Source organism: Leptodactylus fuscus, chromosome 3 (genome assembly GCF_031893055.1).
Source record: "Leptodactylus fuscus isolate aLepFus1 chromosome 3, aLepFus1.hap2, whole genome shotgun sequence".
Lineage (NCBI taxonomy): Eukaryota > Metazoa > Chordata > Amphibia > Anura > Leptodactylidae > Leptodactylus > Leptodactylus fuscus.
This window is the reverse complement of record NC_134267.1, coordinates 199,603,439-199,675,527: the sequence shown is the minus strand read 5'-3', so window position 1 is coordinate 199,675,527 and position 72,089 is coordinate 199,603,439. Positions and strand designations below refer to the sequence as shown.

At 44.1% G+C, this 72,089-nt stretch overlaps 3 protein-coding genes across 4 annotated transcripts in view; all 3 read right to left on the bottom strand.

Moving 5' to 3' along the window:
* The window catches only part of EPHB1 (EPH receptor B1), a 289,639-nt gene extending 288,935 nt beyond the window's left edge, over positions 1–704 (bottom strand). For both annotated transcript variants that reach the window (XR_012715343.1, XM_075269057.1), the window contains exon 1: positions 195–704. Coding sequence is in view for 1 of the 2 variants with exons in the window: in XM_075269057.1 (XP_075125158.1) it covers positions 195–252 (58 nt within the window). In the remaining variant the exon portion in view is untranslated. The remainder of the gene's footprint in view (positions 1–194) is intronic.
* Positions 705–21,088: 20,384 nt separating this feature from the next.
* Positions 21,089–53,536, bottom strand: LOC142198562 (uncharacterized). Its single transcript, XM_075269595.1, has 12 exons — positions 53,413–53,536; positions 52,084–52,137; positions 49,722–49,778; positions 49,192–49,257; positions 47,475–47,537; positions 33,646–33,687; positions 32,466–32,548; positions 30,258–30,363; positions 27,012–27,129; positions 26,708–26,896; positions 24,423–24,613; positions 21,089–23,069 (listed from the first exon to the last, which is right to left on the bottom strand). Exons 1-12 carry the CDS (start codon positions 53,507–53,509, stop codon positions 21,100–21,102), a joined length of 3,036 nt encoding a protein of 1,011 aa, XP_075125696.1. The 5' UTR covers positions 53,510–53,536; the 3' UTR covers positions 21,089–21,099.
* Positions 53,537–71,717: 18,181 nt separating this feature from the next.
* LOC142196803 (kyphoscoliosis peptidase-like) overlaps positions 71,718–72,089 on the bottom strand; it is an 11,027-nt gene continuing 10,655 nt past the window's right edge. The window contains exon 7 of the mRNA XM_075266783.1: positions 71,718–72,089. This exon is cut by the window's right edge and continues 575 nt beyond it. Within this exon, the coding sequence (XP_075122884.1) occupies positions 71,772–72,089 (318 nt within the window). The 3' untranslated portion in view covers positions 71,718–71,771.

Below are 72,089 nucleotides of genomic sequence, written 5' to 3'. Positions count from 1 at the left end.
TGACAACACTTAGCATCCTGCCGAGCATCCTCCCTGGGCTGAAGAGCTTGCACTCTACACCTGCAGCCTTACCTTCCCCTAACACCTTCCAAACTGGTAACACACATACAAAACATAAGGCCAATGTAGCGCAAACACAGACCCCCCCAAAATCTGACACCACTTAACCCTTTCCACAAATCAGCCATTCTTACCTTCCACAGCTTGAACTTGCCAAACCAGAGATAACAGCAGCATCCAGTTTAGTTCCATGGTGGGATGTAAAGAGGTTACTTTATGCCCAAAATAATAAACATAAATGTTACTAACTAAAGAAACATAGTAACAGTGACAAACTGCAGCCCAAAATCTTCAGGGTGCCCCCTCACAGCAATATTAAATCCTGATTTGGCATAGAATTGTCCACTTGTCTTGCAGAGGAGCATCATTTTAAGTCCCAGGTTGGAGATGCATTTTGCTGCACTGTATGGAGAGATGTGTGTGCATGCATGACAGCCAGTGTATCATCAGGGTGCACCAGGCAGTGGATGTGTGCATGGATGTGAGTGCATGTGTGTGTGCATGTTGGTGTGGGGTGTGGGGGATTGTAATGAGGCTATCCCAGGTTCACATTGCAAGCAGTAGTAAAGTGTTCACTGAAGGAGCACAGGCACTGAGACTGAAAGGGGGGGGGAGTCATCACCCCCCCACTCACACAACTCCCATCTTCCAAATCCCCCCTCCTTTTTCATCCTGTCTGAATTCTACACACCCCTCACACCTCCCAGCCAATCAAAGAGCACAAGGAACATGCACCCCCCCCTTCTCCAATCAATAGGAGCCCCTCCTTTCTCTGCTATTGTTGAAAGAAAATTACTTACATTGACCTGTAGAGAGAAATGCAGGGACTGGGCTTGTCTGTGCGATACTGCCATCTAGTGGTACAAAGAGGTTTCTGCAACATAACTTGAAGCAAAGAGTTGGATTCCCAGAAAGAACAGGGCAAATCTATATGTCTGGATGTTGGGTGAGAGAGAAGCAGCCTTATTGTATTTAGCTCAGAAAACACTCACCTATATCTTCTATAGGGAATGGTAGGAATTATCATTGTCCGCAGGTAATAAAAATCCTCCCCCCTTTACTTATAATTTGTGATACATTTTTCTTTACTTTAGATAAAAACTTGAAATTATAACATTGTTCATTTGAGTTTTCAGAAATGTTCTGTATTTTTAGGTAGATGTTATAATGAAGTGGTAAAGTAGGTTCTCCTTGGCGTGGATCCAGTAGGTGGCGCTGCCAAGACCCCCCAATACTCACCATGTCCTTAGGCCCAGTTCATATCTGCACATGGGTTTCCGTTTGGGGAGACTACTTGGAGACCCCGCAAATGGAGACCTAATCCGTATAAGAAGCGGTTACCATAGGAAATCCTCAGACCCCATAGACTATAATGGGGTCCGTGTGGTTTCTGCACAAAAAAATGAAGAGAGAAAAGAACTGCTTGCAGGACTTTCTGCTCCGCATATTTCATGTGAATGCAGATGTGAACCGGGCCTTAGTATTAGACACAGTGTCCACGCCATGCCAGACGGGGTACAGTTAGGATTGCATTTAGGAGACGTGTACTTAGTTACTGTGGGTTGAACCATGCTGCAACAACAAAAGCCAAGGCAGGAGATACGCTAGCCGTGATGGACTCTGCCCACTTGTCCATACAACTAACACACCTGGAGGGTGCAGCGCCACCTACTGGGTCCATGTTACACCAGAAGAACCTCAGGTTCTCGAAACCAGAAAAAGGTTCTCTAAACTCAATCCTTGTATCTCAGCCTGTTTTCTGCTCAGCCCCTAGTTTACAGATTTTGGCTTGGTTTCCTGATTAACCCTTTATTAATTTGGCGCTATCTGTCAGCACCTGGCTTCTACCTTGGCCTTGATCACAGTAATTCCTCTACTTTCATTTTGGCTATTCCTGTTCCCAGCTATTATATTACTCACTGTGTGTTTTTAGGTTTCTAGTTTGGTCCATAGCCATGGAGATGCAATATGGGTCCGACAAGCCAAATCTATCTTGCCATGTGATGGGCTCTGGTGAATACCTTGGAGTAAACGTAGACTCTGCTGAGTGGTGTTGGGTTATAGGTAGCTTATTTTTTTTACGGCCTGTAAGTTTGAATCAGTTACCTGCGGTATATTAGCGAATTTCCTAAATAGCAATTATATAACTTATTATGAAATTGCTTAAGTAGCAATTCCTTACAGTTATGATGTTACGAGGAATCCGGTCATGAGCCAGACCAGCGTTCCTTGGGTCAGTGCAGGATAGAAGCCTTCTGCTGCTTGTGGACCTTACTTGCAGGTTGCTAGTTACGACCTTACCACAGACAATTGGGGTGTTATGTCTCTCCCTCAGGTGCAGAACCCCTTGATGTATGAGAAGTACTCGGCCTGGTACAGGTTGTGGGCAAGAAACTGTGGATACTGAACAAAGGGAGGTAGAGCCCAAGGTGAGGGCTCCAACTCTATACCTTGTGCTGCATTATTAATAGCCCCATGCTGTATAATATCATGTTATTAGTATTATAATTGACTAACGGGGCAGGTTCATGGCTACAGATTCACAAGGAGAAAGTTGCATTATAACTTAGAACTAAATACTATAAAAAAGGAATTTACATAACACCAAATATCACCAGTTTTATAATTTATTAATTCATAAAACCCAACATAGTGCCCAACAGAGATATAGATAAAGAAACAGACACAAAAGCAATATAAGGAAATACCTCACAAACATAATTATTTCATTATTAGTTATTAGCAGATTTTTATATTTGGTGTTATGGAAGTAAATGTTTTATCCTAGATATTTACTTAAATAGGTAACTAATAACAAATGGCAGTGATTTTAGGTCTAAAAGCCACAAGGCAACCTATGACCTTGTATTGTCCAGGTCTCAGTCTGCTTGTGTCACTGTCTCAGTGCAGGGGTCACTCAGTGGACCTTTCCCTGGGGCTTTCCATGTTGCTCTTCCTTCGTGATACTCCAGTGACCAGTACTCACTCCCTCAGTCTCCAAAAACAGGCCCTGTTTCCCCCAGCATCAGACTTGCTGACCTCTCTGGCTGCATGACCTTCATCCATCTCTCTTTTGTGCAATGAACACTTCCGAAATTTAATATATTAATACAGTAACCTTGCTTATCGCTGATAAGTCAGTGGGCATCTTGGTACCCTGTACATATGTTACATAGTCCACATACTTGGTGGGCAACCACACAAAATTGAGTGCTGTGTGTGTATCACCTGAGAAAGGTCTTCTGCTTCCAGCCAAGCCTTTTTTCTCCAAATCATATGGAAGATGTTGTCCTTCTCTCTAATGGCTCTGGCACTGGCTCGGTTGGAACTAGAGGCGTAATTTAATGTTATGGGGCTCCAATGAAAAATCTGTATTGGGGCTCCAGCCTACCTTGTGCCTTTTAGAATAGTGGTATATTTTGTGTCAGAAGTAAATATTGGGGCCCTCTCAGACATAGCGTTCAAAGGACTGAATGAGGGACAACATCTGCCTCCTGCCTCTCCCACTTCCACTTCAGTTCCGCCATTCCCATCCACATTGCTTTGTACTCTCACACAGCCTTTAGTGTGCCCTACATGGTATCAGGTCCCTTATGGTCCCCACGAAGTATGATATCCCCCTCACTGTGGCCCCCACTGTAGAAGTTCCCCCTTATTATGGATTCTCTGTATAATATCCCCTACAGTGTAATTTCCCCTTAATATTGCTCCATTGTATAATATCCTACTTGATATGGCACCCACAATATATTTCTCTCTATAATATGGCCCCAAACTGTACAATGCCCTCCATAGTTCGCTCTGTATAATACCCCCTTAATATCTCTCTTAATAGAAACATAGAAGTCTGCCCTTATATTATTATCATGTGTTTATCCCAGGCATGCTTACATTCACTTACTGTAGATTTCTCAACTACGTCTGCTGGAAGTTTGTTCAAAGCCTCAACTACTCTTTTAGTGAAATGATATTTTATGACATTACTTCTGATCTTCCCTCCAACTAATCTCAGATTGCGCCTCCTTATTTTTGTGTTTTTTTTTTTATTAAAGATACTTCCCTCCTGAACTTAATTTAGTCATGTCCCTCCTTTCCATTATTTTTCAAGGCTATTCAGATTAACCCTCTTTTGGTTTGTTTTAAGCTTCAGATCCATAATCCTATTACATTAATGTCCACATTAATATAGTCTCTACATTATGATGTCCTTATGTATGTTTCCAGACATACATACGACCCTGGCAAAACTATTCACCCTCATCCTCAATACCGAAGTAAAAGGACCAATGATTCAGATATTAAATCTGATGTTCAGGAAATGCGCTCTCCTCAAAGGTTGAAAAAATACAGTTTTATTGAATTTAAAACTCGCATAACGCGTTTCGGGCGTCTGACCACGCCCTTCCTCAGGTGCAACAGTTTCTGTACCGCTGGGCTGATTGCTCATCCTCATAACCGGACACTTCCCCCAAGACTGGAACAAAGACCTCATAACCCCCATCTATAAGAATGGAGACCAATACGACCCCAACAACTACAGAGGTATCTGCGTCAGCAACACGCTAGGGAAACTGTTCAACAGCATCATCAATAACAGAATCCTCACACAACACAGGGTCCTCAGCAAGAGCCAAGCAGGGTGCATGCCAAACCACCGCACCACAGACCATATCTACACCCTGCACAACATCATCAAGACCCACGTCCACAACTCCAGAAGAAGCAAGATATTCCCCTGCTTCGTAGACTTTAAGAAGTAAAGTGATTCAGTATGGCACCCGGGTCTGCTCCTGAAACTCCTAGAGAGTGGAATAGGAGGAAGAACGTATGACGTCATCAAGAGCTTCTACACCGGAAACCAATGCAGTGTGAAGGTGAACGGGAAAAGGACCGCATACTTCCAACAGGCCTGAGGGGTCAGACAGGGCTGTAGCCTGAGCCCAATGCTCTTCAACATCTACATCAATAACTGGCTACAGCCCTGGAGGCCTCACCAACCCCAGGCCTCACCCTGAATGACCGAGAGGTGAAGTTTCTGCTATACGCCGATGACCTCCTACTTCTATTCCCCACCGAGAAAGACCTCCAAGAAAGCCTGTCAGTGCTGGAAAAATTCAGCACCACATGGGCTCTACCCATCAACCACAAGAAGACCAAAGTCATGGTATTTCAGAACAAGGGCCACAGCAAAGCCTCCACCCCACAATTCACACTGAATGGCTCCACACTGGAGAAAACCAACAGCTAAACCTACCTGGGGCTGGAGCTTAGCCAAACAGGAAGCTTCAAAGCAGCAATAGAAACTATGAAAGTAAAAGCCTGCAGAACCTTCTACGCCATCAGAAGACAACTGTACCACCTCAAACCACCGGTGAGGGTCTGGCTGAAGATATTTGATGCAGTCTTCGCTCCGATCCTTCTCTATGGCAGTGAGGTTTGGGGCCCAGCCACCTACCCTGACCAGTCAAAGTGGGATTCCAGCCCAACAGAGACCTTCCACCTCGAGTACCTCCTCCATGTCCATTGCAGCACCTCCAACATGGGATGCAGAGCTAGGCAGGCTCCCCCTACGGCTCACCATGCAGAAGAGGGCGCTATCATTCTGGACACACGTACAGGGCAGCAGCCCCGGCTCTTACCACCACCAAGCCTGGATAACCACAGAGCCCTGAGCAAACCCGACACCCCCCAACCAAACATCAGCCAGAAAGATTTCACCTCAGTCAAAAATCTATCGCATCATCAAGAAATTCAAGGAGAGAGGTTCCATTGTTGGCAAAAAGACTCCACGGCGCCCAAGAAAGACCAGCAAGCGCCAGGACCGTCTCTTAAAAGTGTTTCATCTGCGTGATCGGGCTACCAGCAGTGCAGAGCTTGCTCAGGAATGGCAGCAGGCAGGTGTGAGTGCATCTGCACGCACTGTGAGGTGGAGACTCTTGGAGCAAGGCCTGGTCTCAAGGAGGGCAGCGAAGAAGCCACTTCTCTCCAGAAAAAACATCAGGGACAGACTGATATTCTGCAAAAGGTACAAGGAGTGGACTGCTGAGGACTGGGGTAAAGTCATTTTCTCTGATGAATCCCCTTTTCGATTGTTTGGGACATCTGGAAAACAGCTTATTCGGAGAAGACGAGGTGAGCGCTACCACCAGTCTTGTCTCATGCCAACTGTAAAGCATCCTGAAACCATTCATGTGTGGGGTTTCTTCTCAGCCAAAGGAATCATCTCTCTCACAGTCTTGCCTAAAAACACAGCCATGAATAAAGAATGGTACCAGAATGTCCTCCAAGATCAACTTCTCCCAACCGTCCAAGAGCAGTTTGGTGATCAACAATGCCTTTTCCAGCATGATGGAGCACCTTGCCATAAAGCAAAGGTGATAACTAAATGGCTCAGGGAACAAAACATAGAGATTTTGGGTCTATGGCCTGGAAACTCCCCAGATCTTAATCCCATTGAGAACTTGTGGTCAATCATCAAGAGACGGGTGGACAAACAAAAACCTACAAATTCTAACAAAATGCAAGCATTGATTGTGCATGAATGGACTGCTATCAGTCAGGATTTGGTCCAGAAGTTGATTGAGAGCATGCCAGGGAGAATTGCAGAGGTCCTGAAGAAGAAGGGTCAACACTGCAAATATTGACTTGCTGCATTAACTCATTCTAACTGTCAATATAAGCTTTTGTTACTCATAATATGATTGCAATTCTATTTCTGTATGTGATAAAAAAACATCTGACAAACACACATAAAAACCAGAGGCCAGCAGATCATGTGAAAATAGAAGATTTGTGTCATTTTCAAAACTTTTGGCCATGACTGTAGACGTACTTCCTGCTACACTGCACCAAATACTCAGCTGTGAGGGCCATCTACTTCCAAAGACTCTCTGCCCACATCCCAGACTTCACATCTGCAGACGAGAAGAGGAAACTCTACATCCTACTGGGAGAAGAGGAGTCCACTGTGGAGATCGCTGCCCAATACGTGTCCAGCTGTCACCAACTAAGAGGAAGATCAGAACAATAAATAAAACTTATAGTTACCATGTAGCGTATACTGGGTCCAAATACACCAGCAGGTGTTACTGACCGCTCTACCGTTGAAATATGTTCACATTGAGCAGAAAAAAATGTCCCGGCTGCACGGAATCCTCCCGGACTGCTACTCGGGATGAGGAAGATAATTGCAAAAAGAAAAAAGTTCCAGCATGCCGTATATATAATAAAATTTAACTTTTACTGAAACATGATTAAAAACCTATAACAATAGGTATGGATCCATGTAAAAAAAACACAATATGCAAGGCTTACGCGTTTCGGGTGTTCACAATAAACGATCCCTTAGTCATAGCATAGAACTTTTTTCTTTTTGCAATTATGTAGCGTATACCCCCAGTTCTCTTCTATCTCTGGTGCTATCTGCTTCAGTGATGTCACTACATTGTCCTTACTCACTTCCTATCCACCTATAGCACAGACAGGGGCCACATGGTGAAGCAGAGAGGGAACTGCTCCCATCTTCACCTCCTCCAGGAGCAAATGAGCTGAAGCTGGAACATACCTTCTGCTTTCTAGGACTGCACCTGTTATCCAGTACTGCCCTGATGAATCTGGGACAGTTGGGAGGTTTGCTCAGGGTCCAGGACCTATCAATGGCTGCTACTGTTCCACCCTCTATAGCTGCATGTGTGGGTAGGACCCACCAGTCTTCCATTTACAAGTATTACTGCAGCTGCAGGGGGGCTTGCTCTGAATATCACCCTGCATGTTCTGGAAAACTGTTTGCATTGGCCCTTAAGTACCCTCAGGCCTTTTTTTTTTAGCACCATTATTCTGGGGTTTCGTTGCTGCACCTCCTCATGGGGGATGACCTCTTAGTGCCGTGGCAATTTCCCAGCTATCTTTGTGTCCAATTACATATTTGATGAAAGAATTTGTTCAAATAATAATATCTGGGAGCTCCTGGTATCTTCTGCATTTGTTTAATGGGTTCAGCTTCCTGCTATGTAACTTCCTCACTAAACCCTCTCACCTCACTCCCCCCTCCCTGTCTCTCCCCCTTCTTTTCTGATTTTGTCAGCACGTGCAATAGTCCCAGCGCTGCTCTGTGCTCTGCAGCGACGATCCACCTTTATGCGCAGGCATGGGAGCTGCACAGTAGAGGTGGATTATCGGCAGCAGAGCACAGATCAACTCTGGGACTATAGCGAGCACTGGCAGTCAAAAAAAGAGGGAGGAGCTGTCACGCAGGAAGTAGCCTAGAAGAAAGATAGGTAAGTATGATGGAAGTGTATGGAGAGAAAGTAGTAGTGACGTTCTGTTTCCGAAAATGGGGAAACAGATCGTCACCGGATAACCAGCAAATATGGGTAACTATACATTTTTGTATATTTACAACCCCTTTAATCAATGTTAAAAAATGTATCAATTTTAGAATTTTAGATTGTCTGGGACTGTCTGCTGGGAACCCTATATATCAGTTGTTTCCTGGAGCACAGCAGCTTACAATATTCTTTACATGTTCTGCTCACCAGCAGTACTTTTAGTATCTGTGGTTATGGGTTCTGCTATGGGTGTTCCATAGACTTGAATAGGACACCACTGCAGTACCTATAACTTCTGCTGGTAAGGGCTAGTTCACAAGGGGCACAGGACTGCATATTTTGGTCCTGATTTTGATGCAACTGTCCGACAGTCGCGGATTCCCGTTCCAGAGTAGGCCCAAATGAATGGGTCTAGTCCAGAGGGTGCTGTCGCGAGGCGGACGCCGGGGCTGAAACAGCCGCGGAATCCACCTGAAGAAAGTGCAGCTCGGTTCTTTTTTCCGAGAGTGGGAACATACCGCTCACGGAAAAAAGGAAGCTAGCGGTCTACATAGACCACTATTGTGAGGGGCGGATTCTGAGGTGGATTCGGCATCCAAATCTGCCCACTCTTGCCCCGTGTGAACAAACTCTAAGAGTACATGGATAAGCAGCACAGTGTCCAACATGTAAACAATACCTGGAGCTACAGCTGATCTGCGACGGTACTGACAGCTGGACCCCTACCAATCTAAAATTGTTGACATATAATAAGGATAGGCCATCACTTTTTATAAGTTGTATAACCTCTTTAAGATGTGCCGGCTCTTGGATTTCTATTTTCGTTATGTATGTGTCCCAGGCGTTCAGTATTACTCACCTTTCTGTGTTTGAGGACTTTTCCTCAGATTTCTATATCTGTGCCACATGTTATTGCTGAATTACAGTTCTGGGGCTTTGATGCTTGGCAGAGAAAACAACGTGCACAGGAGGGATTCGGAAGTGGACGGGTTTATTTTTGGCTACAGGCTCTATATCAGAAAGATGATGTTGTGCTGGGAGCGAAGATGGTCAGAAATAGGGAGAGTAAATGTCTCCAGAAAGAGAATATGACACGCGCAGGAAGGAACAAGCAACAAGGAAGATGGTGTCTGCAAACCTGTAAAATATCATTTGTTCCATCACCTCAAGGTTCACTTATGGGGGGAAAAAAGTTGCTTGTGATCTTGCGATTAGAGATTACCAAATGGTGAAGTGACCCCTTCTCTACATGTTACACAGCCCATACTCCTTATACAGTAACATTCAGTGAGAGGCAGGAACAGCTCTAAATACAGAAGCCAGGGAGAGGATACAGAAATGCAGGATTTCACAGAAATGATCCAAAATTTGTTAATACAGTATATTACAAAACTTACTAATGATGCAAAAACTGCCAGAAAATCAAAAGTTGTCAAAAAGTTTAGATATGCTTTAAGGACGTGCGGTAGTTTGTGCATTAGTGCTCAGAAACTTTTGTCACATTGGGCTTATTCTTTGCGTGACGAGTTGTACTTTCATTTGACATCATTTTGGGGTACATATAATGTTTTGATTAGCTTTTATTTACGTTTTTAAAAATTTTTTGCATTTTGTTTTTATGGCATTCATTCTGCATTAAAAATGATATGTCAGCTTTGTCCAGTGGGTCATTACGATTATACCAATACCATATTTATATTGGTTTTATCAGTTTTTCCTGGGCTCACCGAAGTCTGATGCCTATAATGTTTTTTTTTTACTGTTTGGTTGACAGAGATAATTCAGGGCTCTTTATTTGCAAGGCAAATTGTACTTGTTATTGATACCGATTTTTTATATTGATGACTTTTTCATCACTTTTTATTGTTATTTTTTCAGGAAAACAACATGACCATAATACATTTTTAGTCTGTTTTAGGCTAGGAGCACACACCGTGACCAAGGATCGCTGTGTCACCCTGCAACTACTTCACTCATGTTAGTGACAGGAGTCATGGCCAAAGTTGCAGTGTGGCCCTAACCTTATACACATGTGAGACTTCAAACAGGTGCTGTTCATAGTCAGAAAAGTCTCTACACATTTAAATGGGTTCTCCGAGCAAAAAAATAATTTTTCAAAAAAGGTCTGTTAGTGCTATTAATAGGTTAATAAATGCAACCAAAAGTGTTTTCAATGATTTTTGGGTTTCTCTGTGAGCTCCTGGAATCTTTTGAATTTGTTCACATGGGTAGCTTCCTGTTCTGTTTTCCTACAACTACCATGATTCTTTGCGCTTGACTCAGAGCTGACTCACACTACTTCCCTCTCTCACACCTTCCCCCTCACTCTCCTTCCTCTTTCTTTCTCATTCACACCCCTGTTTCCCCAGCCTTTCATGTCTCCCTCCTAACTAACTCAACCCCCCACCCACAGCCCATCATACTTACCTGTCTTCCAAGCAGGATCTTCTCTGCATAGGACTTCACTTGTTCTGGGATGGCCTCCCAGCCTGCGCAATGAAGCTGGAGTGCAAGAATGTCCAGTAGCCTGCCCTCCAGCTCTATTGCACAGAACAAGTGACTTTCCATGCCCATAAGATCCAGACAGGAAGACAGGTAAGTAAGGCCGGTCTGCAAAGGCCCTGACTTTGAAAGGGAGGCCTCATGACAGGGCCAACAGGAGTATGGGACACAGGGACGGAGAGGGTTAAATGACAGTAGCATTTAGTGGGAGGAAAAGAGGAGGAGGGGAAAGTGGAGGGGGGGGATATAAAAGGAAAGAGCGGGATAATTCCCACCAGACTGAGTGAGAGGAGCTAAGAGGAACAAGCCCCACCCACCCACCCTCCCTTAAATTTTAGTACATTAATTGTCGTCACAGTAGCTGGGGCAGGGGGGGGGGGGTCCTCAAAACTGTTGGGGTTATGGAAAATGGTTGGGATGGGGGGCGCCCGTGGGAGGGGCTGGACTGCCCAGGCCATTTTGGAAATCAGGGCAGGTTATGGATTTGGCATTGTGGAGCTGAGGCTGAGCACCAGGGAGCTATAACAACTCAGTGCCCCCGAGCTAGTAAAATGGCTGGGGGTAATTTGGGATGTTGCTAAGGAATACGGTATGGGTCAATTTATGACCAAAATTGTGGGTTTCGAGGACCGCCTTCGTTGCTTGGTAGGATTCACCTGTTAGATGGTTGGGGGATAGACACATTGTTGTGTTTATGGAATCTGCTGATTGGGTATGATAATGTTAAAAATGGTTTGGCACTTTGGGAAAATGTATTATTTTAATAAAACATGGCTGCTGTGGCCGTTTTAATCCATCCACTGTGTCTTGTCATTATTTAAATGACTTGGCGTGCCTTTGTCAAATATGATGAGGTGGGAGGTTATTATTGGTGATGTTCCATTTCGGAAATGGAATGTAATCTTAAAATGTGCCTGGGATGGTCACTTGACCACACCGGCTATCTAGGTAATTATATATTTTTTGCACAGTAAGTAATTTAGGGGGTAGGTGGGGATGGGTAGCTTAGATACTAAAGATCAATGTATCCCAGACAAACCCTTTAAGCCATTGTTTTGTGGCTAAGGACACCCTGCAGCAACAAAATGACCTGCTAGGTGAAACTCCAACTTAAACATGCTAAAGTGTCTGTGTGAGCAACAGAATGCAGTGAATGGCAACGGCATGCTGCAAACCACAAAGACAATGTGTTATTTTGAAATCCGCCATTGGAAGCATATGAGAGAAGTGTGTCACAAACCTGAAGCCATCAAGTAAGTCGGGACACTTGCAGCATTAGTAAGGTCATCCCTTTCAATATCTAGATATATTCAGTAAACATACTCATGTAGCAAGTATGAGGGATTAGCATCAGTAGAGGCAAGAAACGTTGGTTTGCAACAGATAGTTACACTGTTTAAAGAGTCCAAAATAGGAAGTGCCTGTGCTTTAATTTTAAAGTCCTCACGTGAACAAATAGCCTTCTTTGACAGCACAGAAAAAATCCTGCAGTGACAGCAGCCATCCCTGACTATAGCAGGTGCCTTCCTGCAAGGCACTGGGCACATCCAATACTCAGCTACCTAAACACTGAGTCTATACATTTTCATGCATACGCTACAGGTACAGCAATCATGGACAAAGGATTGGAGACCCGGCCAACTCTCTTCAACCTAACTGCAATCCCTTATTTGTTTTACCAAACAGCCAGTAGAGAAAAGTCAGGGATTTTCACTATGGACACCATAAAACTTGGAGTCTAAAACACATATGACAGAAACCTAGGAGAAATATATCTTCCTTCCATGACTTTCCCTGCCACTGTCTTACACAAGGGATGGATGAAGAAGGGGTTCCACCTTTTAGTCACCATCAGATGAGATGAGTGAAACAATTTGTAACAAACTTGTTAAATTTTCCAAAAGTTTTAGTTTTTGATTAAATCAAACTTTTGTGATTACTCTCAGGTGAATAGACATAGCTACTGCCACAGGTAATGCATGGTAAACATGTAGAGGAGAAGAAGGATCACTTGGTCTCTGTGAACTAGGAGAACTTCTGGCACCACCTTACAACCTCTTAGCCAATCATGAGTGGTAGGTGGAGAAAATTTTTTCCTAGACTGTACATTTAATCTGTGGAAGATAATAATGACCCATGGGCTTTTGGGCCAGCAGATTAGACTAGTGGCAGGAGTTGGTCCAGTTTGCCATGGGCATCTTGTCCATCCTCAAGAGTAATGGCTGAGAGAGAGTGTTCAGCGCTGAGGATGGCATTGTAACACCTACGGTAGGTAGACCAAATTGTACATCAAAAGTGTAGAAAAAATGACTTTTGTGAAAATAAATCAGGCATGTATCCTTGAGGACTTTTACACATCTTCAGCCAATGCCAATGAAAAGATCTGGCGCAGCATGTCTCTTGTAGCCTGGTCTGTCACGTTCTATTCCATACTATACTGCCACTGATGTTTCAAGAGCTACTGCCACTGCTACCACTCAGCCAGACACCTCCTGTGGCCTAGTCCATCATGTTCTATTCCATACTGTACTGTCACTGACGTTACCTCTGCTACTACCACCTCTACCACTCAGCCATATATGTCCTGTGGCCTAGTCCATCACATTCTATTCCATGCTGTTGGTATTACAATGTCGGCATAATTACAGATGCCGTTCTCACCAAAAAAGCATGTTCTCCCATTAAAGGGGCTCTATAGGCAAAATCATGCTGATAGAGCCCCATATATGCGTGAATAGCCTTTAAAAAGGCTATTCAGGCACCACTAAAGTTATATTAAACTACCCGCCCAGTTTTAAAATAAAACCCTAAAAAAGAATGTGATCATCTTACTCATCGTGCATGCTGGGCGGGCATTCAGGGTCCGCCGTCTTCTTCATCCACGCCTCCTCTTCCTGCGATGTCCTCGGGTCCCGTCTTCCTCCGGCACTCGCGAACTGATATTGCTAAAAAAAAATGGCCTGGGCGCCTGCGCAGTAGCATGCTGTTTCCACTACGGCTACTGCGCATGCGCCCAGGACATTTTTTTTAGCAATGTCAGTTCGCGAGCGCCGGAGGAGGACGGGACCCGAGGACATCGCAGGAAGAGGAGGCGTGGATGAAGAAGACGGCGGACCCTGAATGCCCGCCCAGCGTGCACGATGGGTAAGTAGATCACATTCTTTTTTAGGGTATTTTTTTAAAACTGGGGGTAGTTTAATATAACATTTACGGTGCCTGAATAGCCTTTTTAAAGGCTATTCACGCATATGTGGGGCTCTGTCATCATGATTTTGCTGATAGAGCCCCTTTAAGGAATAATATTTACTGACTTTTTTCCCCTTGTCTGTTCTATAGTTGACATTCTTCCAGTGCCATTTTAGGAATATTTTTTTTTACGTGTTTTTTGTTTTGTTTTTTTAAATATAAAAAAAGCCAGTTTTCCCCTTTTTAGCTGGCAGCCACACTGTCAGTCTTCCATGAATTTTTCTTCAAATTCTGTTCTTTTCTAGCTCACATTGGGGCAACATCACGTCCCAGAAAAGGGTCATTTTTGGCATTTTTTTTCCCCAAAAAAGCTACTTCCCTTTTGAAACAGAGACAATGCTGGTCTGCCAATGTTTCTTCAAATTCTGTACCTTTCACCTCCACTGCCACTGTTGGCATAATAAAACAATATAAACACATTGCTTCTTCCAATACTGCCATATGAAATCCATTCCCAAAATAGGACTATTTTTGGCGTTTCTTTTTTTTTTTTTTTTTTTTAGTCTTTTCTATCATTTTCAAAAAAAACAGCCTGCCACAAAATTTTATTCAGTTTCTGTAGTGGCAACCGCCATATTTTTGGCGAAGGTCCTAGAGAGACTGGTCCTGACACACCTACGCCCCCTAGTGAGCTCCGCTCTGGACCCCCTCCAGTTTGCCTATCGGCCGGGCATTGGGGTAGATGACGCCATCATCCACCTTCTTCACAGAGCTCTTTCTCACCTAGAGAAACCCGGAAACACTGTGAGAATAATGTTCTTTGATTTCTCCAGTGCGTTCAACACCATTCAGCCAGGGCTACTGAGGGAGAAGCTGAACCTTGGTGGTGTGGACCATCACCTGTCCAACTGGATCCTAGACTACCTGACAAACCACCCTCCGTATGTGAGAGCCCAGGACGGTGTGTCTGACACTGTGATCTGTAGTACGGGGGCACCACAAGGTACAGTTCTTGCCCCATTTCTCTTCACACTGTACACTGCTGACTTTAGGCACAACTCCTCCAGCTGTTACTTACAGAAATACTCCGATGACTCTGCTATAGTAGGCCTTATCACTGATGGCGACGATAGGGAATACAGAGACTTAAACCGAGATTTTGTTGAATGGTGCCAGCAGAACCAGCTCAGGATTAATGCTGGGAAGACCAAGGAGATGGTGGTGGACTTTAGTAAACGGAGAGGTGCTCCGACCCCGGTGAAGATCCAGGGAACATGTATTGAGATAGTCAGGACCTATTAGTATCTGGGGGTGATCCTCAATAATAAACTAGACTGGGCTGATCACCTGGAGGCGCTGCACAGAAAGGGCCACAGCAGACTCTACCTGCTCAGGAGGCTGAGGGCCTTCGGAGTCCAGGGGACACTTCTTAGGGCCTTCTTCAACTCTGTGGTTGCCTCAGCCATCTTTTTCGGTGTGGCCTGCTGGGGGAGCAGTATATCAACCAGGGACAGAAATAGACTTGACAGGCTGATCAGAAGGGGCAGCTCTGTCCTGGGGTGCCCCTTGGACCCAGTACAGGTGGTGGGTGACAGAAGGATACCATCTGTGGTGACCTCCATGCGGGAGAACAAATCCCACCCCATGTATGAGACCTTGATGGCACTTGGCAGCACTGTAAGTGACTGTCTGCTTCACCCCAAGTGTGAGAAGGAGCTATCACAGGTCCTTCCTTCCAACCGCGACCAGGCTATATAATCTACATCAGACCAAGCGAAGATCACTCCGCACAGAGAACTAATGATTATGACGATGACCATGAGGTCTCCCTCTTTCTCTTCCGTTTTTCCTTAGCTGCTATGGACTCCTAGTATATCTTCTCTTCTCAGCTTATGTGTGTCTACGTCTGTAACATATTACTGTGTATTATCCTGTATCTGTATTACTATGCTGCTGTAACATGCTGAAATTTCCCCAATGTGGGACTATTAAAGGATTATCTTATCTTATCTTATAATTAAAACAAAAAGCACAACAAAAACCACCGTTGCTTCTCCCAATACCAACTCCTTCTTGGTGCGGCAGACAGGTAATCTTCCTCCAAAACAAGCTATATTGTGGAATGTTTTTAATGTTAAAAAGTGTTTTAAAAAACTGCAGCGCAGTATATGGTTAAACAAGCAGTTTGTATCCAAAGCCTACCATCTATTTATCCATCGACATACGTGGCACATACATGTCCATTTGACATCACTTTGGCTGAGTTACAGAGCTAGAATCAGGCGAGATAAAGCCCTAGGAACCCTGACAATGCCGTACACTGTTGTTTTAAGCCAAGTTAAACTCAGATCAGTACCAAAACGAATTGTGGGACCAAAGCCGAAACAAAATATGTCTTCAGGGTTCGCCCATCTCTACTCCTAGCTCTCATGACAAATAATCAGCTCTAGATCCTGCTCCATATTGCCCCAGGAGAACATCTGCCTCACCACATCTTCACATCTTTGCTTTCTGAAAATAATTAAGCAGAGAGTATGATATCATTATATCCAGTCTAGGCCATTCACTATGTACTAACCAGGTAGAACTGTACTGTATTTTACCTACATCATGCAATGAAACATGACAAGAGAGAAGATTAAAAGAGCTGAGTAAGGATGTACACAAGGACATATCTCATTCATTGACAAGCAAAGATCTTGCAATGGAACTTAATAAAGCTCAAGGGGATTTTCCAAACTCGAGCAAACAGAATCCCTATCCGCAGCGGTAAATAAGAACCAGTAAAATGTGAAATTAGTAATGTTCTTCTGCTGTCAGGAATAGTCCTCCATGGTCACCTGCATAGCATATGGACGTTATACACGTGAGGGGAAATACTAAAAGAAGGCCGTGTACAAGACCTGTGACAGGGGGCTTGAGTAGTATGGGTGAGAGTAAGTGCAAAGTCACATTATAAGATCACAGTATGGACACAGAATACAGATTAAGTTCCTAAAAAGTTGGTAAACCCTGGCCAGGACAGGAGGACGTCGCTGGAAGAAGAAAGAAGATGAAGGCATTACAGCAGATGACGTCGGATCGTGCAGGACCGCCCACCGTGCACGGTAAGTATAATTTGCATATTCGTTCTTAGGGAATTATTATAAAATGGGGGGGGGGGGGTTAAAATAAGATTTGCAGTGCCTGAATAGCCTCTATGTGGGGCTCATACAGCATAACTTTGCCAATAGAGCCCCTTTAAATCCACATCAGATCCAATACAGCCTATGAAAGAACATATACTGTGTATAAGCAAAAAAGACAATTGTTAGAATTCCACTGTGACCCTGCCGCTGCATTCATACACATCACAAAGCCGCGTGCAGTGACCCTGAACAATAGCAAATGGTGTCCCTATAGGAAGTCAAAGGGGCATAATATCATTCATAGAATACTGCAGGAGTTGGAGCTTGCTATGAGGAACATGACGGTACAATGAAGCTGCAATGAAAACTATGGCTCAGTTTGCTGTTCCATATAACATGGATCTATAGTATTCTTGTGTACACAGGCCATGTAGAGATGTGTCTAGATTTCCCTTCCCTCAGGGGAAAGATTCAGTTTTCTATCCTTGCAGGGTCACAACAAAGTCAAGATGAGAAGATCTTACTTGGACTATCTCATTTTCTCAAGCCTTGCCCTTACTCATTCCTAGCTGTGTATTATACATGGCAGTTCATCAAAGGAGTAAGAGTACTTCCAAATTCAGCGAGACAAGAGGTATGTCCTAGTTTCAACTCATCTGTGTCTTTTATGTGCAGATATAGATTAATATAATATTGAAGCTCCATGTTTCACCATTTGTCCTGGTGTCTACACTAGCAATATGGGAGGAAGGTGTGATGTAATGACGTCAGTACGTGACGTTGACTAGTCCCAACTCCTACTACCCTCACTGTTCAATGTCCCCTCCAGCTGCCCCAGTTTAATGTCCCCTCCAGTTGCCCCAGTTTCATGGCCCCCTCTAGTTTCTGCTAGTTTAAACTGGGGCACGAGGAGAGGAACTTAAAACTGTGTGACATTTGAAGGAAAATGTTATAATTTGGGGGCATATACTGTTAGGGTGACTGTAGGAGGATTATACTGTGTGGGAACACATGTAAAAATGGATTAGAATGGGCGGAGTCAACATAGAAGTGGGTGGGGCTAAATTTGCCACAGCGTGCATAGCCCTCTAGAACCGTTTCAATTTCTCATGTTTCCCCATGGGAAGATTAATTGCCCACCCCTGGTATAGACTATAGGCTCTACATAGCCTGGTTGAGTACTATGCCATGCCTGGGTGAGCTGAGGACACATCGGGGGATTCACATATTCACTTGTGGGACCTTCCAAGCCTAGGCACTAGCCATCCACTGAATGGTTGAGGATCATCATGGACTTGAGCAATAGATGTCTACTGGTATAAATAACTATATTGCTACATTATTGGGGAGATACATTCAGCATTCACAGGTTTATGTTTCACTTTGGAATATGATAAAATAAAGTGGCCTCCTCTGCTTGGGCACTGCATATGAAGTGTATGGTGTATACGTCTGTGTTTATGTCAAAGCTGCCAAACATATGTCTAAAGAGTGTCCTTATGTTATACACTTGACCCCTATGCGGTGGCATACCTTTGTGTGTATAGTATTGACTGTACATTTTTCTTCAGCTGTATGCAATAACACAATAAGTGTCAATTGTACGTCTACGCAATTGTATGTACTGGTGCATAGTCCAGAGCAATGGATCGCAACCTGTCAATCTCCAGCTCCCGCAAAGCTACAAATCCCATAAAAACTATCACCACCCGCAGAGACACAGTGAACCACTAATCTAGATCATACACTTGGTGGCACTATTCATGGGTACAGTACACTTTAGGGCGGGTTCACACCTGCACCCAGTCTCCGCTTTGTGGGTTTCCGTCTTCTGTCCGAGAAGCTGGACAGGAAATGGAAACCCGGCAGTCAGTGTCCGCCCGTGAGCGTCTTCTGGTCTCCGCGGCGAAACCGTTTTTTTTTTAAAACCGGACACAAAGTCCTGCATGTCCGACTTTAAAAAAACGGTTTCGCCATGGAGAGGCTGAAGACGCTCACGGATGGACACTTTGCAAACCCATTCAAATGAATAGGTTTCCAAACTGACTGCCGGTTCCCGTCTCCTGTCCAGTATCTTGGGAGAAGACGGAAACCTGCAAAGCAGAGACCGGGCGCAGGTGTGAACACCACCTCATATACAATTGTTATACTGTTCCTACCACATAACCTTCTGTTTAACCTTTTTTTTGTAGATTAGAATCTCTTATGTTCCTTCTTATAGTCTGTAAACTTTTTGGAATCTTCTGCATTTGCTCAATTTATTGTTATATATGTAGGATTATATACTATATATTAACCCCCATCTAACTGACATATACAGCACCCTGGAAGGTCTTGGGCCTGTATAAATAATGATAGTAACATTGTAGGTATAAGGTCAGTCTATAAGCCGACCCGAATATAAGCCGAGGCCCCTAATTTTACCACAAAAAAACTGGGAAAACTTATTGACCCGAGTATAAGCCGAGGGGAGGGAAATTCAGCAGCTACTGGAAAATTTCAAAAATTAAAATAGTCGGAGTTTTTGGGTGCAGTAGATGCTGGGGAAGGGGAGGGGGTGTTTTGGTTGTCTGTCTGCCCCTTCCCTGAGCTTGAGGACTGTTTTTTTTCCCCCACTTGGAATTCAGCCTGGCTGAATATAGGGTATCTGCAGTGCTCCTATTAACCCCTTCCGGACAGAACAGGAGCACTGCAGGTACCCTATATTCAGTAGACCGGGCACTTTCAGACACAGGGATACCTGATGTGTTTCACAGTCATTTTCTACTTTTATATGTATTCTAGGGAAAGGAAGGATTTAGAACTTTTAATTACTCTATTTTTTTTATTATATTTTTTTAAAGCTTCTTTATTTTTTCACTATTTTATGGGAGATTCTATACATTACTATTGCGGCTGGTCATAGACCCCCCTCCCAAAAAAAAATATTTTTTTTTTCTTGACTCGAGTATAAGCCGAGGGGGGCTTTTTCGGCACAAAAAATGTGCTGAAAAATTCGGCTTATACTCGAGTATATACGGTACCTGATAAAATATTATATATTGGCAGTAGAATGAACAGAGCCATCGTGCAGTGTTTTTTGTTTGCTTTGTCCACACGATGGCAGCACAACTCCATATAACTGTGCAAGAAATGCGATAAAAGATATTTGGATTTGTGAGTGGACGCCTATGATAATAGACACTATCTCATGTTAATGTGTCCATTTTTTAACTGATCTATTAAAAATGTATAACCTAACATTGGTTAATGTCCTTTAATGCCTGTTATTATACCCTTTGTTTTTTGTTTTGTTTTTTTTTGTGTTCTGCTTTTATAAACATACATAGAAAAATATGGACAGAAATAATGTACAGTATAACAGATGGCCATCTTTTACCATCCGTCATACGCCAGTTAGCCATAGACAGTAATGTTAAAAAAAATAAAGGATCCTTCGCATCCGCCATAAGTCTGTTATTTTGAACAGAACCAAAAGTTCTGCACCCCCCTCCCCCCCATTATTACCTCTGCCAAAATAACAAACCTTGTACAAGGTAACACTGAAGGCCTGCTGGAATAAAACATAATTCCTACATCACTCTTATTAAACATTTTTTAATAAAGATTTAAGGTTTTTGTATAAAAATTTCCCATAATATGAAACACATAAAAACACTGTAACATAAAAAATAATAAATAGGGCTAATAGATTTTTTTTTTTCCCATATAGGGCTCACAATGTGTATTTTTTTCCTATCAGTACGTCTTTGGAGTATGGGAGGAAATCCGCGCAAAGACGGGGAGAACATACAAACTCCTTGCAGATGTTGTCAATGGCAGGATTCGAACCCAGGACTCCAGAGCTGCAATGCTAACCACTGAGTCACCCTGTTGCTCAAGTAGAGATAATAGATTCATTTTAATGAAGCAGTTTTGTTCCATCCACTCCATCGTTCCATCTCTCCAACATGGTATTGCAGAACAAATTTCCTAGTTTTTGGGTCATCTTTAGAGTTTATTGTGACATACATGTACTCACAGTCTTCTGTTCTGCAAGACCCTTCCCAGTAACCGTCCTTGCTAAGAATCAAAGGAAAGAAATCCTTTCCCTTTACAGTCACTTCAGCAACATCAGGAATCTTCAGCTTGAAGGACACGCTGTTGTTCTTGGGTAGAATACCTTCCAGTGGCTCAGCAAGATCATATTGCTCGCCCCAGTCTGTATACACTAATGGGAATGGTGGCCACTTGACTACGGGGTTGTTGCACACAATTAGGTAGTTACACTGGTGTTTGTACATGTTACTGTTCTTAGGTTTGACGTTCACATGCAGCACATAGGTTCCTGACCGTGGCAGGTGGACCTTAATTTGCACGTTGCCTTCTCTTATGGTTGGGAAGACATGTCTTTGGGTCATCTCTGGAGTCATTTCTATTTCATTCGAATGTAACGTAGGAAAAATACTTAAGTCCTGCATCAATGCAAAACTGACTGTGAAACAACCATCGTCTGAATAAATGATAGGGTCAGGGTGTGAAGGTTGAATGAGACCAGCCTTCTCTGTATCTGGATTTGGTCCAACAGGATTATGAAGGCTAGATGGGAAAGGTGGCCATTTTACCTTGGGATTTGAACATGTTACTAGATAGTTACAGATGTAGCCTGCAGAGGCATCAAATATTTGTAGAACGTAAGAACCTGGACCCGGGAGGCGAATAATAAGCTCTAACTTTTGCTTCTGTATACTCTGTATAACATGCATAGCACCAGGTGTCATCTGCATGTCTTCTGACTTCAGACTAACTGTGGTGTTCAGTATTCGGTTAGTAGAAAAGCTAAGGGTTAAGCATCCATATTCTGTTTGGACAATTGGATCTGGATGTGAGGGCTGAAGCAGTCCAGCCACTTCTGTGTCTGGACTGGGACCAACGGGATTATGAAGTATACTTGGAAATGGTGGCCACTTGGCTTGAGGATTGGAACAATGTAATAGGTAATTGCAGATATATCCATTATTGTTGTCAAATATCTGGAAAACATAAGAACCAAAGTGGGGAAGACGAATACTAAATTCAATTCTATGCTTTTCTGTTCTCTGTATTACATGGTGCGGGACAGTCTGCATTCTGTCAGACTTCAAGCTGCTGCTTAGTTTTACATAGCATTTGAGCTGAAAGCTGATTGTACAACATCCATCTTCTGTACGAATGATGGGATCCCGGTGTGAAGGCTGAAACAGACCGGCCTTCACCGTGTCTGAGTTTGGGCCCACTGGGTTTTGCAGTAAAGCAGGGAATGGTAGACAATTGACCTTGGGGTTCGAACATATTAAGAGATAGTTGCAGACATAGCCCACAACAGCATCAAATATTTGGAGAACGTAATGTCCAGACTGAGGAAGATGAACGCTAATCTCCACCTTATGATCTTGTATGGCTTGTATGACATGATGAAGAATGTTTTTTCCTTCCTCCGATTTGAGATTGGCTGTAAGTTTTAGCTCCTTCTCCATTATAAAGCTAACAGTGCAGCATCCATCCTTTGTATACATGACCGGATCTACGTGTGAAGGGCAGCGAAGACCTACTTCTTCTGACAACCAACTTGGACCAACAGGGTTATTAAGACATTTAGGAATCTTCATCTTGTTGTCAATAGATTTACAATCTATTCTGTAATCCACAACCATCTGATAAGCCTCTTTTCTATCGGGTTTCTTTGCATAAATTTGTAAGATCTGTTGTCCAGTCTTTTGAGGAAAAATGTCAAACTTAGCTTCACGTTCCGTGGCTCTTAGCAGGCCAGGATCGTCTGTTTCTTGTAAACTGAAGAGGAAGAACAGGTGGTGCTTGCTTTCTATGGTTATAGATGTTCTCCCTTTTTCTAGGAAAAACATATAAATTGTTACCAAAAAAATATTGTCATTCCTAATCACAATAACCAACTCCATTTCTTGAGTATCGGTAAATGTCTTGACAAATGAACATGACCTTGGCTTCCTTTCCTGAAATGTATGTACAGCAATATTTTTCACCTTATGTGAAATGTAAGAATATAGACAGAGGCACCACTTAAAGAGGACATTTCACCACTCCTAATAAGTCCTGCTCTTTACATGAATTAATAGCTGCTGCTCCACTAAGTCTGACACGTTTGGAATAGAGATGAGCGAACAGTAAAATGTTCGAGGTTCGATATTCGTTTCGAGCAGCCCCTCAATATTCGACTACTCGAATCGAATATCGAACACTATTATAGTCTATGGGGGGGAAAATGCTCATTTCAGGGGTAGGCAACGTTCGATCAAATTATACTTACCAAGTCCACGAGTGAGGGTCGGGCTGGATCCTCCGAGAAGTCTTCTCCGTGCAGTGTCCCCGCGTCATCTTCCGGCTCTGAGTTCAATCTGCCAGGCATCGGGCCTGGGCAGAGCCGACTGTGCATGTCCGCACTACAAGCGGACATGCGTAGTCGGCCCTGCCCAGGCCCGATGCCTGGCAGAGTGAATGAAGAGCCGGAAGATGCCGCGAGGAAGCTGCACGGAGAAGACTTCTAAAGGTAGGAGAAGAACCAGCGTTGATTGGCCGACTGTATAGCATTCGGCCAATCAATGCTGGTTCTGCATCGAACTTTTACATTCGAACAGCGAGTGGTACTCAATCAAGTACGAGTATTTCAAATACCGTAGTATTCAATCGAATACCTACTCGATCGAGTACTACTCATTCATCTCTAGTTTGGAATTTTTTCTCTAGCTCCCACCCAAGCAATCAATGCTGTTAGTTTTGGCACCTGATATGCTATTTAGTCCCTGAACCCTCAGGCAGGATCAGACAAGGGGTGTGATTCTGAGCACTGACACTGGATGCATCTGATTGGAGCTTTATTGTGAAGTTATGTGCTCCCCTCAGGAGCACTGGTTTCCTCTCTGCTTTTCTGATGCACACAGTGTTTCCTGTATGAACAGGAGGCCAAACTCACAATGAAGCCTAAGGTAGTCAGACTCAGCCTATAATAGACTTACATTGTGAGACAGGATATTAATACAAGGGTACATCACTTAAGCAAGGTAACACTCTGCAGGACAGGAGGCAGTGTGGGGAGCTGTCGCATTATCATTCATGTCACCAAAAGGGGTGTGAATTCACTTAAATTTTCATGGTGCGCTCTGCAGAGTAAAAGTCTTCCATGTGGAAACAAACACAACAGCTTCAGAGATCTATGGAGAATGCTTACCTGTTTCAGTTATGGCTGTTTCTGGCTGTGAAGAAATCAATCCTAAGCTATAGAAATGGCTTCTGCGGTGAACACTTTTCTCAAACTGCTTTTGTGACACTTTTGGTTCCAATAACTGAAAATCTGTTTTCTCAGGGTAGTGATCACCAATAAAAAGAGCTGGATGAGTCAGAAAATAGAACTCATTGTACCTTGAAGAAGAGAGATGGAAGAGAATATGATAGAAACGTGTCACAAATGTAACCTACGGTAAATTTAGAGATACATTTCCAGATATTGGGGAAAAGCATGGCACTCACTGGAGCGATTTGTTTAAAAACAACGATCCTTTATTACATGCTTCTTAAAATCGTCTGTACACGAGGAGAGGAATGGTAACACTTTCAAGCAACAACTGTTTCATGCATCTTGCACTTTCTCAGGCTTGCTACCCATATTTTTCCCATATTAGAGATACATTTGTTTATTGGGCACCCTTTAATTTAGTCAAGGACCCCAATGAAACCAATTCAATACATTATTGCAACATAATAGCAAAACCCTTTCCATGCTACAGTGCACAACAGTAAGTGATAGAATATAGCTAATTCATACTATTCTGAAAAGCTAGTCATCTTCTGTCCCCATATCTGGACATATCCAGTCAAGAGGTAAGGTAAGGAAGGGCACATCTGTACTGCCCCCAAGTCATTTGTGAGACATAATAATAACCTGCACATGAGATTACATATACTGCTAATGTTCTATAGAAAAAGAATGTATACAGAAAATATTATAATTATTATTTAGATGCTAATTTATATTATTATTTGAATAACTCTTCTTGGCCCAATCTAAATCAAATCAAATAGGCTTTATTGGCACGTATGAATAGATATTTGGCATTGCCAAAGCTAGTAAAGTGTGTGTGGGGGGGAGTTGGAGTCGAGGGGGAGAGTATGAGGGGGTGGGGGGGGGGTTGGGGTATAACAGTCCGTGGAGTCTCATCTTCCTCTTAGTTGGTGACAGCTGTATGGGGGGGTGGGGCGGGGGGTTTGGGGTATAACAGTCCGTGGAGTCTCATCTTGCTCTTAGTTGGTGACAGCTGTATGGGGGGGTTGGGGGGGGTGGTTTGGGGTATAACAGTCCGTGGAGTCTCATCTTCCTCTTAGTTGGTGACAGTTGTATGGGGGGGTGGGGGGGGTGGTTTGGGGTATAACAGTCCGTGGAGTCTCATCTTCCTCTTAGTTGGTGACAGCTGTATGGGGGTGTGGGGTGGGGTGGGGCGGGTGGTTTGGGGTATAGCAGTCCGTGGAGTTTCATCTTCCTCTTAGTTGGTGACCGCTATATGGGGAGGTGGGGTGGGGTGGGTGGTTTGGGGTATAACAGTCCGTGGAGTTTCATCTTCCTCTTAGTTGGTGACCGCTATATGGGGAGGTGGGGTGGGTGGTTTGGGGTATAACAGTCCGTAGAGTTTCATCTTCCTCTTAGTTGGTGACCGCTATATGGGGAGGTGGGGTGGGTGGTTTGGGGTATAACAGTCCATGGAGTTTCATCTTCCTCTTAGTTGGTGACCGCTATATGGGGAGGTGGGGTGGGTGGTTTGGGGTATAACAGTCCGTAGAGTTTCATCTTCCTCTTAGTTGGTGACCGCTATATGGGGAGGTGGGGTGGGTGGTTTAGGGTATAACAGTCCATGGAGTCTCATCTTCCTCTTAGTTGGTGACCGCTATATGGGGAGGTGGGGTGGGGTGGGTGGTTTGGGGTATAACAAAATCTTCTGCTAAACTCCGGAAGACCGCTCATGAAAATGGGCAAAAACAGGACGTTAAAAATGGACCATCAAAAAATTGATCATATGAGAAACCCCATTCACGTTAATTGATTTTAATGCTGCCATGTGATGGACGTTAAAAAACCATGAACATTGTTTTGTCTGAATAGAGACTAGAAGGTTGTACCATAATTCTTTATGTCTTCAGAGTCTTGTGGAGATTTCTGTTAGAATCTGTATGAAAGCAACAAGGCAAAAATTGTGTTTTGCTTTTTCGGATGCCCACCTATGCAGCATACGGGGCGTCTATGTGCCTTCCATTATATGCGCTACAGGGAGTCTATGCACCTGTTTAATGCTTCTGTATACATATTTTCATCATATATATGAGTTCTGGAACCAAGACTGTCCCAGGAGAACAGATGGATGTTTCTTTTCCTTCCGTCTTGAGAGCTCTTCCTCATAAATTTCCCCATTACTCTTAAGAACACCTGTTAATTTGGAGTATATAAATGTAGAAAGAGCTACTTACTGGAATATGAACTTGCTTAAGGTCTCATCAACATGACCAGCTCCCCATGTGCTGTCGAGCAAGTGCCAATGTCCTTCCAAATATACCATGTTCCACGTGTGATCTACGTCTCCAGATATTGTCTGCCCAGGCTTGAATGACGCTCCCTTGCAGTAGCCACTAATAGATTGGCATTGAACGCCAACAAGTCTATTGGAGGGATAAGTTCACTTTTTTAATATACTGTTACATAAAAATAATCTTAATTATAAGAAGTAGAAAATTCCCAATGAGAAAATCTATCCATAGTCATAATAAACATCACCTGCACATGTGCTCGAAGAGTGAGCTGTATCCTGAACATACTCCTTTCTTGCTCCGAAAGACATCTTCTGGGTCAGAGGAAACCAGTTCTTTATTCTTTAATCCTGCTGTGTCATACTCTGAGATAAGCAGACAGAAAGAAAGAAGTGTGAGGACATATTCTACTATTAACGGTCATTTCTGTTGTACTTTGATATTTATGAAAAATACCTTCATATTAAGGCATGAAGGGTTTCATGGCCCACTACAGGATTGTAAAGTTTGGTTTAGGTTTTAATATGATGATGTGACCAACTTGCTACAGTGCTATGAGGTCTGGCCTTGGGTAACAGAAGACAACAGTGAAACAAACTGTTCACCATTGAGATTTGTGTTGAGTTGTTAATTTTACCCTATAAATAACCTATTAGCCCTTATTGATAATGGCATGTACGAGATAACACAATTGTCTTCTATGTAAAGGTATTTGGTCTCTACAGGGTTATCCTAAAAAACATTTCCTCTGGTTTTAGGATCTAAAGTCCAAAACTGTGTGAAGAAGTAATGATCCAAACACATACTACAAGTAACATAATAACACTGGTATGTTTGTAAAAGGAACGGAAGTATTTGTAAATGTGGTTATATGGGTGACCATATATTACATGGATAGGCTAAGACTATTGGGGATAGCTATGGGGTGGGGGTGAGAAAGACTTTGGAAATTTCTTAAGACTAGTATTTCATACACCAGCCTTAAACCAAAGTATTTTGTAAATTGATATGGCAAATTTAAAGGGATTCTACCACTAAACCAACATTTTTTCTAATTACCACGTCGGAATAGCCTTAAAGGGGCTCTATCAGCAAAATCATGCTGCTAGAGCCCCACATATGCGTGCATAGCCTTTAAAAAGGCTATTCAGGCACTGTAAAAGTTAAATTAAACTACCCCCCCGTTTTAAAATAATAACTTAAAAAAGAATCTTCTCTACTTACGGAACGTGCACCCTGGGCAGGCCCTGGGCGGGCATTCAGAGTGCGCCGTCTTCTTCTTCACCGCCTCTTCTTCCTCTGACGTCTTCGGGTCCCGTCCTCCTCCGGCGCTTGCTCGCGGACACTGATAAAAAAAAATAGCCCGGGCGCATGCGCAGTAGCACGCGGCTTCTACTACGGCTACTGCGCATGCGCCCGGGCTATTTTTTTTTATCAGTGTCCGCGAGCAAGCGCCGGAGGAGGACGGGACCCGAAGAAGTCAGAGGAAGAAGAGGCGGGGAAGAAGAAGACGGCGCACTCTGAATGCCCGCCCAGGGCCCGCCCAGGGTGCACGTTCCGTAAGTAGAGAAGATTCTTTTTTAAGTTATTATTTTAAAACGGGGGGGTAGTTTAATTTAACTTTTACAGTGCCTGAATAGCCTTTTTAAAGGCTATGCACGCATATGTGGGGCTCTAGCAGCATGATTTTGCTGATAGAGCCCCTTTAAGAAAGGCTTTTCATCTCCTACCTTGCTCAGTTGCCTCTGGCCCGCCGTTCCGTAGAAATACTGGTTTTTACCGATATGCAAATGACTTATCTTGCAGCAATGGGGGTGGGCCCCAGCGCTCAAATGGTGATGGGGGCATCCCCACTGCTGCCACAGAACTCTCTCCAGTGACATCTCCATCTTCATCAGCAACCACGTCTTCTTCCGGCTAGGGTCACATGCCGCTCTTGCGCGCATGCACAGTACGCTCCTGTAGTTCTCCGTAGAACTACAGGAGCGTACTGCATACTGAGCGGAGTGTGACTCCAGCCAGAACAAGATGCGTTTGCTGTTGAAGATGGAGGTGACGCTGGAGAGAATTCTCTGACAGCAGTGGGGACGCCCCCATCGCCGTTTGAGCGCTGGGGCCCACCCCCATTGCTGCGAGAGAACTCATTTGCATACCGGTTAAAACCAGTATTTCTAAGGAACGGCGCCGCAGAGATCACGTCTAAAGGTAAGAGACGAATAGCCTTTCTAAAGGCTATTCCGACGTCTGAAGCACAAAAAAAAAAAAAAAAAAAAAAATGATTTAGTGGTAGAATCCCTTTAAGAAAAGGAATCTTAAAAAAAAAGTTGGTTTATCTTTATCAGTCTAGGTACCAGAAATTGATATTCTATTTCTGGCATATATTATAGTAAATCTGCTGGGTTGATGGTGACCCTGTCCTTCTTGTCTAACCCTGTCCACTTTTATTGCCACTTAGAACAAATGTAGACCAAATGTATGACTTTTATAGGCCAGAAACCTAAGTAATAGAGATGAGCAAACAGTAAAATATTTGATATTCGTTGTTTGTTTCGAATAGCCGCTCAATATTCGACTATTCAATCGAATATCAAACCCTATTATAGTCTATGGGAAAAATGCTTTGTTTCAGGGGAACCCACCATTCGACTCAGGAGGGTCACCAGGTCCACTATAACACCTCAGCAAATGATGACAACACTTCTGCAATGCAACTGGGACAGCAGGGGAAGCATGTCCGGGGGCATCTAACAAGCCCAAGTCACAGTTTTACCCAACCATCACAGCCTATCAACTACACACTTTCCACACTCAAAAAAACCTCTATCAAAGTGGGAAAATACCTGGAAACCTTCTTTACTCCCCAATTGTATGGACACAAAACCAAATTTTACTCTAATGAAACCTTAACAAGCACCCCTTTAAATCACGTTGCCCATGACAACCACAGATGGAATAGGCAATGGGAAATCCAAAAGCCCCCACCCTTAATAAAAGCTGGTGTGCATGTATATAGCAAGAAGTAACTGTTCTGTATCCCTGTTTTCCACCATCCGTGGAAAGCTGGACTCCTCTCCCTGTAGTGTATAGCTCTGAGAAGAGCTGTTGTTGTTCTTCGGTTTTTCCCTGCCTATCTGAAGCTAATGCCTATCTAGCCCTCAGCAGATCTCTCTCTCCCTATCTCTCACCGCGAAATGACACGAATTTTGGCGGCGGCCGTTCTTCTGAATGGGAGGTCACAAGTTTTCGGCAGCCAATGTGTTTTTTCAATTTTTTCACTGCCTCCGTTGTCGTAGTTCCTGTCCCACCTCCCCTGCGCAGTTATTGGTGCAAAAAACACGGCAGGGAAGGTGGGAGGGGATACGAATTTTTACTGCGTATGGATTCGATTGGGAACGAACACCTCAAACGGCCTGATATTCGATCGAATACCTATTCGATCGAATAGTGTTCGCTCATCTCTACTAAGTAACAACCATATAGACTGCACACATACCTATATGATGACATATCCATGTCCAGATAACTCTTGTCTTCTCCAAGTCTGTCTTGGCATCACATGTAAGTTCTTTTACTAACTGTTCCAATGTCACGCCGGTCACCTGTAAGTGGGAATAGGGTCATCCTCTGACATATATAACAACATATTACTTATATGTATATAAGTACTTATATGTATAACTACATATTACTAGCAACTTGCAGTAAAAATTGTAGGTTCGTCATATATCGTGATCGGATGTAAAATGAACTACTGAGCTGCTTACAATAACTTTCTTCCAGACTGCTGGGCCTGACTCTAAGCAAAGTCAGACTGTCCATCTGGTCCCCATGTGTTGGGGCAATTCGTAAAATTTGGCAACAGCAATAGTTGCAAAAAGCAATAGTTGCTTAAAAATCCCAACACCTAAAGTGGACAGCCACAGTGTCCAAAATACTGTGTTCTCACAACATGGGGCTTCAGCCTAAAGAGGTCTTTTCACCTCCATCAACTCCAACTCTTTGCATCCTTCAATAAGCACTGCTCTACTGATTTTGGCACAGATCAAAATTTTTCTCTACCTCCGACCAATAATTTTCTGCTAGTTTTGGTACAAATATGTTCTCTACGGACAGGTAGGTGGCGCTAGACTGGATCAGAAAGTCAGTAACCCTGGCATGACAGCAGAGAAAATAACTGTGCAAAGCTAACAGCAATGACTGCTCGGGAATGGTGGAAGCAAGAAAAAAAAAAATCCAACTGCACTGCAATCAGTGGATCGGAGCCTATTGAAGTATATGAAGAATTGGGGTTGGTAGAGGTGGTGAAAAGTCCTCTTTGAGTTAGTGAATATTCTGTGTTATTGGGTAACACATATAACTTCAATAGAAGGCTTATTGGAGAGCTAAATCATGATATGAATGAGGTTAAAACTTTTTTTTTGCTACTTGTTTTTCACTTTTTTCTTGGCTGAAGAGCTGTCCAGATTACACTAGATTAACATTAGCATTGCGGCACTGTTGTTCTGGTCTGTTGGATGATCAGAACAACAGAGAGGTGGATCATTAAAATAACAGTAACATAAAGAGCGCAACGGACCCCACTGACTATAATGGAGTTCTTCGGGGTCCTTTTAAAACTGAAGCCACACAGGACTTTTTCCTCTACCGATTTTTACGCAGACACTGAGACATTGGAGACTGCGGTGTCAATGTGAATATAATAAAGTCACTGGATGCTAATACATCGTCCTAATCATGGTAGAGTTCACTCAGCAAATGTGAACATAGCCTTGTTCACACAAAAAAGAAGTTACAGCTATAGCTAAGTTCAATAGAAAATGTCCAAATAAAACCAGTAATAAAAAAAGAATGTGCTATAGTAATGCTAGCTTCTAGATTATGCTGTCTGTATAGCTTACATAGTGTACTATATACATTTAAGGTTCCATTCACATTTTGGAACACCTTCGGGTTTCTGTTCGGGGTTTTTTTTTTTGCACGAAACATGCAGAGAGAAAAATGCTGCTTACAGGACTTTTCTCTCTGCATGTTTCGTGTGGAAACCGAGCGGAAACCACACTGACCCCATTATAATCTATGAGGACCGCAAATTTCCCAGGCTTTTTAGTGCATATAGGTTTCCATTCAGAAAGTCCCCAAGTAGACTTCCCAACAGAAACCCGGACGCAGATGTGAATGGGGCCTAACTATATTATTATAAAAAACAAAAAACTTGCAAGTCTTCAGTAGGTGATACCTTTTTTAATGGCTAACTCATAATGATGACAGAATATGACGTTTCGAAGCTTCCTCTGGCTTCTTCTTCAGATATATCTAAAAACACTTTCTGCAGGCTGCATATTTCTGTACAACAGGACACATAGGGATAGGATTTCAGGAGGGAGGGGGTAAGAGGCTTATTACTATATACATATAAATATAAACAATTCACAGTTCCCAGGTTCTTTATCTTTATGGCTGTTTTTAGATATATCTGAAGAAGAAGCCGAGAGCTTCAAAACGTTATATTCTGTCATCATTATGAGTTAGCCATTAAAAAAGGTATCACCTACTGAAGACACGCAAGTTTTTTATATTTCCTACCCACTGGCTAACACGGTACAAAAACAAACATTTTCCTTATATATTATTATAGGAAATTGACATAAGTGCAAAGGACTCATTTTGCTTTAGTTATACAATAAGGAGGACCCTGTTGTACCTTAGTGGCATGGAGGTCCAATTTCTCAAATACACCTAGGTCGACTGATAGAGACTTCAGGCTTCTTTTGTCCCAGGGATAAGCTGTGTAAAACAAGGACAGCAAAGTGTTATTACGTTCCATTTTTTAAGGCAAGGCCCTGTCATAGCTTTTGTTATGGAACACAACGTGTTAAACTATTGGATGGGAATCTGTGTAGCACAAATAAAGAAAATAAAATGGAAATTTTGGTTTTATTAATAGACCTAAAGGTCATAGAAAACTAAAATCCCATTGTGGACTCAGAGTACACAGGTTTTATAACAGTCGGTTACTCTTATTTTCATTATGGTGTAGATGATATGTTTCTAAGCCAAGCTAGGGGCTACCGGTGATAATCCATTGACCCTCTCACATGTGATAACTCGGCAGGGAATGGTTGGGAATGGACATTTATTGGAGCATTAGTTCCCAGTCATTGCTGGCAACAATATGCTCAGCCATAATATGCTTTGGTCAGCAACACATTGTCTCAGCAGTTGGACCCCCACCAATCCAAGTAAGTAACGTCATGTCAGGTAACTACAGAGGCTTCTTTGCTATTGTTCCTTTACTCCTGACAACCCAGAGTGTTCTAAATAATCTGACAATTAATACCAGGGTAAGAGTTGCAATTCATGAGAGAATATTTCAATGAAAGGAACTATGTTGGTACCATATTGTAGTTGAATGGTTGTAGCCATCATCCCCTCAATAAAACAATGTCTTCATCTGAAATACTGATTACACCCAAACTATCTAAAGTGACCCAAACATAAAAATTTGCTGGCATAAAGAATATTTTAAAAGGAGATGACAGTGAAAGAAAATTTGACAGATGAGAACGCCCACCGATATAGAAAATCGTAGAAATGGAGACAGCAAACCAGGGACCAGCAATTTGTATAGGAGTCTATGAGGTCTTGGCAGTTTGGGTATCAAGTCTATGAAATACAAAAAAAGCAGGGAGTCACTTTCCAGAGGCTTTAGGACAGTAATGGATGGCATCCTAGTCTGATCAACGATGGTCAGAATTTTTATTTTTTTGGAAGACAACACAACACAATCCAATTCGTTATATATGTAAATTGATATGCCAGTTAAAAACTATGAAGTGAAATGAAGATAGACAATACATGCTATATATAAAAGATTATCTTACTGTATGTGGATGTCGGGTTGTTCACACTCCTCTGTATGGGATCTGTACAGAAAAAGACATAGTCATATCGTGTTAGACACTCCTGGTTAATCGTTCTACCGTAATGTGTATAAAGAGAAGTTACCAGATATCGTATTAATAGGAAGCCATGGAAATAAGCCTTTACTGTGCAGAGAGAGAATAAGCTATACTAGACATTAAATGACTTCTACTGCTATAAGAACAAAATATTGGAACATAAGTAGAGATGAGCGAACACTAAAATGTTCGAGGTTCGAAATTCGAATCGAACAGCCGCTCACTGTTCGTGTGTTCGAACGGGTTTCGAACCCCATTATAGTCTATGGGGAACATATACTCGTTAAGGGGGAAACCCAAATCCGTGTCTGGAGGGTCACCAAGTCCACTATGACACCCCAGGAAATGATGCCAACACCTCTGGAATGACACTGGGACAGCAGGGGAAGCATGTCTGGGGGCATCTAACACACCAAAGACCCTCTATTACCCCAACATCACAGCCTAACAACTACACACTTTACACACTCAATACCACCTCTCTGACAGTAGGAAAACACCTTGAAACATGTGTATTTGGCACTTGCAGTGAGGAGAGCTTGTCACCAGCAGTGAATTTGGCCCTTGTAGTAAGTTGAGGTTGGCACCAACATTTGTTTTGAAAATCAGGGTGGATTGAGCCTCTAACCAGCAGAGTTTGGGCAAATTCATGGTGGAGGGAGCCTCTAAAAACCCCAGTTTGGACCAATTCATGGTGGAGGGAGCCTCTAAAAACCCCAGTTTGGACCAATTCATGGTGGAGGGAGCCTCTAAACAGCCCAGTGTGGGCAAATTCATGGTGGAGGGAGCCTCTAAAAACCCCAGTTTGGACCAATTCATGGTGGACGGAGCCACTAAAAACCCCAGTTTGGACCAATTCATGGTGGAGGGAGCCTCTAAAAACCCCAGTTTGGACCAATTCATGGTGGAGGGAGCCTCTAACCAGCCCAGTTTGGGCAAATTCATGGTGGAGGGAGCCTCTAAAAACCTCAGTTTGGACCAATTCATGGTGGAGGGAGCCTCTAACCAGCCCAGTTTGGACCAATTCATGGTGGAGGGAGCCTCAAAAAACCCCAGTTTGGACCAATTCATGGTGGAGGGAGCCTCTAAAAACCCCAGTTTGGACCAATTCATGGTGGAGGGAGCCTCTAACCAGCCCAGTTTGGACCAATTCATGGTGGAGGGAGCCTCAAAAAACCCCAGTTTGGACCAATTCATGGTGGAGGGAGCCTCTAAAAACCCCAGTTTGGACCAATTCATGGTGGAGGGAGCCTCTAACCAGCCCAGTTTGGACCAATTCATGGTGGAGGGAGCCTCAAAAAACCCCAGTTTGGACCAATTCATGGTGGAGGGAGCCTCTAAAAACCCCAGTTTGGACCAATTCATGGTGGAGGGAGCCTCTAACCAGCCCAGTTTGGACCAATCCATGGTGGAGGGAGCCTCTAAAAACCCCAGTTTGGACCAATTCATGGTGGAGGGAGCCTCTAACCAGCCCAGTTTGGGCAAATTCATGGTGGAGGGAGCCTCTAAAAACCCCAGTTTGGACCAATTCATGGTGGAGGGAGCCTCTAAAAACCCCAGTTTGGACCAATTCATGGTGGAGGGAGCCTCTAAAAACCCCAGTTTGGACCAATTCATGGTGGAGGGAGCCTCTAACCAGCCCAGTTTGGGCAAATTCATGGTGGAGGGAGCCTCTAAAAACCCCAGTTTGGACCAATTCATGGTGGAGGGAGCCTCTAAAAACCCCAGTTTGGACCAATTCATGGTGGAGGGAGCCTCTAACCAACCCAGTTTGGACCAATTCATGGTGGAGGGAGCCTCTAAAAAACCCAGTTTGGACCAATTCATGGTGGAGGGAGCCTCTAAAAAACCCAGTTTGGACCAATTCATGGTGGAGGGAGCCTCTAAAAACCCCAGTTTGGACCAATTCATGGTGGAGGGAGCCTCTAACCAGCCCAGTTTGGGCAAATTAATGGTGGAGGGAGCCTCTAAAAACCCCAGTTTGGACCAATTCATGGTGGAGGGAGCCTCTAAAAACCCCAGTTTGGACCAATTCATGGTGGAGGGAGCCTCTAACCAGCCCAGTTTGGACCAATTCATGGTGGAGGGAGCCTCTAAAAACCCCAGTTTGGACCAATTCATGGTGGAGGGAGCCTCTAAAAACCCCAGTTTGGACCAATTCATGGTGGAGGGAGCCTCTAAAAACCCCAGTTTGGACCAATTCATGGTGGAGGGAGCCTCTAACCAGCCCAGTTTGGACCAATTCATGGTGGAGGGAGCCTCTAAAAACCCCAGTTTGGACCAATTTATGGTGGAGGGAGCCTCTAAAAACCCCAGTTTGGACCAATTCATGGTGGAGGGAGCCTCTAAAAACCCCAGTTTGGACCAATTCATGGTGGAGGGAGCCTCTAAAAAACCCAGTTTGGGCAAATTCATGGTGGAGGGAGCCTCTAAAAACCCCAGTTTGGACCAATTCATGGTGGAGGGAGCCTCTAAAAACCCCAGTTTGGACCAATTCATGGTGGAGGGAGCCTCTATAAACCCCAGTTTGGACCAATTCATGGTGGAGGGAGCCTCTAACCAGCAGAGTTGGGGGAAATCAGGGTGGAGGGAGCCTCTAACCAGCAGAGTTGGGGGAAATCAGGGTGGAGGGAGCCTCTAACCAGCAGAGTTGTGGGAAATCAGGGTGGAGGGAGACTCTAACCAGCAGAGTTGTGGGAAAGCAGGGTGGAGGGAGCCTCTAACCAGCAGAGTTGGGGGAAATCAGGGTGGAGGGAGCCTCTAACCAGCAGAGTTGGGGGAAATCAGGGTGGAGGGAGCCTAGTATTAGCAGAATTGTGCAACGCTTATGGTGGATGAGTATGAGGATGCGGAGGAATTGGAGAGGTTGAGCACAGACATGGAGTTTCATGTTGGGGTGCTTTACACAGGTGGGCACAAAAATGAAGGCTCTATCCAGTGGTGGTTCATTCTTATCAAAGTGAGCCGGTCGGCACTTTCAGCTGACAGACGGGTGCACTTGTCAGTGATGATGCCACCGGCTGCACTGAACACCCTCTCAGATAGGACGCTGGCGGCAGGACAGGACAGCACCTCCAAGGCATATAGGGCAAGTTCAAGCCACAGGTCCAACTTCGATACCCAATACGTGTAGGGCTCAGAGGGGTCGGAGAGGACAGGGCTGTGGTCGGAAAGGTATTCCCGCAACATGCGCCTATACTTCTCACGCCTGGTGACACTAGGACCCTCCGTGGCGGCACTTTGGCGAGGGGGTGCCATCAAGGTGTCCCAGACCTTAGACAGTGTGCCCCTTGTTTGTGTGGACCGGTGAGAACTTGGTCGCCTACTGGAGGAACTGCCCTCCCTGCCGCCAACGTCACATGCTGGAAACATCTCCATCATATTCTGCACCAATTGCTTGTGGCAAGCATTGATGCGATTGGCCCTCCCCTCTACCGGAATAAAAGAGGAGATGTTGTTTTTATACCGGGGGTCAAGGATAGCAAAGATCCAGTACTGGTTGTCCTCCATGATTTTGACAATACGCTTGTCGGTTCTAAAGCACCCTAACATGAACTCAGCCATGTCTGTCACAGTGTTAGTTGGCATGACTCCTCTGGCCCCACCGGAAAGTTCAATCTCCATTTCCTCCTCATCGTCCATGTCTACCCATCCGCGCTGCAACAATGGGACGATTCGAAGTTGCCCGGAAACCTCCTGTATCACCATCACATCATCGGACAACTCTTCTTCCTCCTCCTCCTCCTCCTCCTCCTCCTCCTCCTCCTCCATTAAACGCGATGAAGCGGACAGATATGTGGACCTACTCTCCAGCTGTGACGGATCGGATGCTATCCCTGACTCCTCTGTGTGATCTGAGTTATCCCTGATGTCAATCAGGGATTCTCTCAGAACACACAAGAGCAGGATTGTAAGGCTCACCATCGCATCCTCAGAGCTCACCCTCCTTGTGGACTCCTCAAACACCCGTAGGATGTCACAAAGGTCTCTCATCCATGGCCACTCATGGATGAGAAACTGAGGCAGCTGACTTTGTGGCACCCTAGGGTTTTGTAGCTGGTATTCCATCAAAGGTCTCTGCTGCTCAACCACTCTATTCAACATCTGAAACGTTGAGTTCCAGCGTGTGGGGACGTCGCACAAAAGCCGGTGTTGTGGCACATGCAGGCGTTGCTGGAGAGATTTTAAGCTAGCAGCGGCTACTGTCGACTTGCGAAAGTGGGCGCACATGCTCAGCTCTGGAACATTGGGGTAGCTCTTTAGGAAACGTTGCACCACTAGGTTGAAGACGTGGGCCAGGCATGGAACATGTTGGAGTCCGGCAAGCTCCAGAGCTGCTACCAGGTTCCGGCCGTTATCGCAAACGACCATGCCTGGGCCCAGGTGCAGCGGCTCAAGCCATATTGCCGTCTCATCGAGGAGGGCATCCCTCACCTCGGAGGCAGTGTGCTGTCTGTCCCCCAAGCTGATCAGCTTCAGCACGGCCTGCTGACGTCTACCAACGCCAGTGCTGCAACGTTTCCAACTCGTAGCTGGGGTCAATCTAACAGCGGAGGAGGAGGCGGTGGCGGAGGAGGTGGCGGTGGAGGAGGAGGAGGAGGGGGGTGTTCTTCTCGTGTCCCTGCCAGGAATGTTAGGCGGGGAGACGAGGTACACCGGGCCAGTTTGGGAAGCAGTCCCAGCCTCAACTACATTCACCCAGTGTGCCGTCAGTGAAATGTAGCGTCCCTGTCCGCATGCACTTGTCCACGCGTCGGTGGTCAAGTGGACCTTTGTGCAAAGCGCGGAACTAAGGGCCCGCCTGATGTTGAGTGACACGTGCTGGTGCAAGGTGGGGACGGCACACCGGGAGAAGTAGTGACGGCTAGGGACGGCATAGCGAGGTGCCGCAGTTGCCATCAGGTCCAGGAAGGCGGGAGTTTCAACAAGCCGGAACGCCAACATCTCCTGGGCCAGCAGTTTAGCGATGTTGGCGTTCAAGGCTTGCGCGTGTGGGTGGTTAGCAGTGTATTTCTGCTGCCGCTCCAATGTCTGAGAGATGGTGGGTTGTTGTAAAGAAGCGCCTGATGGTGCCTTTGATGGTGCAGGAGAAGGAGATAAGACAGGAACAGGGGAGGATGAGGAAGAAGTCAACAAAGTGGCGGAGGCAGATGAAGTGGTGTCCTGGCTCGTCCTCTGGAGTGCATCGCCAGCACAGTCAGCAGTGGCAGTGGCAGAGGCAGAGGCAGTGGCAGTGGCGTGAACGGCAGGCGGCCTTTGTCCTGCCATTGCTGCCTGCCACTGATTCCAGTGCTTGGATTCCAAATGACGGCGCATTGAAGTAGTGGACAGGTTGCTCTTCTCAGAGCCCCTAATCAATTTCGAGAGGCAAATTGTGCAGACAACACTATATCTGTCCTCGGCGCATTCCTTGAAAAAACTCCACACCTTCGAGAAATGTGCCCTCGAGGTGGGAGTTTTTCGGGGCTGGGTACGAACTGGAACATCTTGGGAGATTCCGGGTGTGGCCTGGCTTCGCCTAAGCTGCTGACCTCTGCCTCTGCCTCTAGCTACCCTTTTTGGTGCTGCACCTGCCTCAACATCCACACTACTTTTCCCGCTTGACATCCCCCCTGTCCAGGTTGGGTCAGTGTCCTCATCATCCACCACTTCCTCTTCCAACTCCTGTCTCATCTCCTCCTCCCGCACAATGCGCAGGTCAACTGGATGCCCTGACGGCAACTGTGTCACATCATCGTCGATGAGGGTGGGTTGCTGGTCATCCACCACCAAATCGAACGGAGATGGAGGAGACTCTAGTGTTTGAGCATCTGGACACAGATGCTCCTCTGTTAGGTTCGTGGAATCGCGACGTGGAGGGGCAGGTTGAGGGACAATGAAAGGAGCGGAGAACAGTTCTGGGGAGCAGGGACAGTTGGGGTTATTGTTCTGTGAAGATTGGAAATTTTGGGAGGAAGGAGGACAAGACTGTTGGGTAATAGGAGGAGAGGAGGCAGAGTCTGACTGGCTGCTGGACAATGTGCTGTAAGCGTTATCCGACAGCCATTGCAAGACCTGTTCCTGCTTCTTGGGCCTACTAAGGTTTGTACCCTGCAGTTTAGTTAATGTGGCAAGCAACCCTGGCACTGTGGAGTGGCGCAATGCTTACTGCCCCACAGGAGTAGGCACGGGACGCCCTGTGGCTTCACTGCTACCTTGCTCCCCAGAACCATTCCCCCGACCTTCGCCCACGGCCTCGTCCACGTCCCTTTCCGGGAGCCTTGCGCATTTTGAATTTCCAGTCAGAAACTGGCACTATATAGCAGTAGCAAGAAATGAGGGTATTTGTAAACCCAATATATTCTTTGAATTCCCAGTCAGACAATGGCACTATATAGCAGTAGCAAAGATTGTGGGTGCACGTAACCCCAATATATTCTTTGAATTCCCAGTCAGAAACTGGCACTATATGGCAGTAGCAAGAAATGAGGGTATTTGTAACCCCAATATATTCTTTGAATTCCCAGTCAGACAATGGCACTATATACCAGTAGCAAAAATTGTGGGTGCACGTAACCCCAAAATATTCTTTGAATTCCCAGTCAGACAATGGCACTATATACCAGTAGCAAAAATTGTGGGTGCACGTAACCCCAATATATTCTTTGAATTCCCAGTCAGACAATGGCACTATATAGCAGTAGCAAAAATTGTGGGTGCACGTAACCGCAATATATTCTTTGAATTCCCAGTCAGAAACTGGCACTATATGGCAGTAGCAGGAAATGAGGGTATTTGTAAACCCAATATATTCTTTGAATTCCCAGTCAGACAATGGCACTATATGGCAGTAGCAAGAAATGAGGGTATTTGTAACCCCAATATATTCTTTGAATTCCCAGTCAGAAACTGGCACTATATGGCAGTAGCAAGAAATGAGGGTATTTGTAAACCCAATATATTCTTTGAATTCCCAGTCAGACAATGGCACTATATAGCAGTAGCAAAAATTGTGGGTGCACGTAACCGCAATATATTCTTTGAATTCCCAGTCAGACAATGGCACTATATACCAGTAGCAAAAATTGTGGGTGCACGTAACCCCAATATATTCTTTGAATTCCCAGTCAGACAATGGCACTATATAGCAGTAGCAAAAATTGTGGGTGCACGTAACCCCAATATATTCTTTGAATTCCCAGTCAGAAACTGGCACTATATGGCAGTAGCAAGAAATGAGGGTATTTGTAAACCCAATATATTCTTTGAATTCCCAGTCAGACAATGGCACTATATGGCAGTAGCAAGAAATGAGGGTATTTGTAAACCCAATATATTCTTTGAATTCCCAGTCAGAAACTGGCACTATATGGCAGTAGCAAGAAATGAGGGTATTTGTAAACCCAATATATTCTTTGAATTCCCAGTCAGACAATGGCACTATATACCAGTAGCAAAAATTGTGGGTGCACGTAACCCCAATATATTTTTTGAATTCCCAGTCAGACAATGGCACTATATAGCAGTAGCAAAAATTGTGGGTGCACGTAACCCCAATATATTCTTTGAATTCCCAGTCAGAAACTGGCACTATATGGCAGTAGCAAGAAATGAGGGTATTTGTAACCCCAATATATTCTTTGAATTCCCAGTCAGAAACTGGCATTATATGGCAGTAGCAAGAAATGAGGGTATTTGTAACCCCAATATATTCTTTGAATTCCCAGTCAGATAATGGCACTATATAGCAGTAGCAAAAATTGTGGGTGCACGTAACCCCAATATATTCTTTGAATTCCCAGTCAGAAACTGGCACTATATGGCAGTAGCAAGAAATGAGGGTATTTGTAACCCCAATATATTCTTTGAATTCCCAGTCAGAAACTGGCACTATATGGCAGTAGCAAGAAATGAGGGTATTTGTAAACCCAATATATTCTTTGAATTCCCAGTCAGATAATGGCACTATATACCAGTAGCAAAAATTGTGGGTGCACGTAACCCCAATATATTCTTTGAGTTCCCAGTCAGACAATGGCACTATATGGCAGTAGCAAGAAATGAGGGTATTTGTAACCCCAATATATTCTTTGAATTCCCAGTCAGAAACTGGCACTATATGGCAGTAGCAAGAAATGAGGGTATTTGTAAACCCAATATATTCTTTGAATTCCCAGTCAGACAATGGCACTATATAGCAGTAGCATAAATTGTGGGTGCACGTAACCGCAATATATTCTTTGAATTCCCAGTCAGACAATGGCACTATATAGCAGTAGCAAAAATTGTGGGTGCACGTAACCCCAATATATTCTTTGAATTCCCAGTCAGACAATGGCACTATATAGCAGTAGCAAAAATTGTGGGTGCACGTAACCCCAATATATTCTTCGAATTCCCAGTCAGAAACTGGCACTATATGGCAGTAGCAAGAAATGAGGGTATTTGTAAACCCAATATATTCTTTGAATTCCCAGTCAGACAATGGCACTATATGGCAGTAGCAAGAAATGAGGGTATTTGTAAACCCAATATATTCTTTGAATTCCCAGTCAGAAACTGGCACTATATGGCAGCAGCAAGAAATGAGGGTATTTGTAAACCCAATATATTCTTTGAATTCCCAGTCAGACAATGGCACTATATAGCAGTAGCAAAAATTGTGGGTGCACGTAACCCCAATATATTTTTTGAATTCCCAGTCAGACAATGGCACTATATAGCAGTAGCAAAAATTGTGGGTGCACGTAACCCCAATATATTCTTTGAATTCCCAGTCAGACAATGGCACTATATAGCAGTAGCAAAAATTGTGGGTGCACGTAACCCCAATATATTCTTTGAATTCCCAGTCAGAAACTGGCACTATATGGCAGTAGCAAGAAATGAGGGTATTTGTAAACCCAATATATTCTTTGAATTCCCAGTCAGAAACTGGCACTATATGGCAGTAGCAAGAAATGAGGGTATTTGTAAACCCAATATATTCTTTGAATTCCCAGTCAGACAATGGCACTATATACCAGTAGCAAAAATTGTGGGTGCACGTAACCCCAATATATTTTTTGAATTCCCAGTCAGACAATGGCACTATATAGCAGTAGCAAAAATTGTGGGTGCACGTAACCCCAATATATTCTTTGAATTCCCAGTCAGAAACTGGCACTATATGGCAGTAGCAAGAAATGAGGGTATTTGTAACCCCAATATATTCTTTGAATTCCCAGTCAGAAACTGGCACTATATGGCAGTAGCAAGAAATGAGGGTATTTGTAACCCCAATATATTCTTTGAATTCCCAGTCAGATAATGGCACTATATAGCAGTAGCAAAAATTGTGGGTGCACGTAACCCCAATATATTCTTTGAATTCCCAGTCAGAAACTGGCACTATATGGCAGTAGCAAGAAATGAGGGTATTTGTAACCCCAATATATTCTTTGAATTCCCAGTCAGAAACTGGCACTATATGGCAGTAGCAAGAAATGAGGGTATTTGTAAACCCAATATATTCTTTGAATTCCCAGTCAGATAATGGCACTATATACCAGTAGCAAAAATTGTGGGTGCACGTAACCCCAATATATTCTTTGAGTTCCCAGTCAGACAATGGCACTATATGGCAGTAGCAAGAAATGAGGGTATTTGTAACCCCAATATATTCTTTGAATTCCCAGTCAGAAACTGGCACTATATGGCAGTAGCAAGAAATGAGGGTATTTGTAAACCCAATATATTCTTTGAATTCCCAGTCAGACAATGGCACTATATAGCAGTAGCAAAAATTGTGGGTGCACGTAACCCCAATATATTCTTTGAATTCCCAGTCAGACAATGGCACTATATAGCAGTAGCAAAAATTGTGGGTGCACGTAACCCCAATATATTCTTCGAATTCCCAGTCAGAAACTGGCACTATATGGCAGTAGCAAGAAATGAGGGTATTTGTAAACCCAATATATTCTTTGAATTCCCAGTCAGACAATGGCACTATATGGCAGTAGCAAGAAATGAGGGTATTTGTAAACCCAATATATTCTTTGAATTCCCAGTCAGAAACTGGCACTATATGGCAGTAGCAAGAAATGAGGGTATTTGTAAACCCAATATATTCTTTGAATTCCCAGTCAGACAATGACACTATATACCAGTAGCAAAAATTGTGGGTGCACGTAACCCCAATATATTTTTTGAATTCCCAGTCAGACAATGGCACTATATAGCAGTAGCAAAAATTGTGGGTGCACGTAACCCCAATATATTCTTTGAATTCCCAGTCAGACAATTTCACTATATAGCAGTAGTAAAAATTGTGGGTGCACGTAACCCCAATATATTCTTTGAATTCCCAGTCAGAAACTGGCACTATATGGCAGTAGCAAGAAATGAGGGTATTTGTAACCCCAATATATTCTTTGAATTCCCAGTCAGAAACTGGCACTATATAGCAGTAGCAAAAATTGTGGGTGCACGTAACCGCAATATATTCTTTGAATTCCCAGTCAGACAATGGCACTATATACCAGTAGCAAAAATTGTGGGTGCACGTAACCCCAATATATTCTTTGAATTCCCAGTCAGACAATGGCACTATATAGCAGTAGCAAGAAATGAGGGTATTTGTAACCCCAATATATTCTTTGAATTCCCAGTCAGACAATGGCACTATATAGCAGTAGCAAAAATTGTGGGTGCACGTATCCCCAATATATTCTTTGAATTCCCAGTCAGAAACTGGCACTATATGGCAGTAGCAAGAAATGAGGGTATTTGTAACCCCAATATATTCTTTGAATTCCCAATCAGACAATGGCACTATATACCAGTAGCAAAAATAGTGGGTGTATATAGCCCCAATCCTATTGCTAGGGGACTTGCAGGGTATTTCTGAGTTGAAGGTGTGGGGAGGGGCACACCGTTGGAACGGGGATTTGGGGTGTATATATGGGGTATACGGGAATACACTGTCAGTGTATTCCATTCAGGATCCTGGGAAAGCTGGGTTGCGGCGATTGAGCCCGTCAGTGCCATGTTACACTGACAAGCTTCTCCCTGGAATTTAGCTCTTATAAGAGCTGTTGGTTGTCTTCTCCTTCCTATCCTAGCCTGTCCCTGCCTACCCAGAATCTAAGCCCTAGCTAACTGGACGGAAACCTCCGTCCCCGGTGAATTGCAAGCTCAGAATGACGCGAAGCTGGGCGGCGCTGTTCTTTTAAATTAGAGGTCACATGTTTTCGGCAGCCAATGGGTTTTGCCTACTTTTTTCAACGTCACCGGTGTCGTAGTTCCTGTCCCACCTCCCCTGCGCTGTTATTGGAGCAAAAAAGGCGCCAGGGAAGGTGGGAGGGGAATCGAGTAATGGCGCACTTTACCACGCGGTGTTCGATTCGATTCGAACATGCCGAACAGCCTAATATCTGATCGAACATGAGTTCGATAGAACACTGTTCGCTCATCTCTAAACATAAGGGGATAAGTCACATACATATGAGACTATATAATGTATATACAGAGCTAAACGTGTCGTTCATCTGTCATATATACATCATGACACCTCCATACCTCAAAATAGCTAGGCAGCTAATAGTAACAATAGTGACATTACATAATATTACATCTCTACCAGGGGCCACACGGTGGCTCAGTGGTTAGCACTGTAGCCTTGCAGCACTAGAGTCTTGGTATTCAAATCCCGCCAAGGGCAAAAAACCATCTGCAAGGAGTTTGTATGTTCTCCCTGTGTTTGTATGGATTTTCATCCCATATTCCAAAGACATACTGATAGGGAAAAATGTATATTGTGAGCTCTATGTGTGCTCACAATCTACATTAAAAAATATATATATATTACATCTCTAGCCTTTCAGTTACAGTAATATATACGTATCAGAGCAGGTCAACATAACATTGTATCACTTAGGATTACTTAATAAAAATGCTTCTGTGTCTAAATATCACTGTTACATGCTTTATATAGCGCCCTCTGGTGTTATTTAGATTCCCTCTCAGTACGTCCACCTGTTGGGTTCAGGGCTGTGGGTTGGGTTCACTGATCCTACAATATATAGCAGGAATCCTTCCACGGCCCAATAGAGTCCAGATGGAGGACTGGGTATAGCAGTAATGCTAGCAGAGGGTTGTCACAACTTTCTGTGTCTGTGTTTGGGCACCTGGGCATGTGAGTACCAGCACTTAATACCCTAGGTGGACATTGTGAGGGATCACAAAAGCAACATGGGGACTCCATAATAAGTACTATAAATAATAGTGAGATCTAGACATGGGATCGTTTTTTTTACAACTCAGAAGGCAGATTCCTATTGTGATTTCAAATCATACATTTAAAGACCATAGAAAATAAGAAAATGAAAAAATATTCTTTGATCTGTTCAAGACCGCCCATGGACTTTGAACATCTGGTTGGTCCCCCCTAAATCTTCAAGGCCATACCTGTATGACCTTATGTGTGACCTTGTGGGGGGCACAGGCACTATTTTTAGATAGTAGGATCTTATATGCACATGGAGATACCTAACATGTTTTATTTTTTTGCTTATGTGTTTTTTTTTATAAATTAAAACATGTTTTGTTTGTTTGTTTTTTTAAATGCATTATTTGTTTTTTAACTTTTTCCTGTCCCACAAGGGTACTTGATCCTGGGATCTCTGCTCCCCAGTACATTGTATTGCATCACATCGCACATTGGCTCCCTATGGCCGGGTTCACACGGAGTATTTTGGATTGTAATGTGGTACGTAGACGGTGCGGGAGGTTTTGCGGGCCATATACGCTCCCATTGTTTTAAATGAGAGCCAGTACCGTATACACGGCGCTATTTTGTGGCCGTGATTTTGCGGCGGGCACAAAATAGCGCCGCGTATACGGTACCGGCTCCCATTGAAAACAATGGGAGCATATACGGCCCGCAAAACCTCCCGCGCCGTCTACGTACCATATTACGATCCAAAATACTCTGTGTGAACCCGGCCTATGTGTTATAGGAAGTAGTAGTTGGGAGGCCATTGCTCAATACAGCCAAGAGCCTGAAGTAATGCCACCGGCACAGCCCATGGCATTACAGCACCATACAATTACGGTGCCAAGCGATTACTACCCAACTATAATACAGTGCAGAGTGGAAAAGGGTTAACAATAAAAAACTAAACATCAAGGAAAAAAAGAAGGAAGCTAGCTGCAGATCAATACTTGATTTCTAAGGAAACCTAATAACATAATCTGGGAATATAGCCAAGCCAAAATAACTCCTCCAAAAGGAAGAAGGACACATCCGCAGACAGCTGTCACAAGGTTATTGCCTCTCATCAGTGTTGGGTACCGTCTGGCTGAGTGAGAGGTCAAAGACGCGGGTCAGGAGGGGTACGATGTCTCATAAAGGAGACGTCTCCGTGAGATGTACAAGGACCTACTAACTTCAAAGATAAGGGCAAAACTCACATCAATAATTGCCATGCTGCGGGTTTAGAACCAAGTGACGGCTAACCCGCTGTGACGATAGCGCTGAGGCCATGACTTTCCTCTATCAATTGACTCCCATCCATTACAGATGCCACAAAGCACACTCCCCCTGCTGTACAGTCTATAGAGAGGTCTAGGCATCACCATGTTCAGGCTGGTGAGTACTCAGAAGAAAAAGCCTAAGACGCCCTGATCTACAAGATATACAGTAGTCAGAGAACATTTCTTCTATCTTATTTCAGTCTCTGTGGGTGTGCAGACTATAACCACGGGCTATTTGCTTTCAGATTACTCACCAGAGCTGTGATTACTTTTCTTTCGCTTGATTTCTTCCTTGTCCTTGTAAAAGCTTTCCCTTCCTTATAAAAAGCGAAAACACTGATAAATAGACGACAATAAGGCTGTATTTACTGGCAGATCGGGGCAGAAATTTCAGCAACTATAAATCAGTTTATACATCTGCAGTAGCAATATCTGCAACAAATCTGCCACGTGTGACCAAACACTGAAAGAAGAGAAATTTGTGATAAAAATGACCATGTCCCCAGGAAAATACTAACAGTATTTATATGTGGTGGTCTCTGAATTCTCTCCATGCTTATTTTTGCTTATAGTCAGGTATGTATGTGTAAGTGGTGCAGAGGTAGCAGGGACCCCAGGGCTCTCGTATTTGGGCATGCTCTTGGAGGCCCAAGAAGGTGTTATTTTAAATGGTATATGCAGATTTTGCATTGTGGAACCGGAGTTTCAGGTTACTCCTCCACTTACTGCAAAGACATTGTATATACATCTCATTCACCAAGAAATTTTCCAAAAAATTAGGCTATTTGTACAACTTATGCTGAACGCTGTGCAGGTTGCATAGTTAGTTCTGCTACAATTAAGACCTACTTCACATAGACAGGTTTTTTCCATAACATACAGACCAGATGCCGGTCATGCCAGGTTCCCAGACCGAACCCTGATCCGGGACCCAGACTCCCAACTTAAGGCCCAGTTCTGTGCTTGGTATTCTGTTCGGGAAGTCCATATGGGGCACCCTGAATGGAATACCGAATACAGATCTGAACCAGGCCATCATTCATCTATGATGCTAGGAGTCCCTACTTCTCTACAACTACTGTATACTGTCTCATACTGAAAATATGACTACAGCACAAATAGTGGAGCCATTGGGAAGCTATATGACTATGATAATGGGAATCTTAGTCAGATAAAGACATTTTCTAACAAATATTATGTACGCACTGGCCATATTCTTTTAGAAGACCATCCTCCCATCCTCCCCAAGAAGACCAAGGACTGAAGATGAAAGTATAAGCATTTGTAGTCTAGGTCTGATGTAGAAACTCTTTTCTCAGCATTAAAGGATTTCACAAAAAGGCACGACAATTTATTAATAAAATATATAACAAAATTTAATAATGATGCAAATACTTCTGGAAAATCAAAAGTTCTTCGAAAGTTACATTTTAAGGTGAGCCATATGTGTACTATAGGACCGTGATCAAAAGGACCAGTGAGATGGGCAGTATCTGACAGTAAAGTTGTCCTCCGGTTTGCTTTGTCATTCAGAGTTGTAACATTCATTTCCTAAGGTCAGGGCTGTATCTATAAGGGGTGCAGAGGTAGCCGTGGACCCTCAGGTGGCACAAAGACCTCTTTATAACATAAGAGGACACCGAGGATTATAGGTAGGACATGGTAAGAGTTATTCCCCTGCCTATGGTCTAACCTAAGGGGGCATTCCCACAGAATAAAGTGGCACTGATTCCGCCACGATAACTCACGGCAGAATCAGCGTTGCTAAAAAGACTCCCATTGACCGCGCGGAAAACGGAATCCCTTGAAGTCAATGCTGATTCTGCTGCGAGCTATCATGGCAGCATCAGCGCCACTTTAGGTGAATGCCCCCATACAATGGAGACTGGACTCATTGTTTTACTATAATTTTTGGTGCCTAACCATTGTGACTTTTAATAAGATTATGATAACATCAAATGGTTCTCTTACCGAATTTCAAACCTGGTTGTTTCCCATTTTCTGGATTGGAATAGATTGTTTCATCTTCCACATTGACTAAGAAATAAAAGCAGATGTCACCTGGGGTAGAATATACTTGTTAACCTGATTAAATTATTGTTATTTATTCTTAAATTCTGTCCCATTCTAAGCTGTAATGTAGCTGCCCCTTTAATAAATACTATTTTCAGGCCGCCTCTCCTTAACCTTTGAAACCTCACACATTGGAATGATCGGAATGTTTTGTAAATGAAAGACGGATAAGCAATCATTAACCCATGCCTCACCTTGCTGCCACATACAAGGTAACCGTGTCCTACATAGTAATATTCCTGTAGTGCTGGATTGGGTTGGTTTGGATAGATTTTGGTTAAGAGGTCATAGAGGGAGGTCAGAAGGGGCGCTATGTGTCATTAAAGAAGATCTTATATCTCCAACATGTCCAGCTCTTTACATCAATTAATAATTCATTATTTCTGTCAATGTCATATAACCATACAGAAAATAGATTTCTTGCATACCATTATTATTATTGGATGATAGCTGCCTTACATCCCTGGTGGTGATATCGGAGTCTTCTGTATAAGCGAGATGTTACAATGTAAATAGAAAGGACAATGTTAATATCTGGTTTTCTATATATTTACAATGGAGAAAGTTATTCTGATACTTGACCTAAATCATTGGTGTTCACTTGTAGAGATGAGCGAACACTGTTCGGATCAGCCGTTCCGAACAGCACGCTCCCATAGAAATGAATGGAAGCAGCTGGCACATACACTTTGCCGGCGGCCGGTCGCTTAACCCCCCGTGTGCCGGCTACGTCCATTCATTTCTAAGGGAGCATGCTGTTCGGAATGGCAGTTCCGAACAGTGTTCGCTCATCTCAAATTCAATTGGTGGAAAGATATTAAATAAATGGATAGATAAACAGAGATAGACTGATTGATATGCTTCTTATTCACAATGTAGTCTTCACTTGTATTCAGGCTATATTCACATGAACATTGCAAAAAAAAAACTGCTGATGAAATGGTTTTCACAGTCAATTTTCATGAGTGTAGGAACTTCAGGGTCAACAACCCATGGGAAGGGTAGGACAATGTGCGTGCTTGAACACGCAATACGTCAAACTCTGTATAGTCAAAGACAAATATAATCTTTATTCTGGTATCGAGTGCTACGCGTTTCGAGAAATGTCCCTTTCTCAAGTGCATAGGATCAGTAGCTGCTGCTAGAAGGACCGAGAGCCGAAGTAGCCCCTTATAGAGGAGGGATCTATGACAAAATAACATGTAATAGGACATGTCCTATTTTTAACTGACTGGTTGACATGGTTTGTCAAAGAAATAGCCCTGTAGACTTTCACTGCGTGATGACTGTTCAAAAAATAGCTGTCACACAGCTGTTGTGTGAATAAAGCCTTAGGGCCAGCTATAGTTGGCCTGAGTACATTTTGGAGGCCAAGATCCAGGAGTGGTGAGTCTGTTTAATGGAGAGTCCCATTTGATGAGGTCATCTTATGGCAGCATAATGGGATCTGTCAGGGGTCCAAGGCCTTAAAATGAAACCGGTGGAGGTAAAAGTCCAGGACAATTTTCAGCAGACTGCTATGGAGTCTCTATTGGATGTGAATGTAGTCTTACTGCTTGCAGAGTGCTGATGTGTCTTTGGTATCTGTTCTTGCATTGCAGATAGAGCAGCATGCACCTGCACATTTACTTTTCTTCTTTAGATGTGCTAAATTACTTTGATTTTTAGATAGATGATGTAGATATATAGATAGTTAGAAGCGATAGATAGATAGATAGATAGATAGATAGATAGACAGACAGACTATGTGATCAAAAGTATCCGGACACCTGGCTGAATATGACTTACAAGTTCGTGACACCCTCCATCGGTGATGTTGGAATTCAATATGGTGTTGGCCCACCCTTAACCTTGATGACAGCTTCCACTCTCGCAGGCATACGTTCAATCAGGTGCTGGAAGGTTTCTTGGGGAATGGCAGCCCATTCTTCACGGAGTGCTGCTCTGAGGAGAGGTATCGATGTAGGTCGGTGAGGCCTGGCACGAAGTCGGCGTTCCAAAACATTCCAAAGGTGTTCTATAGGATTCAAGTCAGGACTCTGTGCAGGCCAGTCCATTACAGAGATGTTATTGTTGTGTAACCACTCCGCCACAAGCCGTGCAGTATGAACAGGTGCTCGATCATGTTGAAAGATGCAATCACCATCCCCGAATTGCTCTTCAACAGTGGGAAGCAAGAAGGTGTTTAAAACATCAGTGTAGGCCTGTGTTGTGATAGTGCCACGCAAAACATCAAGGGGTGCAAGCCCCCTCCATGAAAAACACGACCACACCATATCACCACCGCCTCCGAATTTTACTGTTGGCAGATGACGTTCACCTGGCATTCGCCATACCCACACCCTGCCATCGGATCGCCACATTGTGTACCGTGATTTGTCACTCCACACAACGTTTTTCCACTGTTCAATCATCCAATGTTTATGCTCCTTACACCAAGCGAGGCGTTGTTTGGCATTGACCTGTGTGATGTGTGGCACCCAATCACCTGACCACGTTTGAAGTCCGTGAGTTCCATGGAGCGCCCCATTCTGCTCTCTCACGATGTCTAATGTCTACTGAGGTCGCTGATATGGAGTACCTGGCAGTAGGTGGCAGCACAATGCACCCTAATATGAAAAACGTATGTTTTTGAGGGTGTCTAGATACTTTTGACCACATAGTGTAGATAGATAGATAGATAGATGATAGCTAGATAGATAGTCGAAAAAAGTGGCCAGACATTGGTTCATTCCACAGTCTACTACTATTGTATGTAATTGTAATGATATGGCTATAAATACTTCTTACCTATATCTCTTCGTTGTCCCTCAAACTCTGATTCATTTTTATTTTTTTTAAGACCTGGATATGAATAAGAGACAAATATCAATAGAGAGTTACAAGGTGGATGAAGACAGATGCAGTCATACATCAGATACAGCATTAGATTTTCTTTATATCTGTAGACATTTCTCACAGTCGTGCTCACAATCTATAGCTGTCCTTACACTATTAGGCAACAATCTAATGTGTATGGGGATGGATATCATGGTGTATTTTCCATGCACAATTCTTCTTTCCCCAGTATGATAATCCCTCTGCCAAAGGAGTCTATCAGCAATGTTATGGAGTGTGTGCGGAAACTAGAGTATTCAAAGGAAACCCATACCAACTTGGGGACAACATATAAACTCTAGGCAAATCTTCTGTGGTTGGATTGTAGTTTAGGATCTAGTCCGCTCACTTGGCAGAATACATATCTGTAGTGTGTTATTGCTTTATAGACATAGGAGTTACTATCTGCATCTAGGCGGAGGTGCTTCATCTGCAGGTGTCTCAACCACACACCTGTAGCCTAAAAATAACACTCCCAAGTTATATATAGCTACTTATAAGAGTAGACCAACAAATCATTGTCATTACTATAGTCACAAGATGCACAGAGATTTATGGAGATATAGATAGACTAGAGTGTATCCTCCTCCACCATAAAGAAAGGTGCAACAAAGACAGTGGAGCAGATTTACCATTGAAAATGCAGCCGAATTCTGGTGCAGTTTGGCACAAAAACTGAAGTACATGCCTGGTCATCAGACTATATTATAACCATATTATATTATATTATATTATATCATATTATAACCATATTATAGGATGTGAAAGCTTAAAATAGAAGATCACCAGATTATCATCCAGCATCAGCCACTGTGATAAATCAATGAATGAAGATGCAGGTCCATAAAATGTAACCGATACCCTAGGTCGCAGATCTAGAGGAAAGCAAAACCTCCTACGAGGCAAGTATATTAGCATTGCCTCAGCTGCCCTGCTTACATAGTTAAGAAGCTTGAATTAAGATGCAGGTCCATCAAATTTGACTCATATGCTAGGTCGCAGATCTAGAGGAAGGTGTAACCACCTACAAGGCAAACATCATATTAAGGGAATAAATCCCTGGATCAACAACCCATCTCCAAAAATCTAGTTCCTATAATTTATATTCTAATGAATGTTCCCAGAATGCTAAGACTACACATAAGACACTATACATAAGACATAAGTGTATAAGACACTGATGTGAGTGAAGGCGCTGTACTATGATCGATTACACCATAATGTACAACAAGCAGTACTTACACAGGCAGTACACACACAGGTAGAATGGGAGTAGAGGAAAGCAGAGGATCCCCAGCAATACCCTTTGCCACGTACTGAGTCGGTGGTGCGGTGCCATGATGCATTTCAGCCAGTGGGATATTGTGTATGTTCCTTGTTGTTCTCAATGTCACTGACTGCATGAACTTTAAACTGCAAATGTGTATAAAGCCTCGCAGATACCAGATCTATATGACGCACTGTCAACACAATCCCTCTGAATGTGAGTTTGGGTGTGCTCATATGACCTTTGACTAAACACCTTATTTCCTCTACTGCATTGCCTAACATAGCAGAAACCGGTAACACATACGTACAAAAACTTCAGCTGAAAAAGTAAGCTCTCCTTCCAGAAAGATCTGCAAATTAGGTTTCTGTTCTTAGAAAAAAAAACTTTGTGCGTAGAATTGTTTTACTGACCTTGACCTATGAATTGTTAGTAGTAAATAGGAAAAGGAATTTACTACTATAAGACTGCAGCATACCTACCAATGAGGATTGCCAAATATTCTGAGGGCTGTTTTTAATACAACCATATGGAATTAATGCCATACATTTCTTACCAATTATAGTACATGTTATTGTAGATATAAAAATGTCTGTGTCATTGTAGAACAAGATTTGGTCCAACAATGAAAAGGATTAATGTAAGTTCATTCCATTACATCCCAGAAAAGCAAAGAGTTTAAAAAAAATATAAAATCGTATTACATATTAAAGCAGATTTGTAATTGTTATCAGTTATATGTATGGCAGATTTTTGCTTTAGGGAGGGTTCACACGGTGTAACGTGCCGCGTGATGTGGCACGTCTACGCCGCGGGAGCCTTTGCGGGCCGTACACGCTCCCATTGATTTCAATAGGAGCGGGGATCATATGCGCCGTGCTAGTTTGTGGCCGTGATTTTGCGGCCGCAACATAACGGCCGCAAACTAGCGCGGCGCATACGATCCCCGCTCCCATTGAAATCAATAGGAGCGTGTACGGCCCGCAAAGGCTCCCGCGGCGTAGACGTGCCACATCATGCGGCACGTTACACCGTGTGAACCCTCCCTTAAGGGTTTTTTCCAGATCAGAATATCAATGACCCATCTTATGGATCATTTCTGTGAGGTCCTGCTCCAAGGAGCTGCTGCACTTATGTAGCCTCTTAGGGTATGTTCACATGGCGGAAAATGGAGAACTTACTCCTCATTTTATGTTGTTGTATTAGGCCAGGGTATTGCTGCAGGACATTGGAATTCCATCATAGCTTTCCTGTACTGATTAGATCTGGATGAATGGGTCTAATTGGCAGGGACTCCTGAGCCGATGAATCCGTGGCTGAATCAAATGCGGAATCCGTGGCAAGATAAAGCAGGATTTTTTCCATATCCTGCTGCGATCTCTGGATCCCATCGAAAACAATGGGAGGTAGATTCAGGGCAGAATCTGCCATGGATTCAGGATATGAAAGCACCCCCAAATGTGCAGCAGATTCCTGCATGTGAACGTACTCTGATATGTTTTGATCGGTCTGTCTTCTTTAGTAGTGGTGATACATGGCATTGCTGATTCATTGTGATGTTTTTCTGCTGCATCAGCCACGGAATCCACAGCAAGATCAAACAGGACACTAAGGACTCATTCACACAGGGCAAGAGGGGGCGGATTTTGATGCCAAATCCACCTCCTCACAACAGAGGTCTATGTAGACCGCTAGCTTCCTTTTTTCCGTGAGTGGTATGTTCCCACCCACGGAAAAAAGAAGCGAGTTGCCATTTCTTCAGGCGGATTCACAGCTGATTCAACCCCGGTGTCCCCTCGCGACAGCATCCTCTGGACTAGGCTCATTGATTTGGGCCTTCTCCGGAGCAGGAAGCTGCAACTGTCAGAAGCCACAACAGTCGCGGCAGGCGCATTTTGGTCCTATTCTGACGTCGCTTCCGGCATCAAAATCAGGACCAAAATACACCATCCCTAGCCCCACGTGAACTAGCCCTTAGGCTGAGTGCTCACAGGGTCTTTTGGTCGGGATTTTGAGGCCTCAAAATCCTGACCAAAAAGATGGCTCCCATTGAAATCAAATTTTTAAGACATATGTTCCTGAGCTCGGGAGGTGGAGCTTAATCTCCACATTGTCTTTCTTTCGTGTTTGGAAGACGTGTCTATTCTTCATTTTTTTGTCATGTTTACATCATCTGAGTCTAAAGCGCAGTAAATCTTGATGTCCTTCTTTAAAGTAAAACTGACCATACAAGTGCTATCTTCTGTACAGATGACTGGATCGAGGTGAGAAGGCTGTAGGAGCCCAACTTCTTCTGTCTTAGAGGATGGGCCAACAGGATTATTCAGTGAAGATGGAAAGGGTGGCCATTTTACAGTAGGGTTTGAGCAGACAATTAGGTAGTTACAGATGTATCCAGTAACATCATCGAATATCAACAGAGCATAAGATCCAGCACGTGGGAGCCGGACAAGAAACTCTACTCTGTCTTTTTTCACACTCGATATAACATGATTGGGCATTGTCTCTATATCATCACATCTCAGGCTCACAGTAATGTTCAGCATCCTCTCTGTTCTGAAGCTGATGGTACAACACCCATCATCGGTATCAATTATTGGGTCAGGCTGCATTCACACTGAGTAACGCTGGCGTTTTTTGTGCTTATTTTTGCACATAGCTCCGCGTTAACGCGGCGTATACGCCGCGTTTGCGCCGCGCTGTGTGCAAAAATAAGCACAAAAAAACGCCAGCGTTACTCAGTGTGAATGCAGCCTCAGGGTGAGAGGGATTAAATAATCCATGTTTTTGTGATATCCAGCTTGGTCCAGCAGGATTAATAAGACATTTGGATATTATCATACTGGTATCAACAGAACTGCAGTCTAATCTGTACTCCATGATACACGTTAACACCCCATCAGAGTCTTCTCTACCAGCATAAAGTGAGAGAATGTGTTGGCCAGTTTTTGTATGATAAACATCAAGATTCATTCCATTGTCCGTCAACCTCAAGACACCAGGTTTCTCTGTTTCGTTGAGTGAAAAGCTGAATTACATTTTACAGCTGCTCTCAATGGCAATGGATGCTTTTCCTTTCACTGAAATAAAAAAAAAAAAAAAATTTAAATGAAAAGGTAAAAGTACAGTAAAGTTAGAGTGAAAAATAAAAGCTAAACTGTATTTTCATATGTTTTGCGCATTCTCTCTAAGGCTAAGGCCCCACATGGCAACCAGCAGCAAAAAAGCAATGTACTAAAAGTGGGTTCTTCCCGCAGCACCTTGCACAGAAATTTGCTGAGGTTTTCTGGGTCATAAGCAGAAACTAGAATTCTTCCTTGCAGAATTGCAAAATATAATGCAAAAAATAAATATATAACTGCTGGAGCTAGGCTGGCCTTGTCCGTATTTTAACGTATGAAGGCTTATTTTTTTGTGCGACAAACCGTACCTTATACTGTTTAATATTCCATATGATTTACTGAAAAGCTGGAAAAAATAATAATAGAGTGCAAATAGAGAAAAACAGCTCTGCACTGCTGGTAGCCCGATCCCGCAGCTGAAACACTTTTAAGAGACGGTCCTGGCGCTTGCTGGTCTTTCTTTTGTGCCCTGGAGCCTTTTTGCCAACAATGGAACCTCTCTCCTTGAAGTATTTAATGATGCAATAGATTGTTGACTGAGGTGCAATCTTTCTAGCTGCAATACTCTTCCCTGTTAGGCCATTTTTGTGCAGTGCAATGATGACTGCACGTGTTTCTTTAGAGATAACCATGGTTAACAGAAGAGAAACAATGATGCCAAGCACCAGCCTCCTTTTAAAGTGTCCAGTGGTGTCATTCTTACTTAATCATGACAGATTGATCTCCAGCCCTGTCCTCATCAACACCCACACCTGTGTTAATGGAGCAATCACTGAAACAATGTTAGCTGGTCCTTAATATACATACTGAGCGGGCGTACCAGAGAGAGCAGTTAAAAGGGACAGGAGAAAGATGAGGAGAGGGAACACAGTAAATATTTATGAGGGATGTAGGACTTCTATGTGTGCAGGAAGAGGAAAAGTTGCTGAAAGAGGGAGGACCAGGGTTAGGAAACATGTCCCCAGCAGCTAGGAGGAACAAAATAGAGACAGAAGGTGGTTCAGAGACTTCTGTTTTGTTTCACTTGTAAGGGGGGAAGGAGGAAGGGAAAGACACGGCAGCGGATGGCGATGGATGGTCTCTCAGACCTCTCACTGCTCAACAGCCAGCTTCTCCTCACACACTACAGTTCACTTCCTGAACTTGTCACTTCCTGATTTTTCCTTTACCTAACACAGCAGCATCTTGTGGTCAAAAAGAATTACTACCATAGAATTTTTCATTACAGACACATCTCCTTTTACCACTGCTATTATCACATCACACACTTGTCAGTGGGAAGTGTTCTGAGACTGTGATAGCATTAGTCACCCCGTGACACACCACCCCACTAGAGGTCGGCGTCCTCGACAGACCTCCCCAGACAAACTCATCCTGGGCGTATCGCTGTGGGGGAACCCCAGCATTAGACCTTGGCGTTCTGCGTAAAGTCGGGGTGTCAGTCACTTCGTTCCCACAGGTCGGCTCAGGTTCCTGTACAGGAGCAGTCATTAGTGTCGTCCCCTCCCATGGAGGTAAGATCACCACGGCTGGAACCGTTTCAGACATGGGAACTGGTACATCCCACCACTCATCGGGATCAATCTGTGCAGCAGGTGTGAAGGTTGGGGCTGTTGGATTCAACCGAGGCACCTCAGTCTCTGTTGTGGGAGTCTCTGAATTACAAGGTCTGAGCATATTACGGTGAAGAGTCCGGGTAACTCCTTCACCCCTTTCAGGCTCTATCTCATACACTGGTCCGTCAGGGATGACCCTTCGTTTTACTCGATATGGCATTGCCTCCCACCGATCATCCAACTTTCCCGAGGGTCTCTTGGCCCTCACTAACACCCTGTCCCCAGGTTGGAAGGGTTCATGTTGAACCGGGGTCTTGTCTGGGTGACTGGACAGTCGGGTTTTGTCAATCACCAACCGGTGTATGGTCTGCAATTTTCGACGGTGTAGTTCTACCCAGTCATCGGGCGAGCGAGCGCCCTCTCTCTCAGGATTTGTCAAGTTCAATTCTTCAATCTCCCATCCGGGACGCCCAAACAGCATCAGGTATGGCGTGTAGCCGGTGGTACTATGGACCCGATTATTGTAGGCCCAGAGGAACTCAGCTAAGCTCTCTGGCCACCGAGCTTTTTGATCTTTCTCCAACATTCACAACATCTGGAGGAGGGTGCGATTGAATCGCTCACAGGCCCCATTCCCCTCTGGGTGATAAGGGGTCGTCCGGGACCTGTGGATACCATACACCCGATACAACTCCGACATGAGCTGCCCCTGAAAACATGCCCCCTGATCTGAGTGAATACGAGTGGGGCACCCATACACTTGGATGAACTGCTTACACACAGCCCTGGCGGCAGATTCGGCAGTCTGATCTTTTGTAGCTACTGCTACTGCAAACTTGGTAAAGTGGTCGGTCATTACCAAACAGTACTGATGTCCGCTGTTGGAGTGTCCTATCAGGACATAATCAATCATCAGCACCTCCAACGGCGCAGTGGTCCTAATCGTCTGAGTGGGGGCACTTTGTTCTGGGGGTTTAGCGAGCTCACAGGCCCTGCAGGCTTGGCACACGTCCTGTACTGTCTTCTCAAGGCCAGGACAATAGACAAATCGCTGGAGCCACTTGAACGTTTTATCAGGACCAAAGTGGGCTCCTCTCACATGAGCCTCACGGGCAACTTCCCTAGTACTGGTACTTGGTATTACTAGTTGCCATCTCACCTCCAACTCAGTCTCTAAATATACTTTACGGTACAGTAACCCATTCTCACACTTCAGTCTATCCCACTGCTGCATTACTCTTGCCCCCATAGGTGGCAAGCGTTTGCGCTCCATCGGGGTAGGCCACTCCTTTGCCATCACCCACTGCTTGATCTTTCTTAGGGTCACGTCATCATTCTGAGCATATACCCAATCTCCATGGGTTTTCCCAAGCAACACTGGCCGGTCTGTCACCACCCCACTTGTCCGTGCCAGTATCACAAACAAGGGTATTCTACCCAAATGGGGAACCTCTGAGTCTTCCAACTCTCCATCCTTATCTCGTCTGGAGTCATCCGGCGTCACCCGAGACAGAGCATCCGCATTTGCATTTTCTCTACCGGATCGATACTTGATCTTGTACTTGTACCTGGACAACCTGGCCATCCATCGTTGCTCCAAAGCACCCAACTTTGCGTTGTCTAGGTGCGCCAAGGGATTGTTGTCAGCCATAACAGTCACTTCCGCTCCTGTCAAGTATTCTGAGAATTTCTCCGTCATGGCCCACACTAGGGCCAGTAGTTCCAGCTTGAATGAACTATAGTTGTCAAAGTTTCTCTCCGTCTCCCTCAGGGACCGGCTTCCGTAGGCTATGACCCTCTCACGGCCATCTTGTTCTTGGGCGAGCACCGCACCTAGGCCATGGAGACTCCCATCTGTGTATAACATGAAGGGCTTGTCAAACTGCGCATAGGCGAGTATTGGTGCACTCGTCAGGGCTTCCTTCAACTCCTCGAACGCCTGTTGTTGTTTCTCTCCCCATGCAATGGGCTGGTTCTTTGGCTCCCGGGAGGTCCCCCTCAGCAATTCGTTCAGCGGTCCTGCCTTCTCTGAAAAATTTCTTATGAAGCGCCGGTAATATCCAGCTAGGCCCAAGAATGCGCAAAGTTCCCTGAGGGTTCTTGGGACAGGCCAGCGTTGTACCGCTTCCACCTTGCTGCTTGCCGGTTGCACCCCCTCAGCAGAGACAATGTGCCCCAGGTACTCAATCTGTGTCTGGAACAGCTGGCACTTCTTGGGCTTGACCTTGAGCCCATGCTCCATCAGGCGCTTCAGGACTTGTCTCAGCCTCTGAAGATGTTGTTCGAAGGACGATCCGAAGACCACAATATCGTCCAGATAGATGAGCACCGACTCAAAGTTTAGGTCACCAAGACAATACTCCATAAGTCTTTGGAATGTGCCGGGGGCATTGGACAATCCAAAGGGCATCCTTCTGAACTCATACAAGCCCATCGGCAAGATGAACGCCGTTTTCTGTCTGTCTTCTGCTGCCATTGGCACTTGCCAGTATCCGCTCGCCAGGTCTAGGGATGAGAAGTATCTCGCCTTTCCCAATGCGGATAAGGATTCCTCGATCTTCGGCAAGGGATAAGAGTCTCTCACTGTCTGTGCGTTCAGCTTACGGTAGTCGACACAGAAGCGTAGGGTGCCGTCTTTTTTTCGGACCAGCACCACCGGGGCAGCCCACGGACTCTGACTTGGTTGTACCACGCCATTATCCAACATTTGATGTAACATCTCCTTCACTTCTTGGTACATGTTTGGTGGGATCTGTCGATACCTTTCACGGATTGGGGCCGTGTTCCCGGTCGGTATTCGGTGCTCGATAGCAGACGTACAGCCAAAGTCTTCGTCATGCCTAGAAAATGCAGCTTGGAACTCCCATAGGGTCTCTTCCACTAGCCGTACTTGGTCTGGACTCAAAGAGGGCCGGTTTATTCCCATCATTTCCAGGATCTTCCTCCCATTCCACTCGGGCGTGGGTTTTTCAGGTTGATCCATCTGTACCGCCAAGGTCCAAACGTCCCCTTTCTCTTCCCTAAGAGTAAAGGGTCTTCTTCGGGCTGTCTCACCCTGGTGCAGGAGGGCTCTGGCAACCTTGACTCTCCTTGGTAGGGTCACTTCGTGATCCTGTAGATTCACGCACCGCATCGGCACTCGCCCGTTTCGGACTGTGGCCACCACTCGCCCAAACATCACACCAGTTATCTCTTCACACTGCTCTACCGGTTCCAGCTCGACATCCAATCCGTCCACATTCAGATTGGTCCCCATGGGCAACATCAACGTCCGTTCCTGCCGGGGAGGTATTTTACCCCAGCCGGCGGTTTTCAGGGAGTCCCTTCTGGATTCGGCAAGTCTGGACAATTTGCCGGAAAACTTGCTGTGTTGGCCTATGTGCCGTAGTCCGCTTCCAGTACTCCGGTCCTTTCTTGGTGAAAAGCACGTGGTTCAGGTCTTGCAACACATTCATGTCTAGAATCACCGGGACCCCCGGCAAATAGGTAGACTTGACAAGGATAACTCCCTTGACTCCTAATTCTTGGCCACAGGCCCGGAGCCGCATCCAGACTACCCCATGTACAGGGATAGTTCCATTATCTGCCGCTCTCAGTCGGATAACCATTCCGGTGTTTGGTCGCATAAGGTGGCCATGATGCCGTTCAAAATAGTCTAAGGGCATTGTTGTCACTTCAGAACCCGTATCCACTAAGCAGGGGACCTTCTTTCCCTCAAAACTCACTTCCAGCATGGGGCTTTTTGCGATCAAATCATGTGGGCTTTTTGGAGCACTTGGGCCCCCTGATACCCCTGCGGTGTGCCCTCTTATCGCGGAGGTCTCCCGTTTAACGGCGGTGAGTTGCTGGGCCTGGCCCTTCTCGGTCCTGGGCAGTTCCTTGAGATATGCCCGAACTCTTGACATTGCCAACATTGCTATAGTCCCACTCCCGAGGTGGTGGCCTTTGTCGCAGTTGGAGGTCGGGAGGAGAGCGATACCACGGCCGTGATGGAGATGGCCTTCCCTGTGGTCCCTCTGTTTGCCACATGGGGGGTCTTGCTGAGCATTGACATGGGGGCCCGTCTGAGGGAGTTGGTAACGGGTTCCCAGCAGCAGGAGTCTGTACCCTACTCTGCACCTGGCTCAATTGTTGGGTTAGCGCATCTATAGTACGCTGCATTTCTCTCATCTGGGTCTCTGCCTCACCCCCTACAGCATTGGTCATCACCCTTCCAGCTCTCTGCATGGCGACCTGACCCACCTCTGGCTCCTCCATTTGAGTCCTGGCGATGGTCTCCTCCAGAATCTGGACAAAGGTCAGGGTCTTGTCCGCCAGCACGCGGTTCTGTAGTTCCCACCTCACCGTACTCAAACATAACCCCCGAATAAAATAGTCCCTCAACAGCTCGTCATCTTCCTCAGGGGCACGCTGGGCGTGCGATTCGGCCTTCCGGACATCAGCTAACAACCCCTGTAGTTCATTAGCATACTCAGGGACGGTCTCCCCCTCCCCCTGTCTCCGATTAACAAACCGGGCAAGTAAATCGACTGACGGGGCACGGTTCCCGTAAACCTTCTCCAACCTGTTTATTATGTCTGTCACCGTACTCCTCTGGGATTCTGGCAGTAATGTGATTGTCCGTCGGGCATTCCCTTCCAGAGCATTTATCGCTACCTCCGGTTGGAGTTTGGGGGCTAGATTACACAGTTTAATCGCACTCCTCAGTCGTTCAGTCCAATCGGTCAGCAACATGTTATGTCCGTCAAATTTAGTCAGTTGGTTTAAGATGGCACCTGCTGGTAAACACCTGACTGGGGATGTCGGTGCAAGGGTAGGTGCAACAGGCGGGAGGACAGCACCTACAGCCACCCCGCCATTAGGCACACGGTCCGCGTCCACCAAAGGCGCGTCCCCTGATGCGTTGTCCATGTCATTGGTGGCACTGTATCCTGCCGACTACGCCAAAAATGTAAGGGGGGAAGGAGGAAGGGAAAGACATGGCAGCGGATGGCGATGGATGGTCTCTCAGACCTCTCACTGCTCAACAGCCAGCTTCTCCTCACACACTACAGTTCACTTCCTGAACTCGTCACTTCCTGGTTTTTCCTTTACCTAACACAGCGGCATCTTGTGGTCAAAAAGAATTACTACAATAGGATTTTTCATTACAGACACATCTCCTTTTACCACTGCTATTATCACATCACACATTTGTCAGTGGGAAGTGTCCTGAGACTGTGATAGCATTACTCACCCCGTGACACACTCATAAAAAGAAGTGAAGGGATTGGGGTGGTTAAAGAGAGAGCAAAGTGTGTAAGAGCTGTACATGGGAAAAGGAAGAAGAGAGGGACTGATATGTATAGTGTACACTGGTGGGAAAGATGGAGGAAAGGTCTGCATAAGAGCGTTTCCTGTACTGAAGAGATCCAACAGATCAAAACAGCACTGTCCACAGCCAGGAATCTGTTCCTTTTGGAATAGAAATACTAGTTTGGCTAAACCTCACATCATAGCATTAAGGCTTGTTGAAAAAGTCATGCATGATGTGTAAGGAGGCAGCAAGCAGAGGCACTGTTTATATATTTACATCTTGGAAAACAGATTTGCATTTTTTCCCAGTGATGCGAAAAGGCTTGTAAGTCTCCATACGTCTGTAAAGGTGCACACTCCCTAAGGAGTGTTATTATCCCCTGATCCTGCATTCACTAAGACAGAAAGTGATAGTGCAGCTCCAGGTTACCTTGTGTAGATGTTTGTTGTTTTGCGTTTATTTGGTGTACTTTCAAAGCTCACGTGTCTTGTGCCATGTTTAGGTGCACTTGTAATATGCACTTTGAATGATGTGTACATCTGCATTAAAAATGCCCCATTTCATTGAAAATGCTTACCTCCCCAAAAAAGTAAAAATATAAAATAAATATAATAACATATAAAAAAAAAATCAATAATACAAAGTTAAGAAAAAACAACAACATATTTTAGTTTAAAAAAGTCCTCACTATCCAAAAATAGACTTATTTATCCCATAAGGTGATTGCCATAAATATAATATATCCTATTAATATTATAAATGTGAAAGTTTGTGAGTTTGGATGTTTGTGGGTTTGTGTGTTCGGATGTTTGTTAGTCAATCACGCAAAACCCGCTCGACCGATTTGGCTGAAATTTTCCACAAACATAGTTAATACACCCCATTGCGCAATAGGCTACTTTTCGTCACAATAGCGCACATACGTTTTTCCCAGGACCCCCACAAACCCCAAACTCACATCACCATCTCTGCAATCTCACACACTTTGGACCATAGCAAGCCACAAAATTCATATTGCCCTCTGCAGCCTAGCCCCTAACCCCACACAATCACATATACATATACTTTACCACTTTGCCCCTCCCCTTAAGGATTCTCCAGGAGGCTCTCTTTAACGCTCCGGAGCAGCCATGTTTGCCAACCCCCACCGCTCTGACAATCTGCCACACCGCCCACCCATGTCAATACCCCTAGGCGGTCTAATAAATGCAAAAAAAAAGTTTAAAAAAAGTAAAAAAAATATTTAAAACAAAACAAAAAAAAGGATTAAAAATTCAAATCACCCCCCTTTCCCTAGAACACATATAAAAGTAGTTAAAAACTGTGAAACACATACATGTTAGGTATCCCTGTGTCCAAAATCGCCCGCTCTACAAAGCTATACAAATATTTTTCCTGTTCGGTAAACGCCGTAGCGGTAAAAATGGTCAAAAGTGCCAAACCGCCGTTTTTTCACTGTTTTGATTCTGATAAAAATTTGAATAAAAAGTGATCAAAGCAATAACATTTCCTGAAGATGGTAGAACTACAAAGTACACCTAGTCCCGCAAAAAAAGACGCCATATACATCCCCGTACATGCACGTATAAAAAAGTTATGGCTGTCGGAATATGGCGACTTTTCAAAAAAAAATTTTTAAACAGTTTTGGATTTGTTTTTAAGGGGTCAAAATGTAACTAAAACCATATAAATTTGGTATCCCTGGAATCGTAACGAAACACAGAATACAGGGGACATGTCATTTTGGTTGCACAGTGAACGCCGTAAAACCAAAGCCCGTAAGAAAGTCGCAGAAATGCATTTTTTCTTGAAATCCACCCCATTTTGAATTTCTTCCCTGCTTCCCAGTACATTATATAGAATAATTAATGGTGGCATCATGAAGAAAAATTTGTCCCGCAAAAATTAACACCTCATATGGCTCTGAGAACGGAGAAATAAAAAAGTTATGGGGTTTAGAAGGAGGGGAGTCAAAAACGAAAATCAAAAAATGCCATCGTCGGGAAAGGGTTAACTTCAAATACCTCTGTCCCAAAGTCACTATGTAAAGTTTCTCACAACACCGTATATATAGCAGCTCAAATACAAATTAACTTCAACACAAAAGTCTCACGTATTCTCTGAATTACAGCAAAACAAGATACAAACTTACATTTCATATCCCATACCTTATACACACTACGAAAACCTTACCCACGCCTGTATATACCCACTGCTACAATCACCGCAGACGAAGTCGCGGGTACCAGCTAGTTATAATATATAATATAATGCCATATATAAATATACATATATACTGCAAAAATTGGTACTGTTTTGGTATGTCATTTTTAGTGCAGAGTGCATGCCATAGGAACAAAATGCAAAAAATAATGATTGAATTGTGGATATATTACTTTCTATTGTATAGTATAATCATGTCTCTAAAAGTAGTATGAATTTGTCTACGTGGGAAAAAGAATTAGCTCTAAATTTTGCAGAGGATGATCTAAACTATATATTGAAACGCTCTCATGGTCATTCTGTATGTGTCAGATTGCAAGAGCGTCATTACAAAATACTTACCAGATGGTTCCGCACTCCCGATTGGCTGCACAGACATGGTCCCAGAGACTCTAACTCCTGCTGGCGCTGTCACAACTCTGTTGGTACAATGTTACACATCTGGTGGTCCTGTGATCTTATTCAGCCCTTTTGGAGGGAAATAGACGCGCATGTGAATAAAATTTTGAATATCTCAATGCCACTCTTCCCAGACAGCGTTCTTCTATTAGGTCCATATGGTTCCCTCAGTGACTCTAAGCTGACCTTATGGTTGCATTTGATTGGAGCTGCAAAATCTCTTATCCCCTTATTATGGTTTGACACCTCACCCCCATCAATCCCTCTCTGGGTGGAAAAAGTTTATCAGATTGCACACTTTGAGGAGCTTATTAGCTGGAGAGAAAAGAAGCATGATAAATATATCAAGGTCTGGTCAAGATGGTGGAATTCACTCAAACAGAACCCTGCTACGATGTAGTGATTGCTCTCTTATTCTTTTACTTCTCCCTCTTCCCCTCCCCTCTCCTTCCCGACTTCTCATCCTCTTATTTCTCCCACTCTGATTTCGTGCTTTACTTGACCGTATTGTGACTACGGTCCTACGCTCTGACTTTTTGAGCTAAGTTTTGCAATTGTTTGTATGTGCAAATTTCTACAGTCTACCGTATATACTCGAGTATAAGGGCCCCTTCAGACGGAGGATACGCTGTCTGATTTTGAACGTGTAGACGTTCCGAATCAGCAGTGTTTAAAGCAGGTCCCATTGCTTTCTATGGGAGCCTGTATACGTGCGCTCCCCATAGAAATGAATGGGAAAAATCAGCCCATTCATTTCTATGGGGAGCGCGCATATGCCGACTCCCATAGAAAGCAATGGGACCTGCTTTAACCCCTTCCCGCCAATGGCATTTTTTGATTTTCGTTTTTCGTTTTTGACTCCCCTCCTTCTAAACCCCATAACTTTTTTATTTCTCCGCTCCCAGAGCCATATGAGGTCTTAAGTTTTGCGGGACAAATTTTTCTTCATGATGCCACCATTATTTATTCTATATAATGTACTGGGAAGCAGGAAAAAAAATTCAGAATGGGGTGGATTTGAAGAAAAAATGCATTTCTGGGACTTTCTTACGGGCTTTGGTTTTACGGCGTTCACTGTGCAGCCAAAATGACATGTCCCCTGTATTCTGTGTTTTGGTACGGTTCCAGGGATACCAAATTTATATGGTTTTATTTACATTTTGACCCCTTAAAAAAAATCCAAAACTGTGTTAAAAAATTTTTTTTCTAAAAGTCGCCATATTCCGACGGCCGTAACTTTTTTATACGTAAGTGTACGGGGATGCATAGGGCGTCTTTTTTTGCGGGGCTGGGTGTACTTTTTAGTTTTACCATTTTCGGGAAATGTTATTGCTTTGATCACTTTTTATTCAAATTTTTAGCAGAATCAAAACAGTGTAAAAACGGCGGTTTGGCACTTTTGACTATTTTTCCCGCTACGGCGTTTACCAAACAGGAAAAATATTTTTATAGATTTGTAGAGCGGGTGATTTCGGATGCGGCGATACCTAAAATGTATATGTTTCACAGTTTTTAACTACTTTTATATTTGTTCTAGGGAAAGGGGGGTGATTTGAACTTTTAATACTTTTTATATTTTTTTATAATTTTTTTTTACTTTATTTTTATTTTTTTTTGCATTTATTAGACCCCCTAGGGGTGTTGAACCCCAGGGGGTCTGATCACTAATGCAATGCATTACAATGCTAATGCATTGCAATGCATTGCAAAAAATCATCCTCTCTTTTGCAGGCTGTATAGACCAGCCTGCAGAAGAGAGAATTTGCAGACAAGCTTGGGAGCCTTGTACAGGCTCCCGGCTGTCATGGCAACATGACGTCGGCCCTGGAGCATGCTCCAGGAGCCGGCGATCCCGGGCAAAATGGTGGCGCCCATGCGCCGCCGGGAAAATGGCGCCTCCGGGGACCGATCGGAGGCATTAGAGCCGTTTGTCTACTGCTTAAAGCAGTAGACACCCGGCGGCTATGGCGGCCGCCTGGCTCCCGGGCGGTCGCCATAGTTACAGACCCGACATGCGCCGTACTATTACTATTACTATTACCCCTATAACTAGGGGTTAAACGCTGCTGATTCAGAATGTCTACACATTCAAAATCAGAAAGCGTATCCTCCGTCTGAAGGGGCCCTAAGCCAACCCGAATATAAGCCGAGTCCCCTAATTTTACCACAAAAAACTGGGAAACTTATTGACTCGAGTATAAGCCTAGGGGGGAAATGCAGCAGCTACTGGAAAATTTCAAAAATGAAAATGGTCGGAGTTTTTGGGTGCAGTAGTTGCTGGGTGCTGGGAAAGGGGAGGGGGTGTTTTGGTTGTCTGTCTGCCCCTTCCCTGAGCTTGAGGACTGGGGTTTTTCTTCCCCCATTTGGAATTCAGTTTGGCTGACTATAGGGTATCTGCAGTGCTCCTATTAACCCCTTCCTGACGGAACAGGAGCACTGCAGATCCCCTATATTCAGTAGACCGGGCACTGTCAGACACAGGGATACCTAATGTGTATGTGTTTCACAGTAATTTTCTACTTTTGTATGTATTCTAGGGAAAGGAGGGATTTAGAACTTTTATTTTTTTATTTTTTTTTAAATCTTCTATTCTTTGTTTTTTGCACTATTTTATGGGAGATTCTATACATTGATATGGTGGCTGGTCATAGAACACCCCCCCCCCCCAAAAAAAAAAAAAAAAAAAAAAGATTTATTTTTTTTTTTGCTGACTCGAGTATAAGCTGAGGGGGGCTTTTTCAGCTCAAAAACTGGGCTGAAAAATTCGGCTTATACCCGAGTATATACGGTATCTTATGTTACTATAATTGCGATTTATACTCCTCTAATGTTATCCCGGTGAACCGTTATGTTGGCTAATGTCTCGCATTGCATAAGCTCTGTAAATGTTAAAATTCAATACAATTAAATAGAAATAGTATGAATGAATACAACAGCTTGCCCTCATACAGCTACATCACCACAAAATTTAAATAATTTAGGTTTTTAGAATCAAAATGTGTTGTAGTAAAGAGAAATGGATTAAAATTGATTATCTGCAAATAGAAAAAATGATTTTGTCCACAACTAGATAGACAGTGACTAAGGGATAACTTAGAATTACCTCTATCTTTAACTCTTTCTTAAACCTGTAACAGAGAGGACACACTTGGCAGGATAGTAATTTATTTTAGCATGACTTGGCAGCGTATCCTTACCTTAGAAGGGATGGTTGCCTACCGTTGGTCCTCTATTGCAGTGTTGGAATTGAGGTGATGGATGAGCACTGCTATATACTGATGACATCACGGCTGAGTTTTGATTGCTAAGTAGAGATGGGTGAATCTCCCAAGATTTGTTTTGTTCGGTATGAACATGGACAGAACAGATAGTACAATTATTATACTCTGAGGTTTCTATAGATTCCATAGTATGATAGGTGAAGGCCCAGGGGAGGTTAAAAAAATTAGAAAATATTTATAATCACTTTCCTGCACCTCTTTTGAGCCTCCTCATGGTATCCGGTGCTCTCGGTCTTCTTGATGATGCCATGTGCTCAGGGTCACCACTGTGGCCTATGATTGGGCCTCATACACTCACCGGCCACTTTATTAGGTACACCTGTCCAACTGCTCGTTAACACTTAATTTCTAATCAGCCAATCACATGGCGGCAACTCAGTGCATTTAGGCATGTAGACATGGTCAAGACAATCTCCTGCAGTGCAAACCGAGCATCAGTATGGGGAAGAAAGGTGATTTGAGTGCCTTTGAACGTGGCATGGTTGTTGGTGCCAGAAGGGCCGGTCTGAGTATTTCAGAAACTGCTGATCTACTGGGATTTTCACGCACAACCATCTCTAGGGTTTACAGAAAATGGTCCGAAAAAGAAAAAACATCCAGTGAGCGGCAGTTCTGTGGGCGGAAATGCGTTGTTGATGCCAGAGGTCAGAGGAGAATGGCCAGACTGGTTAGAGCTGATAGAAAGGCAACAGTGACTCAAATAGCCACCCGTTACAACCAAGGTAGCCAGAAGAGCATCTCTGAACGCACAGTACGTCCAACTTTGAGGCAGATGGGCTACAGCAGCAGAAGACCACACCGGGTGCCACTCCTTTCAGCTAAGAACAGGAAACTGAGGCTACAATTTGCACAAGCTCATCGAAATTGGACAATTGAAGATTGGAAAAACGTTGCCTGGTCTGATGAGTCTCGATTTCTGCTGCGACATTCGGATGGTAGGGTCAGAATTTGGCGTCAACAACATGAAAGCATGGATCCATCCTGCCTTGTATCAACGGTTCAGGCTGGTGGTGGTGGTGTCATGGTGTGGGGAATATTTTCTTGGCACTCTTTGGGCCCCTTGGTACCAATTGAGCATCGTTGCAATGCCAAAGCCTACCTGAGTATTGTTGCTGACCATGTCCATCCCTTTATGACCACAATGTACCCAACATCTGATGGCTACTTTCAGCAGGATAATGCGCCATGTCATAAAGCTGGAATCATCTCAGACTGGTTTCTTGAACATGACAATGAGTTCACTGTACTCCAATGGCCTCCACAGTCACCAGATCTCAATCCAATAGAGCATCTTTGGGATGTGGTGGAACGAGAGATTCGCATCATGGATGTGCAGCCGACAAATCTGCGGCAACTGTGTGATGCCATCATATCAATATGGACCAAAATCTCTGAGGAATGCTTCCAGCACCTTGTTGAATCTATGCCACGAAGAATTGAGGCAGTTCTGAAGGCAAAAGGGTGTCCAACCCGTTACTAGCATGGTGTACCTAATAAAGTGGCCGGTGAGTGTAGGTGCCTACTGTGGCGCCTACAGGCCACAGGGGTGACCTCAGTGGCATAAAATCACCAGGGGAGGACCAAATTCAGCGAGGAGGCGCAAAAGAGGTGAGTATAAATGTTTTTGGTTTTTTCACCTATCCTGAGCCTCCACTTAACTCCTCTTGGGTTGGAAGGGACCCCAGAGTATAATAATAACAATGCATGTCATGGTGGCCATTTTAGTTCATCTGAGACAACTCTTTAATTGCTCAGTTCTGTTTAAAAACACAAACAAAAAACTATTTGGGTCAAACCCAGATTAAAAAGAAACAGTTCGCACATCTCTAGTGCTAAGGCCAGTGATTCACCACAGTACTCACCTGAGCTGCCTCACTTCCAAAAGAGTGAGTGTGGGCACACAGTGGAACAACGGATCCAATGTCACAATGGAGATCCTTATTTTTGTTTGTTTTTTACCCTACCTGGGCCCTCCCAGCGTTTTCTGGTGTGAATGGAAATCCCCTTCAATTTTCATACAGTGCTAGCTAATGTTCATGCTAATGGAGGGTCCAGTTAAAAGATGGAAAGGCACTCCAAATTATGGTTATTAAGTTTTGCCTCCCAGAGCTCTAGTGTTAGTTCCCTCCTCCATCCTTCTCATGACTTTCGAATTTATTCTTGCCTTCTTATTTGCATACAATGAAGTTCCTTTGAAGAGGAGATTCCTGCTCAGGTTGTTGATAGCGGCATAAGAGATGCGACCGATTAAGGCCAGGCCCCCCTCCCCAAAGACCCAATAGGGTACTTCTATGGTAAATGCAACCTTGACATTGTGTAAATATTATTAAATAAAGAACAGAATGAACTTAAACAAATCTTTAATAACATATTGTATAAAATATATATGTAAATACATGTATTATCAAATAAAGGTATAAACCTTGCATTTGGTAGTTCCAGACCATTGCACTGAGTTCACTTACTTACAGTGTATTCTAGGAGGTACTGCCAACTATTGGTATTATTATACTGGATCATGACAATAAGTTTTTCATGACCAGTGGTACTGCAGGTCCCTTCCCAGTAACCCCTGTTAGAAAATGTTAAAGGAATGAATGTGTTCCCTTTAAAACACACTTTAGTCACATCAGGAATCCGAAGCTTAAAGGGGATATTGGTATTCTTTGGAAGAACTCCTTCTAGGGGATGGACTAGCTCAAAGTTTCTGCCCCATTGATCGTATGTCATAGGAAATACAGGCCACTTCACAGAAGGGTTGGTACAAATGATGAG

What these genes read in the sequence shown, in the direction of transcription:
- LOC142198562 (XM_075269595.1), bottom strand. Translation starts at nt 53,509, where the DNA reads ATGGCACCGCACCACCGACTCAGTACGTGGCAAAGGGTATTGCTGGGG. An exon ending in CCTGTGTGTGTACTGCCTGT is followed by an intron (nt 52,138 to 53,412) that starts GTAAGTACTGCT and finishes ATTCATATCCAG; the next exon opens with GTCTTAAAAAAAATAAAAAT. An exon ending in TTAAGCAAGTTCATATTCCA is followed by an intron (nt 24,614 to 26,707) that starts GTAAGTAGCTCT and finishes CTCTTCTTCAAG; the next exon opens with GTACAATGAGTTCTATTTTC.